The following is a 72,089-nucleotide window of genomic DNA, read 5'->3' as shown; positions in this document are numbered from 1 at the left end:
GCTCGGCCTGCATGAGCCCAAACTACTGGGCTCGGCCTGCATGAGCTCGGCCTTCTGTCGGATTCGGGTGTTCTGATTATATTTGTGGGGTGGTCCATTTTTCTCCCAAAACTACCCTTGACTTCCGAGTTCGAGCTACTTTTTGGCTCGAGCAAAGGAAGTAGTCCAGTCGTCGATCATCCTGTAATATAGCCAAATGTCTATTGAGATGTACGTGCCAAGTAGGGTGTACCTCTCATGCAGTTGGAGCTAAGTGCTTCAGGTCGACTCAGCCGCCTTCTTTGGCTTGTGGTCGACTCAGCAGGGTGCCCCCACTCAGATCGGGGTGTGTTGTCGTAAGAGGCGTCGAATAGCGTTGAATGATGTCGAAATGTCGTCGAATGTCATCGAAATATCATCGAATGTCGTCGAAGTGTCATCGAATGTCGTCGAATGTCTTTCCGAGGTCGAGGGAGCTTGGGCTCGCTGTCGACTTAGCGGGGCATCCCGACCTTAGTCGGGGGATCATGCGCGAGGTCAAGGGAGCTTGGGCTCGCTGTCGACTCTACGATACTTTCCGAGCTCAAGAGAGCTTGGGCTCGCTGTCGACTCAGCGGGGCATCCCGACCTTAGTCGAGGGATCATGCACAAGGTCGAGGGAGCTTGGTCTCGCTGTCGACCCCATGATGCTTTCCGAGGTCGATGGAGCTTGAACTCGCTGTCGACTCAGCGGGGCATTCCGACCTTAGTCGGGGAATCATGCACGAGGTCAAGGGAGCTTGGGCTCGCTATCGACTCTGCGATGTTTCCCAAGGTCGAACGAGCTTGGGCTTGCTGTCGACTCAGTGGGGCATCCCGACCTCAGTCGGAGAATCATGCGCGAGGTCGAGGGAGCTTGGGCTCGCTGTCGACCCCACGATACTCCCTGAGGTCGAGGGAGCTTGGGCTCGCTGTCGACTCAGCGGGGCATCCCGACTTTAGTCGAAGGATCATGCGCGAGGTCGAGGGAGCTTGGGCTCACTATCGACCTCGCGATGCTTCCCGAGTTCGAGGGAGCTTGGGCTCGCTGTCGACTCAGCGGGGCATCCCGAGCTTGGTCGGAGTCTTTGATGGAGATGGAGACCGGAGATGGCCTTGTCCGTTGGCGATCATGCACCCCCACCTGGAGTGGAGCGACGTTGGAGATAGAGATACCCGTAGGTCGTCTTTTGCATTCTCCGACCTGGAGATAGGTAAAATATTGAAATTATTTAAAGCCAAAGTGGCGTGCTGTACCTTTTGGAGACATTTTAATGGCTCTCGAGCTTTAAAGTCCCTCAGGACTTGGCTCAGCACCGGCCTTCTCAGGGAGGCGTTCTGAGAGCTCGAGCTTCTGAGCTCGACCTTCTGAGCTCAGGCTTCTGATCTCGGCCTTCTGAGCTCGGTTTTCGGAGCTCGGCTCTCAGTGAAAGCACCAGCCATTAAGGTCGCAGAAAACGAAGGTCGGCCTTGCGTGGTGAGTAGAGTTGATCAAAATCCGGGCCGGGCCAGGCTCGGGCCGGGCTCGACAGCAGAAATTAGGCTCGATGGCTATGCCCAGGCCCGGCCCGGACCGACTGTCGGGCTTAAATTTTTGTCCATGCCCGACCGACTTTATAAATCTGGTTCTCGGCCCATCTAACCCGGCCGATCCTATAGGCCTGACCCGACATGCCCGATTTTTTCTTTGTTTGGAATCTGGAAATGGGCAAGAATGGCCCGACCAAGCTCGGCCCGATTTTTTTGGTCGGGCCGCTTTTCTTGCCCAGGCCCAACCCATGGGCCTTTTTTTAATGCCCAAGCCCGAAAAATTTCGGGCCGGGCTGGGCGGGCCAGAAGGCCCGTGATCAGCTTTGGTCGTGAGGCATTGTCTGCTCTAGGAGGGTCCGCGTAGGTACCACGCCCCCGCATGGTTTTGTTCCTTCGGTGCGGGATCTAGTCCTGCTACCAAAAGGGCCCTCCTGGCCTGGTGACCGATCGCCGTCCTGAGGACTTACACCCATGAGGAGGGAGCACATGCTGGTCTCTTACTTGCTGCAGGCCTTGATAATCCGAACGAGGGAAGTGGGGACACGTAGCCTTCGTTCTGATTGCGGAACAATAGAGAAGAGTTTGAAGGGTAATGGGATTTAATGGGACTGTACCCTTTGCCACAGAGGCTCACAACCCCATTTTAAAATTCCATTACTCTCCTCCTCCAGACCTCAGCTTTTATTTCTCTTTTCCTCAACTCGTTGACGTGAGACTTGGGCTACTACTTGCCCCCACGTCCCAAATCGTTGCAGCGGGAGCCGTGCCTGATTCGAGGCGGCTTGGGTGAAAGTTTCTTCGTCTGCTTAACGTGGCTCCCAGCGTCCCATGCTCTCGCAACCAAACCCATACATGGGTTGGGGAAACTCGAAGATGACACCGAGCTCGTCATGCGTAGGTCTCGCACGTCGTGCGTGGAACTCGGAACCGCCAGGGCTCGTCATGCATGGGCGGGCACGAACATGACAAGCTTTCTCCTCGTCGAGCGTGGGCCGTAACGGGCGCTTGGACTTGTTGGATAAGCAGGTTGATCTGCTTCGGCTGGATTTAAAAAATTTAGTCCGCCGGTTCAATAGGAGGTGGACTTTGGAGATGGTGGCCGGGTGGCGAGACCCGGCTACTTGATGTATTCGGAGCTCCATGACTCCTTAGCCTCATGATCACGACTCGGGCCCTTCCTCTAGCGCCAACTATTGCTGGAAATTGAACGCGGGGGCGACCACGGGCCGTGAAGGAGGAGCTCTGGCAAGAGTGGCGGGTGGCGGTGCGTCGGCGGGCTGCATCCTCTGGAGGACCTGTAAGAAGCCGGTGGCCGGGGTTCCCGGCTCCGGCCCTCCGATGCTTAAGTCAGAGGGGGCTTAATTTGGAGGGAGACAGAGAGTATGTGTCTCAATTCCAAGATTCCCCCCGGAGAGGAGGAAGTTCCCTTTTTTATTGGGGGAAGCCAGGGTTACCTGTGATGTGACCGGGCGAATTAATGAGTTACCGTCATGATTGGGCGAGGTTGAGTGAATCAACGAGTTGTCGTGGGTGACTGAACGGGATGGAGTCAGTGAGTTGTTGAGGACGACCGGACATAGTTGAGTGAGTCAGTGAGTTGCCGTAGACAGTTTGAGATTTTGGGCTGGCTAGAGGTCCGTAGAGATTATGCGTATTTAATTGTTGACAGTCGTAGCAGGGTATGGTCCCTGGTTGATATGCCGTGGCGTGGCCGGCAAGCAAAGCATGGTGCGGTGAGACTGCTGCAGGGCGTGGCCGCAGCATGTGAACATGAGCTCGACCTTCTGAGCTCGGTCTGCATGAGCTCGGCCTGCATGAGCTCGATTTTCTGAGCTCGGTCTGCATGAGCTCGATTTTCTGAGCTCGGTCTGCATGAGCTCGGCCTGCATGAACTCGGTCTTCGGAGCTCGACCTGCGTGAGCTCGGCCTGCATGAGCTCGGCCTGCATGAGCTTGGCCTTCTGGGCTCGGCCTGCATGAGCTTGGCCTGTATGAGCCCGGACTACTGGGCTCGGCCTGCATGAGCTCGGCCTTCTGGGCTTGGCCTGCATGAGTTCGGCTTGCATGAGCCCGGACTACTGGGCTCGACCTGCATGAGCTCGGCCTTCTATTGAATTCGGCTGTTTTGATTATATTTGTGGGGTGGTCCATTTTTCTCCCAACAAAAACCATGTTAATTAGCTTCTAATATCATAACTTTGGTGTTTTTGAGTAATATTGCAGGGATATTTCTACCAAAATTATATCTAAACTTTTTGCAGACATCAAGGTACGACAACTAATTGAGCTAAGACAGGTTAAATTTGTATTTAATTTTTTTTTATTTTTAAGAAATTTGTTTTATTTCCTTGTTAAATTGCTGGGATAAAATATTTTTGATAACTACAAGAAAGGGTGTAATATCACAATTAGTTTGTCAATTATACCGAGGAAATCCAAAAAAATGGTTGGGTGACAGATGCTGCTCGTGTTGAATAGTCTTGCAAATCATCGTGGCATGGTCTAAAACCTTTATCATCACCCAGAAGAAAACGAATAAGAGGGAGAGAAAGGAATAGGCCACTAAGATGATCCACTTGGATAAGAGATATCTCGAATAACATAATGCTGAAGTGTCATATATGAAGGGACACTAGAAATGGAATCGCACTTACAAAGGAATGAAAAATTTCATGTTGGGTGTGATGCGGTACATTTTATTGGAAGGAGATGTCGCATAAAGAATAAGAATGTAAGCCTTGAGCTTTAATGTGAAATGTTACATTCTCATATTAGTTTATTCTTGAGATATTCTATTAGATTATTTTAACAGAGAATATAATTTAACATTGCCCATTGTATTTCTTGCTACGACATCTGGACAAATGGCTATCAATACAACAAAAGCTAGAAAATGTATCCTATTACGGTTGAAATCTAGCCTAAGGGTGATCATGCCGGAGGAGTCGGAGGAGCCGCCGGTTGGAACGGAGAAAGAGCATCAACTCGTGCGCATCGATGTACTTGCACGAAGCCTCACCGGTGGATTTCGGTGAAGGCCCTCCGATGATTAAGTTAGAGTGGATCTTAATTGGTCCAAAAGTCGCTAAGCGTTACTTGATATGAGCTATTTATAGTCTCTGCAGAGGTGCCCGGGTGGCGGAGGTATGGCCCGTTCTCATCATGAGAGAAGATGGCGTTTGGTCAAGTGGCATGCAATCCGGACTTGCTTGAGGCACACGGTGTAGGCCGTCCTTGTGAACGGCATGGCGTTGATAGAGGTGGCAGGGTATGGCCCTTGGCAACAAGGTATGGCCCCTGGTTGACATGTCGTAGAGTGGCCAGCAAGTAAAGCATAGCACAGTGAAGTTGTAATATACGACCACGTATGCGGGCGTAGAGGCGCGCGTAAGTGTGCACGCGGATGTGGCCGTGGGCGAGGTCGGGCTCGCTTAGAGGCCGCAATATTTACTTGGCGAAGTCAGTTTGGTGAGCATTGAGGTCGGGCCGACTTGGAAGGCACGACATATATTTGGTGAGGTCAGCTCGGCGGACTCTGAGGTCGGCCTAGCCTCCTTGGTTCGAAGGTCAGCTCGATAAGGCGCCCCCAGCTTGGGCCGGAGCGTTAGCAGGGCGCCCCGAGCCCGACTTGAGGGCGTCATTGTTTGCTCGGGGGGTTGTTTGGTTCTAGGGTCTACTTGGCAGGAATTAGGTGGTTCCACGCTAGAGCAGGACGATCCATTTTGCCTCCCATCATATCCCTCTTCAAATTCCATAATATTTCAGATCTTTTAGCTGCCATACAATGCGTATGATGGCCTAAATTGCTAGAAGTTGATTTAAAAAAGAAAAATCCATCAAATATTCTAGCGATAGAATTGTCAATGCCCCCGTTCTAGACCCATATGTAATATTGTTAGTTTCGAAGCAAGCTTTCGAGCCTTGGTTTATCAAAACCTAAACTTTGAACATTTAACCCTTTATTTATGCTAAATCAACAATTCTTCTTCTTTATGTCTCTTTCCTGAGTTCTAGATCAAGCTATAGAATTATTTACTAGGTTTAGAAAAAGATTACTTCAGCTACATTTTTCATTCAATTTGTAAAAACTTTGCTCATTAATTCAGTTGAGTATTTGTGATCTTATTATCTGGTCTTGATAAGATACACTTGTTTCTTCCTTGCTGCGCCTGCACTTTCTCTAGTTGTCTCCATTTGCTTGCGTTTTATCCTGTCGTGCTTCAGCAACATATGGTAAAAGTTCTTTCATGAAAAACTTTATGAAAACTCTCATTCTGAAAAGAGGCATCGCGTGCTTGCAGTCCCGGTGGTGACAGCGTGACATTTCCTAAAAGAAAAAGAAGAGAATTTTGAGAAAAACTTGGACATTTCCTTTTCAGTAGAATGGCAAGTGCTCAATGTCAGACATCAAACTTTTTTTTTTTTTTTTGAGGAGAAGGGAGGCTTTTACTTAGAAATGGAGAAAATACAAAAGCAATTCAGAGTGACTGCACCATGTCATAGTATTCCCCTGGAAAGTTACAAAATAGATGAGAAAGGGCTAAGAAACAAACAACACAAGAAGAGCTAGAGCCATGCATGCAGTGCTGATTCACATACACATCCCTCCTCTTCAACAAGACAGCTGAAACTTGAGAAAGAATAAAACACAGAACGGAAAATAGTTATGTCCTGAAGAATCTTGACAGAGCTCCAAAATATCTCAGAAACATTCTTCAGAAAACTTCAAAACAAGGCCTGCACCATGACATGCAACTAGCATATGTTTATGTGCCAGTCTTTTTTCTTTTTTTTTTGGACAAAAGATATATTTAGTCAAATAAAATTAGACCTTTGATTAAAGTCTAGATATTCTATTGCTCCTCAAAGTTGCCTTTGCAATCAACATCACCTGCAACCTTTTGACTTGTGGTTATCAGTGTAAAGCCTAGCACTGCAATATTAAGCATATCCAAACCAAATTTATCTGGGATAAATTTTTTTTTAAAAAAAAAAAAAACCTTCACCTGCATACCAATCTATTTCACATTTAATTGATGTTTAGTAATCTATTTGATCAGGGGACAAAGATGAAGCTTTTCCAAAGGCAATCGAAAAAGCACCTAGATACTCTGACCCAGAACCTTTTTACAGCGTATATATGTGATAAAGGCTTGGGCATCAGAGCCTTCTCGACAAAGTAGACAGCAGTGAGGCTCCAACTTTGCACCCTTTTTGGGGAGTAAAATAATCCAAAGTGATCTTTAATATCTCTTGCTTACAGGATGACGCAAATACCGTCGGATGCTCACTGTATTCTTATTAACTTAGCTACCAAGGAAAGGCTCCTAATCCATGTATTTGAAATCGATAAAGCACCTCCACAATAATAGCAAGGTGGAAGAATCTCCCACCGAGTTGGTGCTTGTCGTGCCAATGTGCACCACTTGGTTCAGTGCTTGCACTAGAAAAGGTGCCGATCGAATTCGGTTTGGGTTCAGATCATGGATCCATGGCAATATTGGAAGAGATTAGACCAAGGTGAATGCCGATCTGACCTAGCCTGTTACCAACATGAGGCTTCATGGTGCATCTGTCAAGGTGTTGCCAAAATATCATTCTTGTTCTAGCTCAGCTATCATGCAATGTTGGGCAAGAGTGGTCATATTTGAGATCAGAAAGGTCCAGTCCCACAATTACAAAGTCTATCTATTGCATAATGTGTAATTGAGTAGGCTTTATGTGGTTCAAGCAGCATGTTTCCCATATATTCTATGTGACCTCAATTATGAACCATGGAAAATTCATAGACAGCCATGGCTGGTAATTAGAGCTCTCCACTTCTTATTTGGACTCTGGATATAGAAAAGAGAGTTTCTATCCTAACAACAGTTTGCTGAAGTAGCTTCTCTTTTCACATTAACATGATAATGAGCACTCGAATGGCACCAAAAATGGCCCTGGTAACAGTTGATAAGCATTTTGGAGGCCAGCGGCAGGCCTTCGACAATGCCGGCTAGAGGGGGAAGTATATTGATTTATGAGCAATATTAGTTGGCATCCAGATAAGTCTAAAATGTGATTAAGAAAATGCCTTGTTGGCTCAAGTTGAGGGCAAACTTTCATGCGTGTGCTCAAGATTATCATATCATTGTCTTTTAGGGATATGAGCATGTCAGATGTTTCTAGCATGCTATATATCTTATTGGCACACAGAAAAAATTATGTGGTCTTTATGCATGTCTTTAATTAACTTTCCGAGTCCTGCCAATTTGTTTATATAGGATATGAAACTAGCAAAGGATTTCATGTCAAAGAAGAAAAACAAGGAACTAGCAACATCCGAAATTACATCAAGAAAATATAAAGATCGCCTGCATGATTAATGAATGAAAGATTACATCAAAAAAATAGATTAGTGAATGAAAGATAATTTTGTGCTTATCTTTTCCACATGGTTGATCAACATATGGAGCATTTATTTGTCTCCACAAGCTAGTGAGTATTAAGTTGAGATACTCTCTCAATTGAGGTCAAATTTAGAGAGCTTCAGTTGCAAGTCACTTGTTGCTTATGTTTCGTGGTACGACCAAGGACCAAACAAAAGCCTAAGATCCATGTATTAAGGATCACGAGAACCTTGCTCAATCACTTGCAAAACTCTAATATACAGATATGAGTTATTTAAAATCGGATTCCTCCAGTTATCCAATGCAACCTTGAATTCCAGAGTTCCATTAAAATTATTGTTGAAAATACAAATTTGAGATGTCGTACTTTCATGGGTGATTGGATATCGACAGTCATAAGCTGTGAGGATCTGTGCGGACATGTGTTTAGTCTCACATCGGTTATTTGCTGGATAGATCTTGGGTACTTATATAGAATCAAAAAAACACAAATAATACTGTCCAGCTACCCTTTTTGAGTGAGGTCCTAGGTTGTGACAAATGATATCAGAGCAGACCTGGCCCACAAGTTGTGTGGACCAAAGAACATGCAACACTGATTCAAGGGGGCTTACCACGGGCCGATTATGATGCATATGATTAGATTTAAATGGATTTGAACTCTTAACCTGACGAGGATGTCAGGGCTTAAACAGGGAGAGTATGTAAGAACCCGTGCAGATGTGTGTTTAGTTTCACATCAGTTATTCGTTAGGTAGATCTTGGATACTTATATAGAATCAAGGAACCCACACTTTCCGGCTAGCATTTTTGGATGAGGTCCTAGGTTGTGACATAAGCCATAATGTTTCATATATCTCATCTACATTTTGAAGAATTAGCTAACTCTTGGAGCTATGCCCTTTCTTTCTTTCAAACCTCGTTAAATTAAACCTCGGTAATGTGAAGCTCATGCCAATTTTCCTGGAAAAAATAGGCTTGTGTAGTATACAGAAATAGTATATAGGAGTGCGACAGAGTTTCCTAAAGTAGGTTTGATTATTGGATGCATTGTAGGTGTTAATGTGATCTTCTCTTTGATAAACTTCGCCGCATAGATCCATTCGGTATGGCTGTATGACCTACAACCAAAGAACTCCCATGTCCAAATCTAGCTTAGGAATGTTGATTTTCCTGATACGTTACTTTCAGCATGTTAACTTCCTTTGTAGTCAATTAGTGACCAGTTTTCTTAATTTGTTTGCATGCTTCCTCTGAGCTGTAACGTTACATCAATGTTTCCCACCTTATCAACTACTGCGAGCCAGAGGGTGATTTTGCAAGCAAAAAGAAAAAAAAAAGTCTCTAAAACACGCAACGTACTCGAGTTATAAGATTTATCACGGAATATCCATTGCCTAAAATTTAGATTTTGCTATCTTGTATTACCAGAAAAGCTTGAAAAGAATTAGCCATAAAAGCTTGAAAAGCTTGCATCGATCAGTAATTTCATAATAAATAAGTATGGGATGGTTCAGACTTCAGAGGGATACAGATCATGATCCATCTCTTTGAAACAGCAAGAGGGAACATATAATCTTGCATGCTGTCGTTTTTATCCGGTATCAAATTCCTATCTCCCTCTCTTTTCTTCTTCTTTTTTTTTCCTTTCCTCTTGTCTCGTAGCTCAGTTCCTTCAATATAAATCTTTGTCCTAATCAACTAGGCATCTCTTTCTCTCATGTTCCATCTTAGCCTTTAAGGCTTCAGACATGCATCCCTTTCGCAATCAATCAAGATATTTCATGTAAAAGAGGGGATAAGAAGCACGCATGTGGCGAATATACTCGCCCCTATCTTTATCTTTGAACCAATGAAAGGTAAGCGTCCGTTTCTTTTGTGGCCACTTCTATTTGAAAAGGATGACACCATCTTAATCCCTTCTCATCACTGTTCAAACTTCCAACATGGTAGTGATTTTTCCTGCGCATGTGTGGCCAGCGAACGTAGCAGTGTTCGCAAACGTGTTGTTCTAATTGCGACACAGTGGCAACTAGGGATGGCCATGCTTTTTTATTAAAAACTTTTTTTTTCCTCTTATTATAATCTATATTTTATGCTTTTGTCAAACATTTTAGGAATAAGAATTTTGAAGTGGACCAGTCAAAAATTGTAGAGTATTTGTTAAGCTATATAAACGTACAAATAGTATAAAACTCTAATCTGATTATAGATCTTCGCAACCGTTTATTCTTATTCTCATGTGTATCCATGTGTTAGAGATTGATATTTTGTAATTAGACATCACTATTCTTATTCAACATTTATGAAACATCATTGTCCGGTCTTTAGGTAGAATGTTCAAAATTACCTAGAACCGTCATTAAGGATTCAAACTCATGGTTACCTCATAAGGAGGCAAGATAACGACTTCGAGTTATTAGTCATTCATTTTATGAATCAAATGAAAGCAATTGGTGCCTAATTTAGAAAGGACATATTTTATTTGATTTCCCCTTCTGCAAGTCACATGTTTAAAGACTTCTATCTTGGATGAAATAATTTAAAAAACGTAAATGATTTAACTCAAGTTCTTGTCTTGAAAAAAAAAATCCTACTTGATTAGCATGCTATAAGATGTCAATTTATATTAGATGGAGAAGGGCTGCTATCAGAATGCGCCTGGACAGTATGCGTCTTTCAACTAAATATCCTTGATATAATAATCCAGTCGTTCCTAAAGGTAACATCAAAATGGTGGACATGAAAGAGCTACTGCCCCATTTTTCACTAATGACAAGTGCAATTACTGGCAGTGTGAGGACCATTTCAGTGTCAGAATCATGACGATTTACAGAATATTGATATATTTCTTTCTACATGGTGCCAGTGCAACTTTCGAACTTATTTCCGACTCAGTCTTTTTTTCCTTTTTTTAATAATCTTGATTCTTAGACTTTTTTCCATAATTATTTTAGACTAATTTAGTTATGTTTTAGACCGATTTTTCCACCCGACAATTTATTTCTGTTTTAATCTGTTTTCTCATTTTAAAAATATAAAGAGCAAAGGAAATTTCATATTTCAAGATTATGTTAAACAAGTATCAATGTATTATTTACATGGTGACTTCTGTGACTTATATAAAGCTGGGCCCGTGGTCGATTGACGGAGGCTGGATTTGATATTCACCCCCTATTGTCCTATTCCAATGGAAGATGGCATCGGACTGTCTTCCGATGAGAGGTATGTTGTATAGAAGAGGGTTGAGGCTCTTTCTCGCTTGCAATGGATGTCCAAATGAGGAGTCCGTGGCGCATATTTCGTTTTGCTGCTTGAGGGCAGCTCAAGTGTGGAGGCTTGCTGAGAGGGCAACTCAGGTATTGATGACCCTTACCAAAGCCTTTCTTGTCTTTCTAAAGAAAACCATGAGAAGGATAGCTAGGGTCCCATGGGGTGTTGGGTCTATATACATTGTTTACCATATTTAATTTGATAGGAATGCTCGAGTATTTGAGAATAGAAGACAGGATTCGAGATTTATTGTGGACATGGCTTTACTTTATGCGACTGAGATCATTCAGTCCCCATCCATTGGAGAACTTATGATTGCAAGATACACCTAGGACTCTTGTTCAGTTTTTGTAGTGATCTAGACAATTTTCATCTCATGGAAGCCCCAACGTCCGACTTTTCTCAAGGTATGCTCTAATAGAAGTGTGACTAATGATGGAGGGAAAAGGTGGAGCAGGATTTGTAATTAGGAGCCACGACTCCAGACTTGTTGCGGTAGGTGACAACCTCATCCGTGATGTTTTTGTCTCTGGTGCGAGGCTGAGGGCTGTTTGGGAGGGTATCATCTATATGAGACTCACCTTGGGAGTGCATTGCATGCACCTCGAAGGAGACTCTGTTGCGAGCATCTGCTGCTGTAGGACATTCGTAAGCTGGCGAGGTATTGCATTGCTTTTCGGGTTACTCATGTGCATCAGGAGACGAACAAGATAGCTGACCAAGTTGCTTCTTACGTGGCTCAACACTTTGACGTTATTTTATGTGACAGCTACGAGACTATTCTTTCTCCTTTATATCATATATTATTTTCTGATATTTTTAGATGCACACATATTAGGATTGTATGATCTATCCAAGCTATCAAAAAAAAAAAAAAATCTCCTTATCTACACTATATATATATATATATATATATTTGTACCAAAATAAATAGCACCGATTGTTGCTCACCGCATCTCACACCCGCATGCAGTGCATAGCAACAAAATATCTGTTATTCATGCGGGGCCCACTTGATTCGGTTCTTGGTATCCGCAGAAGAAATGGGCCGTGCCGTATACAACCAACCCCACACGCGCAATCCCATTATACACTACAAGGATTTCTCAAGCATATCTGCAGAGATTTTTCGTTTCCAAAATTAAATCTGTATAGATTTCCTGCTGATGGGTCAAATAAAGCAATCAAGCAAGCATCCTGTGTTACTGTCACTTTCCCAGGGGACCAGCGGGCCCAAGATTAAGACCCGTTCCGAATATCTAAAACTCAACAATTATCACGAGTTTCTCATGTCATTGCACCCCTCTAGTTAAACTACCCTTCCTAACCACTGTTCCCTCGCACGGGCCGCCTCGTACAAGTTGAAAGATGTCTACCGGCAGCTTATAATGGCAATATTTAAGGCGTTGGATGCTTATCAAACCATTTGACGGTCCAATATAATGTGTTGCTTGATTATAAAGACGTATGAAGATATAGAGTCAGATGATCTCTAATTTGCATGTACTAGAAAAGGGCAACTCTTCGATCATGACTGCTCATAATTGGTATGGAAGTTGCGTTTGAATAAGCTCTATGTTATATGGATAAGTCAGTCTGTTGATAGGGCCCATCCAATCATGAATGTTGTGTCCGTCACATGTAATCATGATTAAAGAACTAGTCCTCTCTACTTCCTGTGCAAATTGGAGAGGATTTAAACTTTTAAAGATACATGCTTGTAAAGATGCATGAAGATATGGAGTCGGATGATATCTAATTTGCATGTACTATAAAGGGGCAATTCTTCAATTAAGATTGTTCCTAATTGGTATGAAAGCTGCGATTGAATAATCTCTATGTTATATGCGTAGGTTAACATATTGTTGGGGCCCATCCAATCATATATAATCTTCCTCTCTACTTCCTATACAAATTGGAGAGGATTTAAACTTTTTTGAAGGTACATGCTTGCAGCGATACCATATATTGCACTTTTTCATACTTTTTTTTTGTATTCTTGTATATGCTTTTTAACCCTTTTAGACATTTTTTTTACATATGCACTGTTTTTCTTTCCAAACCAAATGAAGACATTAGGATAACTCATAAGATTTTATGTACTACAAATGAGGTGATCAGGATTCTCATAAGATTTTATGCAGTACAAATAAGGTGATTGCCACCGAAAGAGTTTTCACGTGCATCAACGCTCCTCCCGTCCGCACAAATACATCCTTTTTATTGGTCTTTTTTATGGCCTCGACCGTTGGATCGGATCTCCCGAGCACTCGCGAAGGATACACCCTCAATCCCCTTGTGCGGGTATTCGGACGGAATAACTTAAACTTCCGATCATGTCCCCCGGGATAAGCGATAGCCATTCGGATCACAGGGCCCGGAATTGCGGTACCTGGCCGGTCTTCCCCAAACGCTCACGCAGAACCCATGAAGCGCCCGGGCCGAGTGGGTCGGTGGGGTCACCACGAACGCCTCGCCGCCCCCGGTATCCTATACCCCTTGCCTCGGATGGTATAGTGTCTCTCCCTTCCGTTTCCCAAGCGATATCCCTCGTTCTATTTCGGGCGGTTTAATGTTTGGAGTACAGCTAATAATCATTTACAGCCACCTTTTATCTTATTCCCCCCAAATTCATTTCTATCCCCACTCCATCCTCCTCGTCTCCCACGCTCCCTTCCACCTGCTATAGCAGGTAACCATCATATCCCATACCAATCATACCGCCACCAAAATCATTTAATCATTGTAAATTTGTGATGTTCGTAAAGCCTAATCCATTTCATCTTGTAAGATTGAAAATTATCTATTATATAAATAAATAATTATAATTATTTATGATGTAATAATTTTTATGAATAAGCAATTTTTTAAAATAAAAATATTATTTTATATAGAAGAGCAATGCAAGCAGCAAATATGCAGCCACTCTAGTTCATGAGGCGAGTTATGGCTTATTTAAATATTTATAAGTTCTATATATAGCATATATTCGTTATTTTAAATTGAGTCCCAAAAATCTTTTACCGGATATCACCGGTTAGAGTGTATTTTTCTTGACCTGAGAAAAGAGTGGAGCGAGAAAGAGGAAGGAGAGGATGGCTATTGTGATTCGAGGTGGGTACATATATCAGCTGGGGCGAGCTCTGCATGCGTCGGTGAGTTATATATAAGGGCTCAAGCTGTGGGGGAAGAGAGAGATGTGAGCGAGGACAGCGCGTCCTCGGGTCTCGCTATCGCCGCTCGGCTGGACGGATAGCGATCGGTGGCGTTATCCCAGTTTCCCACACGGTGAGTGAATCCCTTCTTCCCGGCCCCCCTCCCGTCTCTCCTCTTCTTCTGATCGTCTTCTTCCGTCTCTTTATCCCCCCAAACCGGCGTCCAAACCCTTCTGGAATAGCTGGAATAGACCGCCCCCCCTCCGTACCCACCACCGGCCTCATTGCGATCCAAATCCGGGTGATCTGCTTTCTTTCTTTCTCCAGCCTTTTATTCCTGCCCCAATCTTGATTTTCTTGTTCTACGTTTCCTTATTACCGCGTTTCTGGCTGTTATTTTCCGAATGCCGGTGGGAGGCGCTGCAACTTTCTTTGTTTTTTTACCTCTGCTTTCCTTACTTTATCCTAGTTTTTTATGCACATTTTATGACAACGATGGTGGGAGGATGATTTGGGTTCTTGGTTCGATCTGCGAATCACCTTTGATTTGTGTGATCTACGACAAAAATAACAAAAAGATATAGGGACCACTGCCTCTCTATCTCTCTCGCGCCCGCACCACTCATCTCTCTCTTCCCTCCATTTATTCGTTCTTTCTCTCGTCTCTAGTGTTATTGTGTTAATAGACCCACCCAAGAACGAATTTCTTGCTCGTTAAGAAGAGTTCTTGGCAATAACTGCAGCACTGCGGTGGCGACTGAGTTTGTGTTAGAGTTGGTTATGGGAACAAGAAAGCACCTTTCTTTAGCCCAGGCCGAGACTATTCCTTCTTTCTGTGTTCTTCTTATTCTGGGATTTTGTTTTCCTTGGTGATTTGTTTGTGTTTGTGTGGCGTGCCAGCTGATGGGTCGGGGCGCTGTTCGAATGCGGGGGAGCGGCAGCGCTGGTAGTTAAGCCGGTGTACAAAGCTGGCCTCCGGACCGCAGGCCGAGCGCATGCTGGGGAACAAGTACAACAGCCGGAACCCCACCAGGGTCGAGCGGCTGGTGTGGGACCGGGAGCAGCGGAAGTCCAACCGGGCCTTCCAGCAGAACGACGCCGGCAGCAGCAGCGATGCTGGCGGCGGTGATGATGATGCTGGGAGCTGCGGGAGGGAGCCTGGAGTGTTGGAGCGTGAGACCGAGGAAGCAAGGGAGGTGAACTGCGAGCGTGGTGCCGTCCCCAATGGAGAGGTGGTGGATGTGGGCTTGGCGGCGGGCAAGGCGTCCAGGAACGGATGCAGGAGGTCTAATGGGAAGGCCATGAAGCAGAGGCTGCTGGTTGTGGCTAATAGGCTGCCGGTGTCGGCGGTCAGACGTGGCGAGGACTCGTGGTCGCTGGAGATCAGTGCTGGTGGGCTGGTCAGTGCTCTTCTTGGTAAGTGGATTCCGCGGATGATATCCAGATGATGTTTCTTATTTACTGGTCTTTGCTAGTCGTAAAGTATTTTATACATGGACTGGTAGGTTAGTTGTTTTAATTTTTGAGCTTATATTGATGATTCTACGACAAAGAAATAGTCCATAGTATCTGTTCATATTTTTTGTTCGGCATGAGAATAACAAGAATGGTTTCAATCGTAACCTGGTACTTTCTGCAGCAAAACAAATGTTGGCTGGGAAAAAATAAATGCTTATGCTTGTTAATTTCTTCACTGTCGTAGGTGTGAAGGATGTTGATGCTAAATGGATTGGATGGGCTGGTGTAAACGTGCCGGATGAAGTGGGGCAGAGGGCACTTACAAAAGCTTTGGATGAGAAGGTCTGTCAAATTTTCTTTCTTCATCTATTTTTATTTGTGAAGGTGTTTCTGTTTCATAGCTTGATAGTGTAGACTTAGATTTCTCTCTCAATGTATGCCTTTGCCTTTTGAAATGCCTCCTGGAATGCCGTTATTTTGTTTGAAAACAGAGATGCATTCCAGTATTTCTTGATGAAGAGATTGTACATCAGTACTACAATGGCTACTGCAACAATATCTTGTGGCCACTCTTTCACTACCTTGGGCTTCCCCAAGAAGATCGGCTCGCAACTACTCGCAGCTTTCAGTCTCAGTTTGATGCATACAAACGGGCGAACCAAATGTTTGCTGATGTTGTGAACCAGCATTATCAAGAGGGAGATGTTGTTTGGTGCCATGATTACCATTTAATGTTCCTTCCTAAATGCCTCAAGGAGTACAACAGCAGGATGAAAGTTGGTTGGTTTCTTCACACACCATTCCCTTCCTCTGAAATTCACAGGACCCTGCCATCCCGCTCGGAGCTGTTGAGATCTGTTCTTGCAGCTGATCTAGTCGGGTGAGCAAATATATTCTTTTGATACTTTAGGTAGCATGTTTGTCGCACATGGCTTGCGACTCTGTGACATTGTATTCTGTTGTAACAATCAAATTTTCCATTACATGAGACACATTCGGAAGAATCTGCATGTTTGTCAACTTGAATGTGGACAGCAAACACATGCACATATGCACGCTCTTTCCCTCTTATACACATATGGTATGGTTGTATGGAAATTATACAGATACTCTATTCTGATTTGTTTGACCTTATTATGACATGTGACTTGGAGGATTGCAAAAAGAGTATTGGTACTGCATGGTGAGTGCTGTCGCCAATGATATTTTATGGAGTATTTTAGTCTGCTGATCGCCCGTGCATTTTATCATTGGCTTTCCTTTCTTGTTTTCATTTAAGTAGGCAATGCTTTTCCATAAGGTACCTTCTTTGTTTGCAATCTCATACTGTAACATTATTTGTCTTCTTTGACAACAATGATGGCTATCTGACTGTTACATAACTGTGGTTGTCTAACATGTTCAGTGAAAGGATCTTGGAATCAGATATTTTTACCTGTCAATGGTTGACATTAGTATACCATCATATATTCCTAGGGCATAGTAAGTGTGTACTGAATCTTTGCACCCTATGCGTCATCCATGTTGTCCTAACAATCAAGCTTTTTTATATGTACAAAGTTCTAAGAGGTTGCATGTTAATCCAAAACATTGCTACAGTTCTTGGGGCATCAAACTGCAAAAAGACATGCATTTGAAGAGTGGAGCAATGTTCAAGTTCAAAAGGTGATTGAGAAGAAGTGGTGGCAAAGTAAGGTAAGACATTGAATAATAGTCTCAAAAACATATAAAAAAGAAGCAGAAAAGCTATCAATGCTCAGTATTAGAGTTATGGGCATCTATAAGAAGGAGGGGATGATGTAACACCATCTAGCTTAAAGGGAAGAGTGTAAACATAGCCGATTTCTATTGGTTCTCAATTTTAGTGATAAAGATATCCCATTTCCATTGCTTCTCATTTTTAGCTACAGTAGTGGTGCTCTCCTTGGGTGTGTATGAAGATAGAAGAAAAAATAATTATTTAATTGGATGAGTGCTTTCTTAGAATCTGGAGCTTTAGAATGGTGTCAAAAAATAATCCAGCTTTCTTTGGAAACTTGTGGAGATTTATGATGGAGACGGTGCTGAATTCCCTTGCATAACTGATATAACTCATCAGTATGGTTCTCTGCATGGGGCCTGAGAGTTGCAGGTAAGCTAGACACTTGGATCTAGTATATGGAGTTATATTATGGGGCTATATGTGTATGTTTGGGTACTTGGTGTATGATTTTGAAAGGATGTCTCAAAGATCTCATAAAGAAGGTTTATTTGGTAGAGGAATAGGATAAAGGGGGAGGATAGAGGTTTAATCTGTTGTTGGTCTTGGGGATTTTTGCGCTAAAATGTTAGTTTAGATGCTTTAATGTTTTTAGTTCTTCTCCCAAATGTGATGCTTGACCTAGCTTGGTACCTTGCAGCTATATTTCTGCCTAACTAATTGATACAGACCTGATCGCTGACTTCAGCTTGCAGCTCTGCATGAAAGGAAATAGAAAAAGCTTGGGTGAAAAAACATATTGGTGAATGGAACTGAAATGATGACAAAAGATCTCTATCACTTTGAAGGAATTTGTAGAGAAGGACAAGTTGAAAAGGCAAAACAGATCTTGTTCATTGTTGAGGCAATTTGTTTTAACCATGTGAACTTTGTTTGATCATCGAAGGGGGTCAGCCATATAGATACAACCTAGCTCTGTTGGCCTACATTAAAAAACGTGTTTCGGTCTAAAATGCTAAATCTTGTATTCTGACAGTTTTATTTTTGTTCTGGAAGTTCGGTCTGCTTAGTATTTTCTAGCTTGGCATCTCTCAATTTCAGGCTTTGTCCTGCTTTTCTAAGCTTACGTGCACCATGGTTGGGATTGGAAACTATACCAATGGTAGCTCGGCATCGGGAATCTATGAGTTTTTCAACACCCGAAGGTAGCCGCACAAGACATTGTGGGGTTGGCTCCTTAATTATTTTAGCATAAGTTCCTGCGGCTCGAGCCAGCTTTGCGCGTTGACCTGGATGACATTCAATTCTTTCTTCCCTTTGTTTTGTTTAGTAGCCTTTCATATCTTTTCTGTAACCTCTTAAATTTACTATGCATTTGTCTTTTAATAATTGTTGCACTATTAAAGTCCTTTACCCCTTTGCTTTCATGTATTAACCCTCGGTATCTTCACCTTCAATCTGCTGAATAGAGGGTTTTCCTTTTTTCTTTTTTTGATGTCATGATTTCATAATCACTAATGTCTGTCTGAGGCATGCCAAGCTAGAGCCAATAATAGAATTGCAGGCTGCATTAGTTATCTCTTGTTAATTTGTTTATGTTCCTCTGCTTTCTCTGTGTTTTCGTCATATTTTTTCGTTCATTCTTTTAAATAAAATTCTTCTTTAATGACATACTGTCACATTTATTGCTTTGTCTTCATGACTTTGACTGCATCGATCAGTTTCAATATGTGTTTTCATGTTACATTAAATCAGACATCTATAGGGTCATCTTCATAGCCTTAACTGATTTATTTGGTCTCCTTTGCATTTCTGTGGTATAATTCCGTGGTAGTCAAGAATTATTAATGGCATCACTTGAGAAATTCATGCCACCTGTTCCACAGTTGAAGTATATTGATCTTTTGGGTTGCATATTGGGACTGCTTTACAATTCTATGTGATCTTCCTGGCTTTGATGTCGTGTGCTCCATTAAATGTTCTTCAATAGTTGGTGCTAGCTATGCCATTTTCACACTTCTAATAGATAAATAAGTCGTTGCTTCAAAGTTTGATATGTTTCATGATTGTTGCAATGTTCTGCTGATTGCAGTTGATTCATTTGTCTCACTAACATTGTATAATTTCTTGCTGGGAAAACTTCCACATATCAACCATATTGATTGTTGGTTTATGTGTGTTTATTTGAGGGTTGAAATATAATTTATTATCCTTTTAATCTTGAGTATCTGTTGTTTATATCTGAGCTTACTACTTCAGGATGATCTTTATGATTTGTTGACCATACAACTATGTTTTTGTCATTACAAACTTCTTGCTCCTTGAATGATTTTATTTACTAAGTTGATAGTCCAGTTTTCACACATATGATTATGCAAGGCACTTTGTAAGTGCTTGCACTCGTATTCTTGGACTTGAGGGCACACCAGAAGGGGTGGAAGATCAAGGAAGGCTGACTCGAGTGGCAGCGGTATAGTTTTGAATTGTTAAATTCATTATTTAGTTTGTTACTTAGAAAAGTAACCCTTAGTATTTGTTACCTTTGGCTGTATAGATGTAGTTTCAAAAGCTATGTTTAATGTATTAATATTTTAAGTAATCATCCTTTGCTTGAATTGGTTTTCTTCCCTTGATTTTTGGGCTGGAAATTTCAGTTTCCTATTGGGATAGACTCCGACCGGTTTAAACGAGCACTTGATCTTCCAGCAGTCAAAGAACACATCAATGAATTGACACAAAGATTTGCTGGCCGGAAGGTAGGAAGCATAATCATCTTTCACGAGTTGCTTATTTTGATTAAATTCATGATTAATCATAAAGGTAGGTGTTTATAAATATTTTGCATAACAAATAACTAGAGACTAGAGAGTACTGTGAACTAGAGAGGTTGCTTTCTTTGTTGGTAACTGTGAAAAACTCATTTTATCAAATGTTTAAGACTACATGTGCGGTCATTACATTAATAAATGCTATCATGATCTAGGTACCATATTCCACTTTTATGCCTTTCAGAAACTACTCACAATCTGCCAAATGAATTTCTAGTAATTACTTGAGTGGACAGGTTGGCCCATCACGAGTTGTTTGGTTGTTTCTTCATTTTCATCTTAAAGTATGTTATAGCAGGACTACCAATATTAGTCTTAAGCTGTGTAGTGGTCTAAAATTTTGATTGCAGGTATGGGCAAGTCCCTTCTAGTTGGGCAGATTTGCTTAAAAACATTCTAATCTATGATTCTCAAAGTTAGTCATTTGGTTGGAATTTCTTTCCTATTCTGGAGAATGACAGGGATGAGTCAAGCAGTGGTCTACCTGAAAGTCTAAAAAGTTAGGCTGGAGTCTCTATTTTCTTGCTATCCTTTTGGTCTTTAAAAATTGTTTAGTACAATATTTGCTAGAATACTGCAACCCGTCGGTTTTATTCTGGAGTCATCATTGATAGTTTTATTGTTGGCAAGGACTTGAGTCTCGGTGGGACATCCTGCGGGACATCAGAATGGAGCACCATCTCGAGTGTATTGGAAAACCAGGACAATCCTGTCCGATGGGATTTAAAACATTGGTTGTTGCTATTATTTTGTATGCGAGAGTCTTGGTTTTTTCAGAGAATTTGCCGCACTGCTGTGGGTTCGTTTGAGTAATATTGAACATTCATAGAAAGCAAATTCTCTCTGCTGGTTTTATTAGTGTGACATGTCAATGTGTGGGAAAGTCAACTGGAGAAGGTGCATATCATGATGGTTATTGGAGAAACGTGAAACCTTTATAGATAAACACCTTTTTCCGGGAAAAAATTTCTCTTCATATGATGTATTAGAATCTAAAATGGGAATGTATTATTCAATTCAGATACATAAAGATGAAAAAAAATCTAATGCCAAAAATGAAATCCAATTTAAAGCATTTCATTGGTCTATTGGATCACAACTATTTGCCAGATACTCAAGTCATTCATTGCTCCCCTCTTAGGAGGCTTTGGGTTTAAATCATGGTTTGCCGAACCACTCAGTTTACCTCGTACTGAATCAAATCGACATGGAACCAACATGGTTCAATGCTATTTTTTGGAAAATAGCGAGAACCGTTCCGAATTGGTGCGAACCGCTCGGTTCGCATTGGTTTGAATTGGTTCCCCCCCCCCTCTCTCCTCTTTCAATATCTCAAGCTTGAATCATGGTCTATTGAACCGGGGTGAACTGCCCTATTTATCTTGTACCGAATCGGTAGCCAACCAGCACAAGTCCTGGTACCGGTCTTGGTTTGAACACTAGAGGTGCTTCCCAAGTGTTTGACCTGAGTAAGTCTTGCATTATTTCTTTGAAATGATTCATGTTGCCCCTGCTGTCTTCATTATAAAAAAGTCTCATGGTAAAAATATTAAAAATATCTAATCTGAAACATTTATTTTTTGATGGGATCATAATAATCAATTAAATACTCTTCCACTTGACTCAAACATTTGCATTACATATTATGGCCATCCATCATATGCTCCTTATTGAATCAGTCACGTGCATCATGTATCTTTGCGATTCACTGAGTCACATACTCATATCCATCAATCAAATAATCTTTCCTATTGAATCAATTGGGTGCATGGTATGAGCTGAAAGTTGTGTAGCAAATCACTAATTATCTATTGTTTTGTTAGTCTTTTTTTTTGAAGTTATTTTGTTTAATCTAGTAAGTTTATCTAAGATTCGCCGAACCGGTATTGGGACCTGTACTGATCGGCGAGCGAGTTAGTATGGTACCGGTACTGTACCGACACATGGTATGCTTGGGCATGCCGGTTTCGAATCGGTGCGCCCATTTTTTTTAAGTTTTTCAAGTTTGATTAATTGGTAATTAATTTTTTTCAACTTTTTTATTGATTTTAAGTATAATTTGATTTTGGATTTTTGTTATGATTCCGGTTTAACCTAAATGATGCATCTTGTTGTTTTAAAATGATACAAAATATAAAATGATTAGTGAGATACCGCATGCTACAAGAAGCAATATTTAATATCCTAAAATCAATGAGTGATGTGGAAAATATAAACTAATATAATCGATTACATATTTAATGTACAACATACATATCGATATCTAAAATTTCGTTGAGTGGTGATACCTTTCATAGATATCCGAATCATTAATATAGTCAGGAGGCACATCAATCTACTCCTCTCACCAAGCGGCGTAGTTTTGTATGTTCATTTCATAAGGAACGCACTTTGAGTTATAAATTCTCGAATTTCTCGCTGAAGTTTTGGCTTTGGGAGGTGTCTTCTGATTGATAATATGATTGTGAAGGGGTCCATCCGAATATGCCGGCGGCAAAGTCCGACCCGTAAGATGCTTCGGGCTGCGTAGGGTAGTAGTCATTAGAAGATACCTCAGACGCACCATATTTATATTCGTATCCGTATGGGTCATAAGCTGCTTGTGGCTGCAGGTGATAGGATCAATATATGACTTAGGATCTGATATGTCTATGGATTCTACTTTACGTACGAGGTCATCAACTGTTGTATGCAATCGTATCCTCGCGGACTCTACCAGATTGTGCACTGTGGTCCCTATCCTATGTATCATGTGTAAATTGGGATTCACCGGTGAATTGAAGACCATCCTATGATTGTCTTATAAATGGTGGCCTCATATCCTCCACTCTTCTCCTGGCTAGCAGATTTATGACCGCCAAAATTGTCATCGTTGCTGCTTATGGTCTTTGAATCTGAGTGAACTGTTTTCTCCACTCTCCATGGGGGCTTTAGGTGCTTTTTTCTTTTTTTGTGTGCTGAGTAGTTGCCTGCTTACTCTTCGTGCTCCTCTGCTTGCTTATTTTTTGTGCCCCTCTTTGCCTGGCTATGTTGGGAGGATGGATGTTGCCCTCTTGACTGAATTGACCGGACAGCATAGTGGCCTCATCTAAGCATCTCTCGATTTTATCTCTGAGAGGATATCTCGAATAAGGAGTCGTAATGATCGGCTCTTCGGTGATCTCTGTGTCTGTGGTTGATGACCTGGAAGGATGCGTGGAATATTGCGTTCTGCCCATTGTCCTGAATCGATTCTAGCCTCGCTGGCTATGAAACTAGCCGATTGTGAAGGCGATCTTCGCTCATCAAGCTCCGGCTCCTGCTGCTGGCCCACAAGTCATCCGATTATAGGGTCATTCTCATCGTCAATGAAAGTATGATGGATCGGATCTGTGTACTTTAGCTCTATTTTCTTCTGAATGCCCTTTAGCCTTATTCTTAGATTGTAGTGAATATATATAAGGTCGTTGAGGCGCTTCTTTATCAGACGGCTCCTCTGCTTGCTGTGGATGAGGGTGAAGCTGGACCAGTTGAGCTCACAGCCATTCGAGGAGACCGTCTGGGAAAGGATCCAGATAGTTAGTTACTTAAGATTTCTCACGGACTAACCAAGATGAATCTATCATTCAGCTGCAAAAATTTTGAAGAAATTATATATAAGATAGTATCATGTTAGTAACAAGCTAACGCCAGGTAATAGTTATCATTGATGTGTAATATATCTGGATTCATACTTTTTTAACCTACGGCAGCTGTCGAGACTCCAAAACTGTTAGTGCCTTCTCTAAATATTTTGGTCTGTAAAAAGGAACCACATTGTAGTATGTTTAGTATGTTAGTAATCAAAGATACATGTTAACTTGCACATGTCAGTTAAGTTAACTTATCTTTTCTAGACATAGTCGCGACTTCTGAATCATACTCCATCTTATAGATCACAATATGTAGAGCGACCAGAAGTTCGTCATCCATATCTTTTTTAGGTACGATGTACTGAAACCTCGGGTTCAGGTAGTATGCTACAGACAGAGTTCGTAATTGTCTTAGTAAAATTGTACAAGTATAAGAACAGTGTAATTTTGAATGTTCTTGCCTACCTGCTAGATGCAAATTTTTATCCATTTGGTGGTTCGACCGCCGCTCAATGATATCGATATACTTCTAGGCATATGTCAGATTTGCCTCTTTGATCTAAATCTTTGTCCTCTCTATCATATAATACAAGAAGCCCATTTGGGGTACCTCTCGCTGTTCATGGCCTGAAGCACTTCATACAATGGTTCGATAGCCTTCACTATCTTTTTGGCCTGCTGCCAGAATGTCTGCCTTATCACCAGGTCCTTGATAGTTCTTTCTTCAGTGCCGGCCCTCGCAAATCTATTTTTTTGCCACTCGGAACCAACAAACATCTGATGTAGGGTTGCTTTTCTCTTAAGAAGGCTATCAAGTGCAACATAGTCGGTAGTAAACTGTGTCACTCATGATCTCAAGATCTCTCCTATATTTCTCCTCATTAGTGATAGGACCGATGTATGGTTATAAATATATCTGATAATTGTTTGGGCTGTCTTCACTATCTGCTTCACCCTACGAATTTTCGCAATGCCCATCAACGTGAGGTCAATACAATATGCAGCATATGGGGTCTAGAAAATATATGGCCGCCGCTCCATCAAGATCTTCCTGGCAGCGTTATATTGTGGCCTAGTATCAGTGATGACCTGTACGGTATTCTCTTCTCCTATCGATCAATTTACTCTATCAATCTGAGGATGTACATGGCTTTGTGCACCTGATCGGAAGCATCAATTGACATATGGTAGAAAATCTTTATATCACAATATGTCAAAAAGTTGATAATGCTCCGTCTGGTAGGACCGGTCCAACCATCACACATCATTGTCAGCCCATATGTGGGCCACTTGCTCTTGTATGAGGCAATCCATTTTCTTAGCTTATGATTGTTAAGAAGCTCACCGTAGATGTCCTTCAGTCTTGAAGGATCTACATTGAGACTAGTAGCCTGAATGGAGGAAATAGTAGACCTAGCATTGTGTCAACCTCTTGATACTTCGAATCTTTGTTGGGAAAGGCATGTAGATCTAAATCATGAATGGTGGCTCATGGTGGAATCTTTCTAGAGGACTTTTTTCTGCTACCAAAAGTCTCCAACATAGATGCAATATGGCTACCCTCTCTGCTGACGACTTTTCTAATTGAGGAGATCCTCTTGAACTCTGACTTTGCCCTGTTGCTTGTAGAATCGGAGCCTGACTCGTAGTATGAGGTTCTAAATCGAGCCCTATGCCTGGCCACTTCATCCTGCTGCCATTGATCATCCAAGCTCGCTTGCAGCCTGAATCTGTGCCTCTTCGTCATCTAGAGCGGACGCCTCCTCTGACTTTCTAGAGTGATAGGAAGGTGACTCTGCCGCTCGGCTGTCCATCTCTGTCTTCTTCTTGGAAATTTTCTTCTTCATTGCTTTAAAATCAGCGAAGTGCTTCATCATCAATTGTCGAATCTCCTGTGAGCATTTCCGGCACATAAATATGTCGGGGTAACTACCAGCTAAATGCTGCTTGAATCTGGTTACCCTTCCTTTCTTGAACTCTGTATTGCATCAGTTGCACTTTCAATGGTGCCGACCCGAAAGCATTTGCCCATGATCCCAACCAATATCACGCTCTACCTTCTTTTTTTTTGTCCTTGATGGTTCTATTCTTACTGGTTTATGACGAAGATAATATTTTTTACTTCGAAAAATATATTTGATTTATCTAATACATAGTACTAATTTTTTATATTTTATTTATTTATTTATGGTCATTTTTAAATTAAAAATATATTTAAATACCATAAATTCAGAAAAAATATGTTTTTTACTTTAGAAAATACTTCTGAAATATGTATTACATGTTACTAAGTTCTCATATTTTTTAGTATTAATTATATATATTTAATTATTTTTAAGTTAAAAAATAAATTTAAAATATAAATATTTTCAAAAATTAATTTGAGCTCAAATCTATTTAGAATCCTACAATAGATGCTACATTATATTTTTCTAGGCCCATGGGCAAGCATCAAATGCTACTTATTTTTTATTTTTTTTCAAATTTAGGTCTAGACCATTATGCGCATGATCGCATCAAAATTTGAATAAATGGATACCAAATTTAGCTGGAGAATAGCTTGTATGCCCCTAAATATGCGTATGATTATACAATTTTTTAAATTTTATTTTATTTTTTATTTTTTAATCCAAAAATATATTTTAATTTTTAAAACTATTTATAATCTAAAAATTAAAATTTTTTATTTTATTGTGTAGATCATCCATAGTTCTACAATATCATAAAATCAAGCCAAAATCAAAAAATTTGCCATGATCTCCCTTATTTTGCAAATTTTAAAGTATTTTTTGGCATCTAAAAAAAAGAGAAAATGAGATAAGAAAGAGGAAGCATACCTTATTTAGGGTTAGATTCTTTTTCAATCGTGCTGAATCAGCGTATTTTTCACCATAGGAAAGGAGGAAGTATTTGAATAAGTTGGGAAGGCCCGAGAAACTTCTCAGGCCTTCCTAATCATCTTTTATAGCAAAAGAAATAGGGGGGAGGTGGACCGGTTAGGAATAGGTTCGATTCGGTGCGAACCAGATGGTTGGCATCAGTTCCGCATGGAACCGACCGGTTCGAACCAAGTCTGGGTGGTTCGCGACCGGTTCTGGCCGGTTTGGAGCCAGTTTCAAAAAAAAAGAGGTGAACCGATCTAGTCTCCCATCGGGTCGGCTCGGTACGGACTGAACCGGGTGGTTCATCCCAGTTCAGCGGACCTTGAGCTTATCTTTCAGCTTCTTGAAAACTTTGCTTTGGAACTAAATACAAGACTGAGATTTGTGAATCTAGTATCCTTCTATTCTATTTTTAAAAAATTTCTCTTATACACCTACTCTACCTGTGTGGAATTAATGGATCTTGTATTCTTATCTCATCAATAATGCATGTTCAACAGCTTTTCCAAATCATGCTCTCTATCTACTTATAATCTCACATTCTTTACCATCATAGTTCTTTATGCATGCTCATTTGAAGTTATCATGCTGTGAAAGTAAAAAAAATATGACCATGATGATCTAATGTATATATCCAGGCTGCTTTCTTTTTGATACCTATGAAATGAACTAATTATGCAATTTTTGTTAATTAGTCCTTTTGATCAATTGATGTCCTTGTCATGTGTTAGTTTTCATATTAATAAATGCTCTTTTAATCTTGTGATATGGCTTCAATGCTTATTCCTATATTCAAGCATCCTTTATTTTCCTAACTTAATTGAAGTCACATATGATTTTCTAAAGATCAATACTATGGGGCTTTACATATTTAAAAAATCATTGTGACCTCTAGAAGATAATGAACAATTCCATGTAAGACTTAAGATATTAATCTTGATCATGATATAAAAGTTGCCCTAAATATGAATGCTTGGTTGATGAGTATCCATAAAGCCAGCCTGAAGTAATTGGAATAAGGCTTGATGGATATCGTTATGGTTGTGATACTATAAGTTCCAACAATTCAACCTTTGTGTTCTCTCTCTCTCTCTCTCGCTATATATATATAAAATACATATGTATATTCTATATATGTCCGTATATGTAAAATTGTGTATATGTATGTATACATGTATGTATCCCTTTAGAATTTTTTAAACCTGTTTATTGCTTTTCAGCATGAGTGGTCAATTTGTGTACCCTTTAGTTATTGGGCGATTGATGTTTACTCCATGTTTAGTATTAGACTATTAGTACTTGTTATTTTTGCACCATTAAACTTATTTTATTTAAATATGACAGGTAATGCTGGGTGTTGATCGTCTTGACATGATTAAAGGGATTCCGCAAAAGATTTTGGCCTTTGAAAAGTTCCTTGAGGAAAATCCAACATGGCGTGATAAAGTAGTGTTGTTGCAAATTGCAGTGCCAACGAGAACTGATGTTCCTGAATGTATGCATCATCTTTATAAGTAGTCTGTGCATCTTTAGTTATATTTTTTGTACATAAAATGACATTTACTTGTACTCATTTTAGTATTTTCCTTCCTAAGTGTTGTGTGTTTTTTTATCAATTTTGTAGCTATATAACTATAAAAGTAGTAAATTCAGTAACAAAATTTTAAATATGCACATATGCCAGAATTTGCCTAATTAGAGTATGACAATAAATTAATAAATAAATAAATTTATTAAGTACAAATCAAATTGATATATGGAATCTAGATATGCAAATAATGTTTCAACTCTCATGTTTATAGTTGTTCAATAATAATCAAACCCTACAAATCAGCGGATTGTGAAAGATTCTTAAATTATTTCAAGTCATGGCATCTAGTTCTCTCTCTCTCTCTATATATATATATATATATATATATATATTGTTCAATTTTCAATTCTTAGATTTGTTATGATGTTTGAGTATACGTTGCTAATTTTTTTTTGAATTTCTAGGAATCCCCCGATAAAGAATCTACATATATCGGACTTTATTGGGTGCGTTCGTACTCGTGTAGTATGACGCGCCTGCTCTAGCAAAAAAAAAGAGAATCTACATATATCTTGTCCTCAATTTCAATATATTTTCTTTCAAGTATCTTATGAGTTCTATAAGGTCATGCAAGAAAGGTTTAATTTTCAAATTAAAATATTTATCTCATTAGTAATCCTATTCTACTCGCACACTATATGACTATATGTTAAGTTGTACCTATGTATTCAAGTTAGCTTTGGAAGCTTGAAAATGGCGATGTTGATGGCAAAGTTTTAAGTATCAACATGCATTTGAAAGTATGAGGCATACCATATCCATCATGGTTAGCCATACCGGCCTGAACCGGACGGTATGGGGTGCACCATACCGGTTTGGTACCGGTACTCGGTACAGATGGCGTACCGACACTTGGTATATGGAAAAGATCCCATCCGTACTGATACAATGTTAGTGTGGCACTGGTATAGGGTCCGGTACCGAGACGGCGAATCTTGATATCCATAGTTACAATATTCTTCGAATTATTGAATTATTTTAGTTTTTCTCTTGCCCAAACAATTCTCCGGATTATTATTCAAAAACAAACCGTTCTCAAAGTATACGAATTTTACAATTTACTCATGAATTATTCATGATTAATTTTTAATTTTTTATATATTACAAAACAATGATACCATATATTGTTGCTAGCAAGATTTGCCATGGTTCGTTATGCCCTCATGCCGTTTCGTGCTGGGCCCGTACTGATAGCGGAGAGGGCGAGGGAGCAGAAGAGGGAGAATGGGAGAGGGAAGGAGAGAGAGGGAGAGGAAGGGAGAGGGAAAGGGAGGGCCGCCGGAGGGTGTTGGAGGGGCCTCGAAGGGCTGAAGCAGGGGCTTTGCCCTCCGAACCCTTATTTCATTTGAAACAGGGATTTGTTGGGGCTCCCCATTTTTAATTTTGCAAACCCCTCGCTAACTTCAGTTAAAATTTTCAAAATAAAAAGGGGCCCCGACGTCCCTCTGTTTCGAACGAAACAAGGGTTTGGAGGGTGGAGCCCCTGCTCCAGGCCTTCGGGATTTCTCCGGAGGCCTTCGGCAGCCCTCCCTCCCTCCCTCTCCCTCTTCCTCTCTCTCTCCCTCTCCCTTCCTTCCCCCTCTCTATTTTCCTCTCTTTCCTTGTCCCTCTCCCACCACCTGCCGGTTTACCATTTTGAATGCTAGAATCGTCCCAGTCTGCTGCTGCCATGGCTCGGTACGCCCCCAACCGGGCGGTTCGGGACGGTTCTGCATTTCATGGTTGCTAGTACTATCTTTTTCCTATAATTTGTTACTTTTGCCTTTTCTATTCTTATTTTTAAGTAAATAATTCTATAAATATTTGAGAAAGTTCATATTTTTAAATTTTATTTTTTCTAATTCTTAGCCATTCTAACTCTTTTTGAATTTTTCTGAATACAAAATCACTACATCTAGCTGAATTTTTCAGATGCCGAAGTTGTGACTATGAGCATATTGACAGGGTATTCTACTAGCATGATATTGTGGCTCGGTAAACCCCTTACTGGCATATAGTATAGGTGTTGTGCTGACTCCAGTACTGCACCATATGTCGATGCGGAGGTATACCTCTTATCAGTAAGGCACCAATATGAGGCCCTAAACCCAGACTTGAAGTCTTGGTTGATGGTCGCAATCATGGTCTGCCGTACCGATCGGTATGGGTCGGTACGGGCCGGTACGTACCGGTATCGGACGGAATCGGTACGGTACAACTATATTTTTTAGTTCCGACTATTTGCACCCCGCACCGGTCAGTACTGGCCCATACCGATCCGTACCGAACCGGTACCGGCCCATACCGACCTGTACCAACTGGCCCATACCGATCTCAAATTTTTTTTGGCTTTTGGCCCGAACCAGCCAAATCGGTACGATACCGGTTCGGTATGGTACCAGTCGGTACAGCGGACCTTAGTCGCAATATTGAGCTGCAATTGCAATTACCCTTCATCGGGTTGTGTTTCATGTTCATGCCTTGCTTATGCATTTTGTATAATTTGTTTTATTTCTCTTGTGTGCGCTTGTGAAAGAATCTGTGCATTGCATTATTCCATGTTTATCTTAGTGAAATACATGGATATACCTACTCAACCCTCAACTTGTTACATCAGATATCTTAGGGCATTTTATTAGGTTCTTGCAAATGTATGATAACCAAGATTCGGCGTACCGGTACCGGTCGGCGTACCGGTACCGGTCGGCGTACCGGTACCGGTCGGCGTACCGGTACCGGCCCGGACCGGTACGAACCGGTCCCGTACCGATCCGAACCGGTCTCGTACCGCTCCTGTACCGGTCGCGTACCGGTCCGAATCGGGCCCGTACCGATCCGAACCGGTCGCGTACCGGTTCTCCAACAATAAACTAGCGGTACGGGATTCCACGCTGATCTGGTACCGGTCCTAGGCCGGACCGGTACGTACCGGCTCGTACCGGCCGGTACGGACCGGTATGGCAGACCATGATGATAACAAATGGTACTGCTGCACTGCATTTCTTTTCCTTGTTATGGCATCAGTTTATAAGGGTAAGTTGTAAGAAGTTCATGCTAAGATAAGCATGCATTTTTATAACTTGCATAAATGGCTTTTTTTGCCATTTAGTTGAGTTACCAAAAATTCATTTATATGGCAATCATCTTAAACATTTGATCATTGCTAACTTTATGCTCTTGTTGAATGCTGAGTGTACTTAGAATAATCTACCTTTCTAGTGGACTTTACGTTTAATTGCTAATTATATATTTTCTGTCAACCAGATCAGAAGCTTACTAGCCAGGTTCATGAAATTGTTGGACGCATAAATGGCCGCTTTGGGACACTAACTGCTGTTCCTATACATCATCTGGTTTGTAGATGGCCTGTCCTTATAGCTTTCTTTGTCTTGAAACATTGAAGGCATCTTAATTTTTGTTTTGAGGGAATTGATATTAAATAGATCCAGTCACATCATTGAATTACTCTTTGGTTAAAGATTTCTACATTCTGAATTAAATTTACCTTCAATGCAGTACAACCTGAACTTTTGCAATTTTTCTATTGATACATGCTAAAAGTTTGTTGCAGTTGCTTAATACTGTAGCTGAAGGCTGCAAATGTCTTTACCATTGTTCTATTTTATTTTCTTTGTAGAGAGACTGAGACTTATTGATCTCTTATTGGGTTAATTTCTGGTAAGTTTCTTACTATTTAGGTCATCGAATTAGCAACATTTCTTATGAAACCATTAACGTGATGCCTTTGTTCGGCGAACAATGCAATGACAATCTGACAGATTTGGTGGGAGAGGGGAAATATAGGAAGGACTGGTCAGAGGAGAGAGAGGAGAATGGAGGTAGGAGATTTAGGAACATTTCTCAAAGGTCATATATGCATAAGAATGCATCATGTCAATTCGGCAGGATTTGTTTCTCCTACAGAAAGTTAGATGTGGAATAACATGACAAGGCATTGGAGAAAAGGTAAACAACTGGTTGTTTGAGTGGTATCTATGTAAGGTACATAACTTTGATGTGCATTTTAGTTCTAAAATTTAATAGAAGGCATCAACAATAGCCTCCTTGTATGCGACGCATCATCCCAGATTGTCTGTCCGTTGTTTGTCCATCATTTGTTCCATGTTTTGTAGTCTAACAATTTCATTCAGTAATGCTGAGAAGGCATACTGCTGCAAAGATAACATACAATGCTAAACCATTTCTGTTGTTATTTTCGCTAATCTGCACAAGATGAACACATGTTTGGTCTATTATATTAAATCTTATTGCTTATATAAGATCTATATTAATGTTTAAAGCTCTTGAAAGGCAAATATGGTTTTTGCAGTTAAATTTTTCTAATTTTGTGCAGTGCTGCTGCCTTCTTCTATTCCCTTTCTAGCTCATCAACATTTTTCATGACATTCTCTCCATCTAACTTTGGCTAAATATGTGGGTCCTTCATCACAACCATTTCCCAATTACACTCATAATTTTCTGTTGTTTTTTTTTTAACTCTTTTGCACAGTTGCTGCCCTATTTTTCCTCAGCCTTGGTTTCCTTTTCAAGTTTGGAGGACTGATGCAAGATTCTCATTTCAAATATGCGAGCCCACTTGGGTGTATTAGCACTTCTAAGCATGACATGTCTAAGATTTCTTTTATTGTGGATAAGCAGTTCCATTCATCTAATTTATGCTTTCGTTTGCTTGGAGGATAGATATTTCACATATAGTGCAGCCAAGACACCATGCTAAAATATTTATTGCTTTGAGAATAGGAACTTATTTCTCCTGTAAGAAAATAACAAGTGTTGGGTGAACCAATTCTCTCCATCCTTCCATTGAGAGTGATAGCAAGGATCGAGGTATCATGTGGCACTGTCGTTCCAGCTTGGCACTGGAAGAAATGTTGTGCTAGTGCTCGGCATGCACTGTCACCTTTTTGTGGAAAACATTTTTATGCAGTTGGTACCTAGCCAGTGCTATGTGCTGGAAGCCCCTTGCTTGGTATGTATATTCCATATTGACTATTTATACCATCATTTTAACCCTTGGAGATAGGCAAGAATTGATGAATGGGGGAAAACTTAATGTCCCAATCAGCTCAATATTGAAACTTCAATTAAATTTTGTTTAGATTGCTCGTATGCAAATGCGTGCAATCAACTAGAGCATAATAGTTTCTGGCTAGTTGTTCAGGTTAGTAGTTTTTATTTTAGGGTACCTTGAGTAATAGTTTCTGGCTAGTTTTTATTTTACGCAGTTCAATCATTTGAAAGTAATATATGCTTTTTTGGTTATTCATATTTTTGTACTGTTAATGTATTATTGCCTTATATAATCTTATCTTGATATCTTGATATACCTATTGGTCTTACTCTCTCTATATGTGTTTGTATGTGAGATATCATGTTTTCATATGAAATTTCTCTTTTGCACAGGACCGTTCCCTTGACTTCCATGCATTATGTGCTTTGTATGCTGTCACTGGTAATTATTCTTTCCCCTTAAAGTTCGTTGTCTCCTTTCCTTTCTTGGGCTGCATGTCTAATAATTCAATGAATATGTTGAGTGGAAGATGAATTTGGCTTCTGTTGAAAAACATTCACAATGGTTATCCATTAGCTATCATCTTTGGGTCCCACCCTATGACTATGAAAAATATTTGAAGTGAATATATTTGTTTAATTTTTTACAATCTTTGTTGCTATAAAGTGTTGTCAGCTTTAGAAATTTTAAGTCCTATCACTGAAATGCAAAAAACTGCTATAGATATAATTTGTGCATGATTATTGCAATCATAACCCTGAAATTCTTAAGTTGGAAACTTATCCAGAAGAATAAATTCCATGTAGTAGGATCGATGAAGAGAGAAATGGTTGATATCCCATTTGTTGTTGGCTTGGTGTTAAATAATCCTCTCAGATTCTCTAGGCTGTAGAAGAATTAATTATGGTTTCTTGTGACATGGCCACCTATATGTACATCCTCATTTATATATAAGATAGTTGATATTATAAATAATAGTTTCATAGTATCCCTTGAACGTTGACCCTAATGAAGGTTTCAACTTTCAAGTGCTGGTCTATGCTGGCCTGCACATACTATGCCAGGCTGCTGGTACCCGGGGTGGCATGACACCTATTATTTTTAAAAATATTTTCTTATTAGAAAGGATAGTAAGTCAGTTTTTTTTTTATATGGGTGTAATGCTGGCATGTGTACCAGCACCATGTCATTTTGGCCATTGGCACTTTTAAATCCTTCATTCTAAATGATACTTTATCTCTTTTTATTCCTTCATAAGAGTCTATTGCTCTTGCTTGTCACATGGCAATTTTTGAAGATGTGGATTTTCTGTTGAAACATGTTCCCAGATGTCAATATCCAACTTTAAGATCTTTATTTATAGATTTTCAACCACTGGGCCTTGATCCATAGGATCATTTACCTTTGGATCTCTGATGATAAGGTCTTCATCTTATAGTTTAAAGAACATGTCTCTAGTCACCAAAGATATGTCATGACTGGATTGCCATCTGTTTGATTTGCATTTGATTGGTTAACAACTAGGATTGAGCAAATTATCCTTTTTTTAAATATGCAAATACCAGTACGTAGCCCGAGCGTTTAACCTATTATCTTATATATGCTGTTTTGAGACTTCTAACTTTGTTGACTCCCGTCCATTGTAGGTTGTCCACAGGACCTGAGTATTACTCAAATATATGCTTTGCCATGAGTATATTGAGGCTCTGATATCTAGTTCACTCTGAAGGCTTGGGTATAGTAAATAAGAGATGACAGACATTAGGATTTGATGTGGTGGTAAAATGGATGCTAGCATTCTAGAATTGAATGACATATATACTTTAGGAAAGTTTAGGGCCCGTTTGATGTTGCTTTTGTTTTCAAAAACTCAAGAAGAAAACTATAGTTTGAACAATGTGTAAGATGAAACTCTTTGTTTTTGAAATTGTTACTAAAAATATTTAGAGCTTTGGAAGCAAAGATTTATTATCATGGTTCGCCGTATCGGTACCGGTATAGGTGGCGTACCGATATTTGGTACGCCGAAAAAACTCCATACTTTACTGTACCGACATTGTGTTAGTATGGCGCTAATATGAGATCCGGTACCAAAACATCAAATCTTATTTATTATTTTTTAGAAAAGAGTGAAAATAAGAGCTAGGTGTGGCAGAAGTTTTGTGCAAATTCCATCTTCAACATTAATAATATCCATATGGTATTTCACTAATCTGTAGAGAAACCAAAACACAAAGAAAATGATGCCAAACAGGCCCTTTGCGCGTAGAGGAAATTAAACTTTTCAGCAATGAATTTTTTGCCATCTGTTTAAGAATTAAATGCCCTGATGTTTAGGGTAGAAATAATGTTGTTGTCATTATTGTAGTCTTTATAATGGTATTTCATGGGGAAAAAAACCCAAGGCTTTGTTTCTTAAAGGGTTTTTTTTTTGGTTGTTATCTAGAGACCTCGGAGAAAATAGGAAAAAGAAGCTAGGATTTCCAAGAAATATGCTTATATTTATTACTGACAGTAGGTGGGCAAGTTTTTGCTTATTTAATTGTTTAATTTGTAGGATCTCCGGAGAAATCTATGCACGGATCCTGTACACAATAGAGAGGATATATTGGAGAAGAAAGACAAGAAGAGTAGAAGGATGAGAGAGCAAGTGCAAAGAAGAGAGGGAAAATGAAGAGTTTGGAAGGAAGAAACTTTTATGATAAATAACCACTCCCAAAATACAACAGAATGATGATAAAAGACAGGACATATTCGCATGGGAAGAATTTTTGATGGTGTTGATTTGTCATTAGATCCATGCATAGGTTATATGTACACCAAATAAGAAGATAGTTTGGTGCAAAATGATAGTGATGAAGTTGAAGATAAGGAAAGAAGCTCGAATAAAGAAGAAAAGGATAAGCATTGAAAAGTTTCAAAGGAATAGAACAAGTGTGCTGCTCAAACTTGTCCTATCATTTTTCCCACAAGGGGTACTGGCAATTCATAAATAGGCAATTCCTTTTCATTTTATTCCCAACTTATTGCCCAAGCAATTGCATGTGGTAGTCATCTGACTTTCAAATAGGCTTCAGTCACCTTTATGCATAGTGTGGCCACCAGCCATAACACAACCCACATTCACCCCACTTCAGAGAAAATTGAAATCAGCACAATACTGAAAATCTCTATATCACTTCAGGAGAGTGAATGGCTGAAGTTGATCCAATATAGTTGCAGCAATATTTGACTTTCATCATGATGGGAAAATTTAAGGATGACAGGTTTACTCCTATACTACATCATTGAAAGTAAAGCTCTGGCTTCATAAGATAAATTGATACTTGCATTTTATTTGTTTATATCTAGGATAACATGGTGTGATTTGGTGGTTGCCTTACCACTTATACCTGTTTCTTCTTGTAGATATTTTGCACTTTGCCAATTTTGTACTCACCTGATCAGTTCGGTTGCATCTTTCCAAAACATTATTAGTGACGATGATTTGCTAATATAATTATTTAACAGTTGTTTTATTTGTTTCAAAATCTGATATCTAACCAAGCAGTCATTTTGCTTTAAATCAACAAATCGATAGGTCCTGCACTCCCTGTCATTACCTGCAGATAAAGTTTCATAGAATGATCATATAATTTTGTTAATAAGATAGATAAACTAGGCTGCGGCAATGTAGGGAGAAAGAAATTCAGTAACAGTTATGGTACACCTCCTTTTTGTGCAAGTTGTATTGATAGGTAGGACATAATTATATGGTATGTGAACAAAATCTCTTTCTACTGTGTCTTAAAACTTACTGCAATTGACACTACTTCGACAATTGAACCATTAGAGAACAGCATATCTGATAAATCTTTGGCCTTTAACTGCTCGCTTCAACTCTTTAGACATTAATGTTGCTAGTTATAGCTGTGTTCGGTTTGTGTTCTAGGGTTCTGTTTCTGCTGGCTTTCTCAATTCTACTCATTTCCCCCCATTATACATTTTTGTAGATGTGGCACTTGTAACATCACTGAGAGATGGGATGAATCTTGTAAGCTATGAGTTTGTGGCATGCCAAGGTGACAAGAAAGGCGTTCTTATATTAAGTGAAGTAAGTATCAACAACTTCGTACATATGCATTTGCTTAATTTTTCTTGGCATAAACTTAGCTTATTCCCTTCTTTCTACATTCTGGTCACATTCAAAGATCTGTATGAATGCTGCTTTAGACAGCAAGAGGCTCTGCTGTTTTTGTTCCATAGCGCGATGAAAATTTTTCTTATAAAATTATTTTTGTCCATGTTTTGTAATAACAGTGTCTGGGAATGTGGTTCACCTTAAATCATCTTATTCAAAATAATTGGATTATCTCTTTCAAAAGTAAACATGATTCTCCTTTTCCCTAGATTCATTTCATCTAGATTTATGCCATCATGTTTGGAAACTACCTGTTGTGCTTAAAAGTCATCATATTTTATTATATGCAACATATCAGATTTATTGACTACGGCCAGTTAATGCAACAATGACTTGGAATTTCGTTAAATTTCAACTTAGTAGTTAATTTCTAGTTGTCATGTCTTGCTGTTTAACATAAATTTTGGCTATCTTGAATTTAATGGGAGGAAACATCTATTTCCACAGCAATGCACACCTCTTGGCACATGTCAATAGAAAATAAAACTATGTAAACTCTGCAGTTTAATTGCTGAAGTTGTTGAAACAAACACCCATAATAGTAATATACTTCTATACATTTAGGAAATCCAGTGGATAAGCTGTAAAAGCTCCTGAAATTTTAACAAACAGAAACAAAACTATGAAATCTATACACAAAATGCTATGGTTTTATTTTCCGTCTCGTTATGGAGTTAAAGTTTTGTTATCTAGATTTGCATTACCATGGATAGATGATGAGAAATGATATATGACATGCGATAACCTGTCTTTTGTTCATTCATCTTTAAAATTCTGGTAACTCTTATTTGTTGTCGGTGCACACTGCACAGTGTCATGGAGATGTATTCCAGTGTCATGGTATATCACCTGTGTTCACTATTCAATGGATTAATAAAACTTTGATAATCTAAATCTTTTCTTTTGTGTTTCTGCTTTCCATATTTTCATTTTTTTGGCAATGTTCTTGAAGTTGGCTTAAGCCTTATGTTAGCTGGTTTCATATATAGTTTGCAGGGGCAGCCCAATCTCTAGGAGCTGGTGCCCTCCTGGTAAATCCATGGAACATCACGGAAGTTGCTGCCTCAATAGGGCAAGCATTGAATATGCCTGCTGATGAGAGAGAAAAGCGACATAGACATAACTATGCACATGTGACTACACACACTGCCCAAGATTGGGCAGAAACTTTTGTAAGGTAAGGATCCAGTGATTTCTTAAATTGTATTCTGCAGTCTGGTCTTCTTTTAAGGACTCTGCATGGTTTATGACTTTGATAGGATGGGTGCATTCTTTCTAACTGCTTGACATATCTAAAGGTAATCACATTATGGAGAAGGTGGGGAATGATTGTTGTGTGTGCCGGTGAACGTGCAAGGGAGAGTGATCATATATTTTCCTTCTGTTTGATAGCAAAATGAGCCAATCCACATTAGCATGCCATTATGATGACATGCTAACTTTCTTTGCACTACTTGATGGTTTTAACTGACTTCTTTGCTTGCATTGAACCAGTGAAGCTCAAGAAACGAAAATAGGACTACTTCTTACATTTTCCATTCAATACCATTGAAACAAGATAAGAAAAGAATAATATGCTTGTTGGCTTGAATAGGAGAGAAACAAGCATTATCCTTCATTTTATTAAAGTATGCTCTACTCCAAGGTCCGCCGGACCGGTACCGGTCGGCGTACCGGTGGCCGGCCGGACCGGTACGGTACCGGTCCGGTCCGGTCCGTACCGGCCGGTACCGGTCCCGTACCGGCCGGTACTCGGTGGTTTCAAAAACCACAGCGCGCGGCGCTGTGGTTCTAAAAAAAAAAAAAATCATACTGGTGCGAACCGGCTGGTTCGCACCGGTACGAGGCCGGTACCGGCCGGTACGGGCGCCGAACCGGCCGGTACGGGCGCCGAACCGGCCGGTACGGGCGCCGAACCGGCCGGTACGGGCGCCGAACCGGCCGGTACGGGCGCCGAACCGGCCGGTACGGGCGCCGAACCGGCCGGTACGGGCGCCGAACCGGCCGGTACGCACCCGTACCGGCCGGTTCGGATAAAAAACCGGGAAATACCGGTTTTTTATCCGTTCCGGTACCGGTCCACGGCCGGACCGGTACGTACCGGCCCGTACCGGCCGGTACGGACCGGTACGGCATTCCATGCTCTACTCCATCAAACAGATTATACAATTAACCTGCGCATTTTTGCCAAGGCCTAGAACTGCTGAAAGACTTTTGGAAAAAAGATATTTTTTGTGGTACCAGTTGCTGGTGGATGCTTTGAAGAAGGATATGGAAGGACAAACACTATATTTGCTCCAATTGTAATCTGTTTCGTCCAATCAGTTGATGTCGTGTAATTAGAATCCAAATCTGTGTGTTCCACACAGCTGCATAATTTTCCATTTGGGCTATTTATAACTACTTCCTTAATGTAATAGACATGTTAAATTATCTAACATGATTTTTGCCCATCTAAACAAATTAGGCATTTTAAGTTATGCTCACGGTGTATGTTTTATTGCTGTTAAGCATGCTCTGAGCTTCTCTATATACTATCTAAAGATGTCAAAACACACTAATTAACATAAAGTTGCATTATATTAGATGAAAGAAACTCAGGTTCTAAGGCGGAATTGTAAGAAATCATTTACTTCCTAAATAAGAATGAACTGTGTCTTGGTGAAACCTACATGCATGCATAAAACTATCAACAAACCAATTAGACAGAGTAAGCTGTGCACAAAATGCACATCTCATGTTGCATATTAGCTTATCCCAGGTAGAGGAATTATTTCATACTGTTTGTCCATCATGTTGTTCCAACATTTAACTAACAGGTTGTGGCTAACATGGTACAATATGAACTAATACTACACTTAGCTTTTGTATGTGTGGTGGGTGATATTTTGTGAACTATTGTTGATTGCAATATATAATATAATGTTTTGTTGGTTTTGCATGACTCTTAGTAAGTGATTCCTTCAAACCTCAAGTTGCCATTGACTCTGTTTTAGTAGATGAAAACATAATAATCATCCTCTTGTCTCTAAAACTGCCTTATAAGACCATCAGATTCACTCTTGACTTGTCTTCTGTTAATTTTTCTTTGCCTTTTCTTTTTAAACATTGTTACAATGTATTACAGCAAAGTATTAACTGGTTATAAATATCGACTTGTATTGGCCATTGGCCTCTTATGTTGCAGAACATTAATTTGATTACTTGTAATCCTACCATGGGCTTATATATGCTTTGTTGATTGAACTAGTGCTGATTGGTAGATTAAGCAAGTCCTACAGATGAATTTCTTTTCTATCTTTTCTGAAGAACATGTTTATGTTTTTACAAATTCTGTATTCGAACATACCCTTGGTCTTATGGTTCACTTTGAAATTACTCATACCATTTCACCTTTCCCTTTAGTGAACTAAATGATACAGTTGTTGAAGCTCAACTTAGAACAAGACAAGTTCCACCTCTACTTCCTACCAAGATAGCAATGGAACGATATTTGCAGTCCAAAAATCGATTGATCATCTTGGTATTCTCCTCATGTTACATATTTTATTTATTTGAATTGATGATAACTTCATGGGCTGTATTTCCTTTCTTTCACTTTTATCATCTTGTTTGACTGAGACAGAGATACTATAGGTACAATTGTTGGATTATTAAAATGTTTTGTCTCATTCTGCTATGTTTCTTTCTTCATGTCTTTGTATATAATCAAATCTACAGAGAAGTAAATTGAATATGTACCGGCGCACACTAAGAGCATGGATAGTTAGCAACTTTTCATACTAGCAGTAAAATCCAATTTGTTTGCAATTTCTAACTATGGTATATATCAATTGTCACTGCCCAGTATGGATTGCTAAACAATTGAATGATGTAACCTGGAAATGTTCCATAGCACATCCTGCGGTTGGATTACATACACACCTTGATAAATGATTATTTTCCAGAAACAGTTAACAATATGTTATCATCATAATTGTCATCGTCAGCGTTGACAGATATGGAAACACTTCAGAACTTGTTAACAAAGAATGAGGTGTGATTATTTACTTTGTCTAGCCTAGGCAGGGTACATGTGACACTCAAAAAGTACATATATTTTTAAAAATATTAGCATGTGCATTGTATAGGATATGTCTTTACTTATTCTCTATGTTGTGAGCGTTTCAACTTTCAAGTGCTAAAGATCTCTTATTCTTTCAATCCATTTTTTGAAGCTGAATAGTAGCAATTCTGATTATTTTTGAAGTTAGCTGTTTGTGGAACAAGCTTACAGATGCGTAATGATCAGATTCATCAACTTCTTTTTTTTTTTTTGATCTCTAAAAAACTGTTGACTAAAGAACTAATTGACAACCAACAAACTTGCAAGTTTGAATGGCTAGACATGACAAAGAGCAATGTATCTTGGTATACAAGTTCTCCAAATTTGTCCAGGCAAAGGAAGGGTTGCTGAGTCTTTTACACAAGGGTGCACAACATATGTTGGCCTGGCGCTGGAAGCAGGCCTGAGTTGGACCAACACCCCCTATGTTGACCTTTGGTCACCCTTGGGTGGGCTGTATGTTAATGAAAAGTCCTGAACTGAAACCGGGCTATGGGAACTAGACCAACTTTCCTCTCCTACATCAGCTTTTCCTTCCTAATCTGGTCTCAAAGACAGATTTATGAATCATCATCTCTTCGCTGTCTACATCTTCCACACTCATTTTATCCCCATTTCTCTTCTCTCTCCTCTTGTTGCCTGCCCTCTCATCCTCCTCCTCTCGTGTCTCCACATGCCTGTTTCATCTCCCCTCCTTTGTTCTCTTCAATTGCCACCACATCGGCAGGGCTTATTACTAATGCCTTCTCCATGTTATGGAACCACATTTTCTATGACATTACCTGTGTTATGTGCCTTGTCGCATCATTGGGTCACTGGGGTTTTAGCCAACCACCCTCTCATTTGTTGCAAGACTTTGCCCACACCTATGTTCCCAAACTCCACGAACCATGCCTTGAATTTAAGTTGAGTGCCTAGCCCTAAGCCAGGTTTGGGTTTTTAGATTTTTGTACGAGCTAGTTTCTGGTTGGGTCAATACGGGCTGAAGCTAGACTTGCTCATGTCTAGCAATATGGGATTCGTACGGCTAAGGGTGGACTTACACAAGATTGGCCCATTAGTAGTTCTAGCTTGAGTTGTCCCTATGGTCCAATAAGAAGTGCTTCACCAAAGTATGCAAAATCATTGACCCAAGTATCTCTGGAAGATGAAGAATAATGGATTGAAGAGACTGAAGAGGTGTATAACCTCTTTTTTCATATCTCCTCCACCTGTGCATGTGGCTCACTGTAGGGATTCATTTTTGTAGGATATGCAACCAACTATGAGGTGTTGATCTCAATTCCATAGCTCTGTGATGAAAAACTAAAATTTTTAGCCCAAACTTTGTAGGTGTTAGAATCTATGGTTGGAACTTCCCTTTCTTTAGGTTGGAACTCCCCTTAAAAGAAAGACTTAATGATCTTGCTAGGGCTGAGGAATTAGGGCTCCCTACCTGTACAGGCATAATAACTCTAACTTGTATATGTGGGTGCTATACCTATGAACCAAAACAACCCACGAATTGGTAATCAACGCTATGTCAAAAACAAAATTAGTGCACCGCACCATTTCAATTCTCATGGCTTAAAATGAAGCACATTTGCGCCATGCATGCATTCTCTACCTTTCTGCATTTAAGAGGGCCCTATGCCTATGTATGTCAGCTTGAACTCCAGGCTTACATTCTGCCTGTGTGTGGACTGCTTTTATGCTGATTGACCTTGCTATCTGTGCAAGGGCCAGAATCATGTATCCTGTACTCCTAAGCTCTGTAATTGACATTTCACTGGAAATTCCTTGTACCTAGTTGACCTTTTTTATGAGTTGGATTTGTGGACCATCCAACCTTGTGTTAAATATGCAAAGACTTCTTGAGCATGCTGTATATATCTGGGAATTAAGTGAACTTGGGGTCAACTGGACTCTAGCCCGAGTTTGTTCGGAGATCAAACATTAATATTGAGAATTATGAGCCTATGCCAAATGCATGTTGCATTCTGTCCACATGTTTATTCCACAACTTATGTCAAGGTTGGACCAAGGCTTATAATTTTTGTGTCATGGGTGTGTGTGCATGCTTAAACATGCATTTCTACTACAACACCAGAAGGAATTTGTTGAGAGCACTTACAAGCAGCACTCCATTGTGCACTTAGGCCCATGACTTGCCCAATGCATATACATGTTTTTCAAGCTTTAATTGACAATTGAGTTAATTTTTAGTTTCATTCATGGGAGAAGTTTTGGTGCCGTGGTCATGCCTTCATCAAGAATAGGTTCTACTAAAATCATATGCTAAAATTTGAGCATTTACTGAAGCTGTGGGAAAATTATTGTAAATTTTTGATGAGCTATCCTTGATTATGGTGATGTTCCTGTGAACATTATGGTTAAAGATAAGGTTTTTAATTTGGAAATATGACAGGTTTTAGAAAATAACTACTATGACTGAAAGAAGATATAACAGAGGCGGTCAAACTATTACACTAATTATGCAACGGGTTATACACCAAGATGTCAGATACATTAAGAACAAGAGGTGCTTATCTTGAACTTGATGTGGAGCATTTATTTATGTTGAACAAGAAATGCTGTAGGGTATGGGCCTTCATGAAGAAATTAACAGGTAAGAAGTGCATGGATGCATTAACTAAACAATAGGCGACATCCCATGAGGGTGTTGTACTACTCCCATTCCTCTCCTGGGAAAACAAAAAGAAACCCTTATTCCTTTTCTTTGTTTGCCATCTTTGGCCTATGATGCTCATCTTTGAACTGTCTAAAGATTATTTTCTTTTTAATCCTCTTATGGTTCTTAACCTTTCACTAAGGTACTTGTCTTTGGCTCTGTTGCTCTACACCTAGACTTACTGCATATGTATAAATATGATAATAGTATAATATAATATAATATATTATATAATTTAAACCATCGTTTCTACTACCCAACATTCTGAAATATACAATCAAGCTGGTTGACTGACACTTTGTAAAATTTTACTGCCTCAATTTGTGACTGTTACTTGCACAACACTCTAGATGAGTACCATCATTTTTATCGTCGCTATTTTGATCCTACTTTTTCCTTTTATTAGAACAGGTCCATGTTAGCTAAAGCAATAATATTTTGGCAGTCTGTGGTGCCTGCACCACCATCTGATAACCGTCTAAGTTGTATTAAATGGAAGAAGTGGGTGTACATGTTTCCTTATCATCTCAGATGCTAGTTTTGGAAGTATATACAAATTGAGTGGTGAGGGAAGCTGAAGTCATCTCTCAGACTTTAAACTTACCTGTTAAAAAACCTTTGGTTGACTCTAAAAATTCTGTTCCTTTGCCTGCAGTCCCTAAAGTTTCATTTTTTGCAATTGATTTTAAGGAACTAAGGTTTGAAGTAGTCTTTTCCCCCTTTTATGTCAATAATAAATCATCTGGTTCCTCTAAATCCTGAATTGAGGATATCAAGATTGCTGATTCAATTCTGCCTTGCTTAAGTTTTTACAGAATATATTGTGGAATAATGACGACCTGAAGTTCGTATATGATTTACATCTTACTTTATTTTTCCTTTATTGACATATGCGTATACTGCCAAATCGTAGGGTTTCAACGCAACACTGACAGAACCAATTGAATCTTGTGGAAGAAGAGGTGGAGACCAAATCAAAGAGATGGAGCTTAAATTGCACCCAGATTTGAAAGTGCCTTTGACAATTCTTTGCAGTGATAAACAGACAACTGTTGTTGTTCTCAGTGGAAGCGACAGAAGTGTCCTAGATGATGTATCATTTTAGAAATATATTTTTATATTTTCCAACAATTATCTTAGTGCTAAGTTTCTTGTGCTTTTCCAGAATTTTGGAGAGTACAACGTGTGGCTGGCAGCAGAAAATGGGATGTTTTTGCGCCTTACAGGTGGAGAATGGATGACAACAATGCCAGAGCATCTAAATATGGATTGGGTTGACAGCGTAAAAGTGTGTACGGTGTTCACGATTTTGTTTTCATTGGAGATATCTTTCGATGAAGTAGATTTATGATACTAACTGAAACTTTGCAGCATGTTTTTGAGTATTTCACTGAGAGAACACCTAGGTCTCATTTTGAACATCGTGAGACATCACTTGTATGGAATTACAAGTATGCAGGTATAGTTTTGATCTTTAGGAAAATAATTGTTATACTAGTACATTGAATACTCATGATTTCACTCATCTTTTTCTTCTGATATTGTTATTGTTGCAGATGTTGAATTTGGAAGGCTTCAGGCAAGGGATATGCTGCAGCATTTATGGACAGGCCCGATTTCTAATGCAGCCGTTGACGTTGTCCAAGGGAGCCGGTCAGTTGAGGTTAGATCTGTTGGAGTTACCAAGGTATGTCAGTATATGTTTCCCTTTTCACAAGGATACATTAGAATCTTTCTTAAGTGTAACTTGTATTGGTCCAATAGTTCTTTTGTATGCACTCGATCTACAGATCACCTTGCATATATGATGCAATGAGAATATATGATCTTTACCTTGAATATGATTCCTAGTAGTTTCTCTTGAATGATTTGTCAGAATGGGTTGCATTCTGAGGAGCATGGTCTGCCGAACCGGGTTGAACCACTTGGTTCACCCTGTACCGAACTAGCACGAAACTGGCACAATTCATCCAGTTTTTTCAGAAAATGGCGTGAACCACTCCGAACCGCCGCCCTCTCTTTTCAATAATAGAGAGGCTTAGAAGGCCTCCCAAGATTTCTTAGGCCTTTTCCTTTAGTGAGAGATCTGAGACTGATGCAGTTGTAGATGATCTCACATGTGGAGTAGGATCTTTAGATGTTTCAGGTTCTGAGTCATATACTGGATCCTATTATCTGTACCTACAGATAGCCTATGGCCCAAATGGATATGGATATGGTGCGTTTGAGACATCATCTTCTAGTGGCTACTACCCTACGTAGTAGGAGTATCTTATCGGTTGGATTTTGCTGTCGGCATATTTGGATGAACTTCTTCACAACCGAATTATTGGCTAGAGGAGTGTGTCCCAAAGCTAGAGCTTTAGTGAGAGATCCAACATTGGTTATAACTTAGAGCACATATCTTATGGAATGAACGTACAGTACTATAATGCCGCTTGGATAGAGGGGTGAGCTGATGTACCTCCTGATTATGTTAATGATTTTGATATTTACGAAAGACATCACCACTCGACGAGATTTTAGATGTCTGTATGTATGTTATATATTTCACTAATTAATTTTAGGATATTTTATGTTGCTTCTTTTGGCGTGCGAAGCCAGGATCGCCGAATTTTTTCTTTACATTTTAGTTTCGGCATGATGCTCATGCAAAAGGATGGGGTAGCAAACCTAATGACATAGATTTGCCAGATTTTTGTCTCTTCAAGTAACATTATTTTAGAGCAATGCCATAATAACGTAGTAAATCACTTCAAAAGGTCAAAAAGCATCATTTAAGGTGTACTAGATAAAAACATCAAATGATATCAAGAAACATCAAATTAGACTTAAAATCATTCAAAAAACAAAAAAATTGATTACTTTTCATTAAATCTTAAATAAAATAAAATAAAATAAAAAATGTCTTTTTGGTCGGAACTGACATGTTACATCGTATATGTGTTGGTACAGTATCGATCCGATAGCCGACTGGTAGGGGTCTCGATATTGGTTCCACTAACTTTGCCGAGGAGAATTTTTTATATGCTAATATATTAAAAGCAATCTTGTATGTTGAAGTATACTGTTGTATTTTGGGTTTATGTACTTTCTTTTATTTATTGTATACCTTTCTTTGATTGCAACTTGTCAGATCTTGGTCCTTGAGTTATACTTATATTAATTTTTGAGTTTAGTACAATCCAAGGTCAGCAAGCTCGATACCAAGTACCATATCAGTGCCTTATACGGTATGGTATGCACCATATTGAAATAGCTCTCTAACTATTTTTCTCAATTTTTATCTCGGTACATTTTGATACAGATCGGTATGCTTCGATATGGGATGGTATGCACCTCGGTATACCTCAGTATGCCTCAATACAAGTCGGTACACCTTAGTACGGGGCAGTACGAGGCTTGTACTAATTCAAGTTAAGTTTCATACTAGTTTTCTTTCAGTACGGTATGGTATATCCCATACTGGGCGGTACGACAGACCATGGTATAATCAAATCAGAATGAAATGGGTATTCTGTAGAGCGTAGTCACAAATGGTTAAAAAGGTTTGCATTCACTAGGAGGAAAGGAAGATAGTTATAAACATTGTTATTATTGGATGCATGTGGTTGGGGACTTAGCACAAGACTGCCATACACAATTGAGGAGCAACTTGATCAAATCTAGCCTGGAGGGCACATTATTGTGTATTATGTAACAAGAGATCTAATTGTTGGAAGTCTCATTTAAAATCAACTATTACGAGGCAATGGTGCAGTGCAAGGTCTATGGAACCACTACCATGACCCATAACGGTGGGCGGGTGGGACAGTATAGTACGCATCCATATCGTGCCGTTCTGGTCCATTTTAGAGTTTTTTTTTTTATTTCTATATGCCAAATTCAGTTCAAAATTTGAAAATAAAAAAAGTGGGGACCAGTGCATTCCCTTTTTCAGAGGGAGGAAAAGTGAGGGGGAGGGAGAAAATGAGGGAGGGAGGGAGGGCTGCCTTAGCAAAGCCTAAGTCAAGCGCATGAGAGAGGGAAAGAGAGAGAGGGGAGGGAGATGGAGAGGAAGGGGGAGGGTCGTCTCAGCAAATCCTAACCCTAACTCAAAAGTGCGTACGTGAGAGGGAGAGGGAGGGAAGGGGATGGAGAGGTAGGAACGTACTATTGGCCAAAGGGCAGACCATTGGGAGGTGGGCACGGTCTTCACGAGAGAGGAGTGCTCTCTCATGCTTTCTCGATTTTTTCGAGTTTTGAGTGGAGGAGGGGAGCAAACTGAATATATAGCTCGATCCATGCTGGTCTGGTTTAGTACACTCTGAGCTGGCTGGTTTGGCATTCCTTGTACAGTGTATGCAACTACTAGAGGCTAGTGGCCCTCACATAAGTTGCAAGTCACCCGTTCATTGGAGTTACGAGATAATAACACAAAAAGTACTTCTACATGTGCAAACATATTATGTAATAATACATAAATTCTACATCGACCACAGCATTATCATTTGCAAATAGTTTGCAGAGCATCTTGCAATTCTTTAATTAGCCCTTTTAGGCCATGTGCAAACATATTATGCAATAATACATAAATTCTACATAGACCATTGCATTATCACTTGCAAACAATTTGCAAAGCATCTTGCAATTCTTTACTTAGCCCTTGCAGGCATGTTTTCTTCTACTTGAATGACCTTTCCATTATTCATCTTTGAACTTTGAAGTATTACTTGATATTTTGCTGAACAGCAAATATTTGTCCTTGACAAATCATCCTGCAGTTTATGTTGTGATGATAATGCTTATGCAAACGGTTTACAAAGTATTTATGCAATTTCTTCAATTAGCTGTTTCAGGCATGTTTCTTCTATTTTAACTATTCATTCTTCACTCTGGATCTTTCAAGTGTTATTTGAGATTTCCTGAACAGCAATTATTTGTCCCTGACAAATCATCCTGCAGTTTGTGTTGAAATGATAATGCTTAGGTGAATATAGTCCTTTATCTTAACCTGCACTTTCTTATGGATGAATCAGAAAAATGAATCTAGTGCATTCGTTGCTTTATTTAGGTGATGAATTTAGATTATCATATCTGAGTTCAATGAGAATTAATCTCTCTAGGTTCAGTTAATTTAAGACTCTTAATATTTGTGGTAATATAATGGGTGATTTTACACATGGGCGTGAAACACATGGATGTGTGTGTGTGTGTGTGTGTGTGTGTGTGAGAGAGAGAGAGAGAGAGAGAGAGAGAGAGAGAGAGAGTTAATTCCAAACGCCATCAATTAAAAATACATGAAGGATCATCTAAATTGAGCACTGTTAGAGATGAATAACAACAAGCACCCAAAAGAAAAGGACACTGTTTTGAAACCGCATTGTGGATCGTGATCTAGACATCTTTACAACATATTTGAAATTACATTCAGCAATGTTTATAGTTCTGAACCAAAATTATGTTGCATTAGAAAGTTATCCAATCTCTGAGACTCAATGAGTAGGTAAGAAATATTTAAGACATTTGACTTCTGAATTTTTCTATTTGATATGCAGCTAAAACACTAGGGGCAAGAGGTTTATATATTTTACTTGAGAAGGTTCTTTTTGTTAAAAAAGTTCTCTGTTATACTCATGCAGGGTGCTGCAATAGATCGTATATTGGGAGAAATAGTTCATAGCAAAAGCATGGTCACGCCGATTGATTATGTTTTATGTATTGGTCACTTTCTTGGAAAGGTAATTCTTCTTATGATAAGTTGATACTTAGTCATGATAGTGTAGATGAAGTTGTGCCTTTGTTTGTTTAACTTTTGACAATGAAATTTTGTTCTTGTTATGCTAGGAAACAATAAAACAATAACAACATAATTTTCTCCTAAAAAAGTTAGGAAAGAAGAAAAGGATTAGCATGGAGTCCCTTCTTCTCATGAGACCATAAATCATTTAATCTCTGTAGAAAAAAAAAGAATGTTTGCATAAATAATTTTCCAAGATTAATTGTCAAGTTTGACAAAAAGGGATGATTGAAATGAAAGTACATGCAATAATGCTTGGTATATTTCTTCAATAATTCTTATTTTTGTTATATACACTTTTGATACTACAATTTTAAAACCAACCCAGCCCAGCTTTAGACGAACCCTGGAGCAATGGGCTTGAGGCTGGTCAGAAATTAGAAACCAAGGTACGCCATACCGGTTTGAACCAGATGGTACGGTATGGCCGTACTGGTACTTGGTATGAGTGGCGTACTAACACTCGGTATGCAAAAAAAATTTCGTACCATATCGTATCGACACCATGCTAGTGTGACACTGGTACGGAGTTCGGCACCGAGATTGCGAATGTTGTTAGAAACCATTCTGCACTTGGTCACATTAACTCCTTAGGCTTCCTAGAATGCTTTCACAAGCTGAAAATGATTGCTCTGTTGCTCAAATACTGGAGTTGGTGGCTTCGTAATTTACTTTAAGAGTAAAGAAGCTAAATTTTGCCTGGTTACAATGTATGAAAGGATTAATGCCACCTCTTTTGGTTGACATAAACTTTGATATTTTTGACATTTGTGTTGAAGGATTTGAATATGTGTGATGACAATTAGAATGCAATCTATATTGTGATCGAGTAGCCTTAAGTTTCTTGACAAGGCCAAAACAGAAATTAGACTATTTTTGCTGCTGTAGGTAAGATATTGAAAAATAAAATGTAGTTGTTGCTATTTGTTGTTTCTTCTACGTGTGATTTCTGTGTTGATAAAATATGACACTTGCGAGTGGTATCGCTCTGTTGCTAGTCTATAAAGACTAAATTCTTTGCAAATCATGGAGGACGTTGGAGCTAAATTGTTTTTACTACCAAAGCAAAATGTTTCGATTTCCTCAGCTTGATATTACTGTCATGGTTTTAACATCTGCAGCTTTAGGTCTTGAGCGTCGTTGTTCTATATAGCTTTAGTTATTTAATGTCAAAATGGCATATTTGCATGCAACTCTATTGAGGTCAGGTATAAGTTTTTTTTTTATTATTATTTTTATTTTTATGTAGAGTCCGGTCATCCTTGTCTTTCTTCCTCTGTTATAAAAGCATGTGTATATATTTAGACAAATTTGCAAAATTTTTAGGTCTGACTAATGAGTAGCTTTAGTCATCTGGGCACTAGCATGGTGGTTGCACTGCTCCAGATGGAGGGGGTTCTGAGTTTGAAACTTGGGAGGTGCTTTCCCAAGTATTAGGACCTGGGTAATTTTGCTAGGGGTTCTTCACTGCCTCTCCCTTAAAAAAAGATGAAGGTTAAAAATAAGCTTCATATTTTACTCCTGATAGTTCCTGTCATGCATGCATCTTTGCAGAGAATTGATGGCATTTGTTACAACTGTTCATTGTTAGCATTGAGTAATTCAATGATTATAAGATTTTCAATCTGTTTCTCATACAAGTTGCATAATTGTCCATGCTAAATCATGACATTTTGTCTAGTTACCTGTCAATTTTATCTTTCACAAGCACCCTAGATGTACGACCACTTAGGGTTGGCCTGCATTGCATGAGAGGACCATAGCGATAGGATAATTTAGGATGTAAAGCTGTTTATTGCTTGCTTCCAATGTCCTAAGAACAGGACAGCAAATAATGGAACTGAATTTATCAGCAATTGGTAGTGCTGAAAAATTCTGTTTATGGTTTTCGAGTGAGGAGCTGGTAGGAAAAAGAAACACAAGGAATGAAGGGCTTAATTGAAAGGTCTGCTCTAGATTTAAATCAGATTATAGTAAATCTGAGTCCAGAAATTTGTAGAATGCACCAAAACACCAAGAGGGGAATCAATATAGGTTTTAGAGTAAACATATTGATATTATTAATCAAATAAATCATGATATGGAGATGCAGAATTTGTTGACAGAAATCTGATATAAAATTAAGCACATCAACAGCCAATGATAAATGGAACAAAGAATAATAAAGTAGACATAGAAGAGGAAGAAGGGAGAATAATAAGAAAGATAAGGAGAAATAAGTACGAGAGAGAAATAAAATACATCAATTACTGAAAGAGAAAAAATAACTCCTAGTTAGATTCTTATTTAAATACATCAATTACTAAAGAAATAAAATAGATAAATCAGACCTAAACAATTTCTAAACCAAATAAAATAGAAAAGCTTGGATAGGTGGACTGTTGTCGAATATTATGGACCCAAAGGATGCTCCTGCATATACGTTTACATTGCACAGAACTTGGCCTTAAGATCTTCATGTTGTCACTCTGAAGCTTCCCGCATGATGTTCATGCTATCATGTTGCCAACTGGTTGATAAGGGGCTCTCTAGTTGATGACTAGCAAGTTGTAAATCATTGGTTTGATCAAAATCCTTGATGAATCCAGCAAATGAATGAGAATGGATCTTCATATTGCTTTATCTCCGTCATTGCTTTTAGGAGGTAGGACTATGACTCGATCTTGCCATGCATGCTCTTCATGTAGATCTTCATTGATGTGATCTTTTACTCTCAAGAAACCTAATAATAATCTTTTGCAGCATTTTCAATCAACAAATCTTAAATTGTAGCATCTTTTCATGATGATGGATCCCTATGATAGGTTTTCCATATGTTGAAATCTCAATTATGGGCGCTCTTGATATGTGGTTCAGTCTCAGGAAGTTTTCCAACTAGTACTGCTGCAATTGCCTGCAACATAGCATTTATTGACATCATATCATTACTGATAGATGTCAATCCTAACATGTTGATGAAGACCATCGATGTTGCAACTCAAGTCTTTCATAACATGACAAAAGGGGAAGGAAATGAGGAGAATAGAAAGGGACCAAGAAGAAGAATGGAAGAGCAAAGTAGGACCCTTAGCTCTGGTACCAAATTGATGCAAGACCACTTAGGTTTGGCCTTCATTGTGTGAGAGGACACCTAAGACAGGATAGATTAGTGTGAAAAGCAATTTTGTTGCTTTCTGTCCAAAGTCCTGAGAATAGGGCAGCAAATAATAGAATTGAATCTATCAGCAAATGGTAGTGCAAAAAAATTCTGTCCAGGTTTTTTGAGTGGGAAGATGGTAGGAGAAAAGAACACAAGGAATGTAGAGCTTAAGTAAAAGGTTTCCTGTAGATTTTTAAAGTAGATTATAGTAAATGTTGTGCACAGAAATTTGCATAATGCATCAAAATACCAAGAGAGGAATCAATACAGATCGTAGGATTAAAAAATTGATATAATAATCAAATAAATCATAATATGGAGATGCAGAATTTGTTGACAAAATCCGATGTAAAATTAAGCAACATCAATAGTCAACCATAAATAAAACAAGGAATAATAAAGCACACATAGAAGAGGAAGAAGAGAGTATGGTAAGAAAGATAGGGGAGAATAAGTACAAGGGAGAGGGAGAGGGAAGAGGAGATGGTTAAACCTTAGCCAAAAGGGTTAATCTATTCCTTCATAAAATTTAGTGCACCATATTTTTTTTTCCCAATAGCCCTTCGATCCCCTAGTCTAAGTCATCTAGGACTGCTACAAATGTAGAAAGAAAATATCCTTGAAACCCCACTAACTACCAAGATATTTGACTCTTGGACTCCTAAAAGATTATGATTACCACAGCTCAAACTGGATATGCTACAGTGACATAAATAGTAACTCCTAGTTACTTTTAAGGCTGCAAATGGGTCGGGTCGACTCGTGCCCGACCCGACCCGACCTGCGTAGACTTGACCCGACCCGAATTTTAGGACCCGCGGATCCGGGTCGAGTTCGAAAATTGGACCCGAATCATTTTCTGGGTCGGGTCTGGGTTTACCGAATGGACCCGAAGAGAGAGAGAGAGAAAAAAAGAAGTGGAAAAGCCTAAGGGGAGTCGGGTTGAAGCCGGGAAGAATAGCAACAGGCATAGGTTCACAGAATCCAAAGGAACCTCGGCCCGTCAGGATTCTCTCTCGATTTATTACACTGTTGATACCTCTGGTGTCTCGGTAGCTGGTTTTTTTTTTCCTTCTGTTTTTTGGTTTTTGTTTCTTTTAACTTTTGAAGGGAGAAAGTGAGGGAACGCTGAACTGAATATGGGTCATGTGCCAGTTTTCTGCAATGGAATTGGATTTTGGAAGAAGGCATGGGATTTTTTTTGCCCTCGTGAGTCGTGAGAGGGGAGCTGGGAGACACCAAGTTCCGTCTAATCAGTCATACAGATAAAAAATAGTGTGATATGAAATTTGGCTTGCAGACCGGCTTAGTTAGTACGTCATGGGTCCTCTGTTCTGAGTGGAGGTCAATTGCAAGTCTTTCAAGTCATGGGTCACTGAGCACCTCATAATTATGATATGACCAAATTAGATCTGCCCAAATTCTTTTCCAAAAGGACAAAAAAATTAGACCCGATTCGGACCCAAACCCGACTCGGACCCGACCCGACCCGATCTTCAACCGGGTCGGGTCTGGGTCCAAAATTAGGACCTGAACAAAAAATCGGGACCCCGACCCGACCCATTTGCACCCCTAGTCGGGGTCACTTAGGACCCGACCCGACCCATTTGCACCCCTAGTTATTTTCCTATCTAAATACATCAATTAAATAGATAAATCAGATGTAAACAATTTCTAAACCAAATAAAATAGAAAAGCTGTTGGACTTATGATAACTATGTGGACTGAAAGGGATGCTCCTGCATCAACTATTGCGACAGTCGATTCTTCATGAAAATTTTAACTCTTTTTTAGGATGCATATAGCTATTCTTGAAAAACAAAAAATCATAATGTTTTATGATTTGATATGTTGAGATCACAAACAATTACTTTACAAAACTAGCTGTTTTGTTGAATTCAAAATTCATAAAATTTCTTCAGGCATTAGATATCTCTTGAATAATATTTTTCATTTTCCTACTTCTTCCCCAATCATCTTTCAATACAATCAAACTCCTAAAATAGTCTTAACTGTCAAAATTAAAAGAAGTTTGAGCCCTGAGAAGGGATAGAATCATGTTATTGAAATTTCAACCCTTCAAGTGGAGCCTTAATGAAACCCAAAACCAATGAAAAATATTGTTGTTTCTTGCCATTGCTATTTGGTAACAGCATTAACATGACAAGCACAAGCTTTCACAATAATTTCATTCATGGAATGTGGGTACTGTGGTACAGGATGAGGACATCTATACCTTCTTTGAGCCAGAACTTCCATCCGAACCTGTAAATTCCTCAAGGTCAAAATCAAATGATAGCAATAAGCAGTCAAATGATTGTAACAAGCCATCTCCTGACAAGAGGCCCATAGAAAAGCCACCAAACAGCTACAAGAACAACTCAAGGACTTCCACTCACAGGAGTCAAAGGACTCTGCTCAGATCTGAAAAAAGAATGCCAACAAATCACAACACCTCAGTTGGATGGCGATCTCCTCAAGAGAACATGTCATGGCGTGAGGGATCGTCAGTGCTTGATCTCAAGGGAGACAACTACTTCTCATGTGCAGTTGGTCGGAAGCGGTCAAATGCAAGGTATCTTCTTAACTCATCTGATGATGTGGTCTCCTTCCTTAAGGAGTTGGCAGGCGCAGTTAGTCAAGGGGTTCACTCAATGTTTACCCCAAACCAGGCTGGTCGGATGTCATCAAGTTGGGAATAGCTTCTAGCTGAAACAGTTGGTAGAAGGAAGGGTAATCCCTCTGGTCTCATGAGACAATGTCTTATTCATTTACAGAGACGAGAGGGTTTTCCATAGACAGAGGGTCTCATCCATATTTAACTGTCTAACTGGGCTCAAATGTTCATTAATTTATAGAAAAATGTGTACATGATCTTGATAGGCGGTACTTCATAAATGATCTTATATAAAGTAGTTCTACTTCTTATTGTGCCATCTAAGACCTGCTGATGTAGGCATGTGATGAAATGAAAGCTCAATGTGTGTATGCCCCTTATTCCAAAGTTGGTGGCTCAATCATGTATTCTGCACATCTACATATCTAAGAGTAGCTTTCAGAACAAGGCGGTTTTTCTGGACAGGTGTTTATTGAGACTTACAGGCATATGTTGTGTTATTTCTGATAATTTCAATATTCAGGCTATACTATAGTGAATGCTTCATGTTACTTGTATCATAGTGTGAGAGACCACAATCCAAGTTTTAATCACCAGTGGACATTATTGGTTGATGAAATTGTCGGGTGTTTGTTGTTTCCCTTTATAATAATCTCAGATCTGACTAGAGCCATGTAAAGAAAATTGTAGAAGGATACAGTAGCAACGAAGATGGGAAATGATACAAAGGTATCGTTGTTGTGTGAGATTTTGTAACCGTATTATATGTTCTGCTTTGATGCTAGTTGATGGCTCGCTGCACCGGATGGATCATTTTGTCTGCTTTAATTCCTTGCGTGCCCAACACGTTCCATTCATCCTACAATGTGGGCAATCACATTGATGGTGAAGCTGGATGCCCTAATTTCTTTTAAAACTTTCACGGGAGAGTTCTGTATCAAAAATCAAGTGTAATCTTGGCTAGATAGTGTTAATTCTATTGGTGATACAGAGGCCTTATTTTTATATTGTGTGTGAATCTTCTGCAAATGATGTTTCATTTTCTGAGTAAAATATTTTATTTTAATATAATTCTGGGCAAAATATTTGAAAATCCCGGACATGATCTTATTCAAGCTTCCATATTTCGGGAGACATATCATATTAACCTAATTACTTTAACAGTTGCATCACTAGAGCTAACAGTTATATGAGACCTAATTTAGTATTTTTTTTTCTGAAAGGAAGGGACTATTTGCTTCATGATTCTATGCATGTTGGTTGTTAATACTTGGCTTGGTGTTATCTGATATCATTGAAGCCACTGTTTTAGTATTTTGAGATATCTTTTGTTACAATGAACAGTATTTTGGGATATGTTTTGTTCTCGTGGATACAGTATTTTGGGTATCTTCTAGTGAATTTTGAGGATGTTTTGTTAGCCATGTTATGATTATTGTTTTGCAGGTGGTTTTCTGTCTGTCTGTCTGTTTTCGGGGGTGGATTTGTTGCATCTCAATGAATTGGTAGGTGCCTGTCAAACTGTGCGCCATTGGATGAATTTCCAAAGGCGGGAGGAAAAAATAGAAGAAATTTAGAGCGGATAAATCAGAGTCAAAATGCGTGGTTACTTGGCAGTATGAAATTTCGAAATTTTAGATGACAGCCCACCCTCCGAGACAAATTTGGTTTTTTTTTTTCCAACCCACTGATGAAAATTTGCAGCCTAATCATAACTTTTAATCATCCTTCTTTTTTCAGAGTCAGGTGTTTTCCTTTCCACAACTATGGCTACTGCCAAGTAGTGCTTAAACTGAGGGTATCACAATTTCTCCAATATCACAGCAATTGTTTGCAGGCAAGACCTTATGCAGGCTAGCCCTTAGCAGCAGCAGCAAGATTCAAGCTTTTTCTAGCCTTCCCTTGGGATTGGGAAGCTTGGTATCGAGTCTCTGCAAAGGATGCAGGCATGACATGGTGTGCTGCATTTCTCCTATTGCCATTTTTTGATATATAATACTATTCTGCTTCATTGCATGAGATATTGTGAAGACGCTAAACAGACAACTGGCAAACCAGGCTAAAGTCCATTCCACTTAGGAAGTGGTCCGGGTTTTGAACCTCGGGAGGTGCTTCCGGGGTACTTCACTCAGATGATTCTAATTGGTTTATCTGCAATTCTCTATTTGATAAAGAAAGAAAAAGAAAAGAAAAATGCTAACGAGCAGCTCTCCAATTCATCTTGGAAAATCAGTACCGAATGCCACTTAATTATGCTTTTAAACGAAAGCTCTCCCCTCCCGAGCCAACAAGCCGAACTGATAACTTTGTTAAGGCTTTATTAACTGGGTTTTCCTGGGCTGTCACAATTTAATATTACGATACATGTACGATTGTGTGTTAAAAGGGGAACAAGGACACGGAGAAGGGTGCTGGGGAGAGAGCGTATTTGAGAGAGGAACATATTCCTGGACATTTCTTGAAAGAAAGGAAAAGATACCGTGAGAGAAAGAGAGGGTTCAGTGGGGGGATGAGGGTCTGATATTAATGATCCAAGTTATTAGATGCAATCTATTATTTTTAAATTATTTACATATCAAAAAATTATGTAATTTAAAGATCTTTGGGATAGCCAAAAATATACACTATATCATATTATTTAAACTATTTATTTTTAAATACTCGATATATAGGTTAGAAATCTCTAGCCTATATATCAAGTGGTCAAAAGTATACATTATTTTATATTATTTTAATTATTTATTTTGAGCATGCGGTACGTAAATTAGGAGCCTCCAAATCATATAAATTTTGTTATATAAATAGTTTGCATATAGTAGATCATATTCACTGCTTGGAACATTGGTGTTAGGCCCGCCGCTCAATCAGAAATTGATTGACTCTGATCTGAAACTTGGTTAACTAAAATTGAGTCCACTTTTTATGTGTGTGTATGTGGTAATGCATGTAGACACATATTCTCTTACTTGTTCTCAAGCACAAGTTCAATATTTAAGAATAATTTGGCTAGAGGTACGCTCATTGGACGTCCAAGAAATATTGAATAACTAAAGTGCGAAAAAAATGAAGACTGCTAAACTTTTATATACTTGTTCATATGGAAACAAGTATGGGAGTGGGAAGAAGCAACAACAAAAACATCACCAGCAACAACAATCTAAAAGCATATCGCTGGAGGGTTGAAGACTACGGGTTGCCTGATTTCAAATCCTCTTTTTATTTTCTTTGTGGGTAGTTGAATAACTCTTTATTTGTTTACTCGGAATAGTTCAGAAGATCTTTTGGCAAAGGAAAACCTAGACTAATTCAAGTATTTTTATATGATATGGAGAATGCCACTGCTGGGTCTAATCTCTTCCCAGCATGCAGCAAGTTTTACCTTGGTGTTACTGTCCAAACTCACCATGCGCAAGAGTCCCCGAGCGCGACACACCAGCTGCATAGCTTTCTCTTGCAGCCATCCTTCTTCCCCAAGCAGCACGAGCAAAGCTTTACACGCGTGCAGCATGCAAGACAAGCCAAGATGGCACCAGGAGTTGAAAATTTAGATGTTGGGGAGCGAGAGACGTGTGGAGAAGTGAACTTGGACATGCGTGTATGTTCCCCAGCTTGAAGGGCGCTGCCAAATTGGTTGCTGGGTCGTATAGGCCCAAACACAACGCTCCCAACATAGCATATCCAATACGATCCTCTCTCTATAGCACGTAGGAATTCTTGTATTCGATAGGGTGGACCCACATCTACTTTTGGCTCATCTCTCGCTCTCTGGCACGCGTGCTTTGGGATGATTGAATATTAATAGAGGCTTGTTTCGAGGTCCTGGATCCTGCAATCCATGGATGGACCTTAGGCTCACCTCATATATATTAGCTCGGTTCAATTAGCAGTTTGACAATGAGGATGGCAAGTTGATGAACTTGGATATATAGCAGTTTGACTTCTCCAACTTCTAGCCGTTTATAACTTGACCATTAGAACGAGTTGTGGGAGGAAGGAAAAAGATCGAACACCATATATACGATCCTTCCCCAAGGAGCTAGTGATCGAGGATTGCGTTGCAAGCAAACATGCACCCAAGCTATGAGGGGGCGTTTGGTAACCCCAACAGGATCATCACGGTGATCTAAGGATTTCGGTGATCCGAATGCTGGGGTTATTTGATCTCCTGACTTAAGATCAATGTGTTTGGTAGGTTATGGTCCTGTGATTAAAAATTCCTAGGTATCCATGGGTAACTTGTTTGGTACAGTACGGGGATCCAAAATTACCGACCACATAATGCCACAAATACCTCTGATATATCTTAGATGGATTTTTTATGTGTTTTTAATTCTCATGAATAAAAAATGTAAGTCAATATACTAATTCCTATAATAGCTCCATAATTTTGTCACATATTCTACTTTTAGTAGCCCTTATCACATATTTATTCATCATATAAAATATATTATAATAAAATATTAATATATTTATCAATATATTAATTATTAATATATTCTATAAAAATATATTTATTACTCCTATAAATTATTAATCTTATAAAAATATGTTATTTTTCATTATAGAATTAATATTTTTATTTATACTTATAATAGATTTTTTAATACTAATAATTATTTTGATTAGAAAAATAAGGTAAATAGGAGTAATATATTAAATATTTTTATTATATAAATATAAAATATAATAATATATTTCTACTATAATTTAATATATATATATAATATTGACATAATATATTGATGGTGTATTGATATATCAATTTTTCTGCTAAACTGAGGGGTATTTTTGTCTTTAACTGTCAATTCAGGATCACTGCCCTGGGGTGATCTTGGATTTTCGACCTTAAGGATGGATATTCTATCACCAGGTTGGATGGTGATTTGAAGAGTGGAGGTGATTTAGGATCACTGCCACGTAGGATCACTGTGGTGCAACCAAACGTAGTGATCTCATCACCTCCACCTACATCACCCTTGATCCTGGGATGATCACCTCATACCAAATGCCCCTGAGGGAATGCATCAGTCAGACATCCGAAGGTAGTGGCAGTCGGCATCGTGTCCTACGGTAAAGATGGGACATTGTATCTAATTCTGGCGTGCTCCATGACCGTTGTAGTCTTGTGGTTGCCGAATTCTGGCTGTGAGAGTCTGAAGAGGACAACCTCCGACTTATACTCTTGGAGGTACTGTGAAGGGGGGATATATTGAGAAAAAGTAGAATGCGTGCACTTATCTAGATGTTGAAAACCCCCACTAAAATGTTCAAAATAAAACATGCCTAAAGATCTTTTATCTAAGTGGTGGGGCTCCTAAATGAGTAGAGGATTCAGATCCAAGTGTTGGGGGGCTCTTTATGAATCTAGGATCTAGACCTGGTAGTTTGGCACCTTGGTGGACTAACTAGTTACAATTTGGAATATCATTCTCAATGACTCTATGGATGAGACTAGGTATCTGGTCTTCTTGAGATTTGCGTCGAAAGGTGATTAAATTTTTCTACTACCAGCCAAGCTTGGATCATGATAAAGCCAATATGAACTGAGTGCTTCCTGTTATAGGCAGTAATTATTTAGCATGCTAGGGTGTTGTATATGGAATGGCCTCTTGACTATTGACTGATAATTGGTCCAGATTTTAATACCTTGACCAATTTAATGCTCGATAAATGTTATACATCTTCAAAATTATAATACAACTTATATATATGAATTTGTAAGGGGAAGAAATGCAAAGAAAGCTGCCTATGGATCTCGGTATCTCAAAATTAGGCTTGAAGTCGGCTCGGATGTAAGCTTGATCGGGCTTTGCTCGGATTTTTTTGAGCCAAACTTGAATTTAGCTCTAAGGCTCGAGGCTAATTCGAGACAAGCTGAAAGATGCTCAGCTCAATTAGGCTAGGCTAACAGACTTGAAAATGGGTGTATGATATGTGTTTCATAAAGTTATAATATATAAACTCAGTTTAAACTTGAACCAGGTTCTTCTGAAAAAAATGAAGTGACTTGGATTTAAGCTTTATCTAAGCTTGAAGTTAATTTTGGTTCAAACTCATGGTTACCAAGCCGATGGAACGTCTCATGTCTAGGTTCATTTGATATTAGATTTGATGGGGCTCAATCAAATAATAAATGAGACGTTACAAAAGATGGCTTGTGAATCATCTCTATCCATCAATCTAAAAATGGCATTTTTCATATCTTGTTATAAACAAATTCCATTTTTGTGAGATTTCCTTAAAATTTGACTATAAAAAATCCCTCGAAGAGCATTCACTCCATAAAAAGTGCAAGTCAAATCATACCGCAACCACTGGCCGAGATCCAATGCCAATGAGTTGATGGTCTCAAAGATCTAACGACCAAAGTTCCATTCCTCACACATGGAAGATACGCCTCGCGTTCGGTGGAAAGAAGCGCAGAAGGAAGATACCAAATAGAACCGCTGCAGTGGCAGCCGCGGATCCTTTGGGATTGCTTTCTACTTTTTGGTCTTTCGAATTTCTTCTTGTTGTCGCCACCTTCCCTTCCTGCCTATATAGCAACACCAGGGCCCAAGGGACAGCAGAACAAGACCAAGGCCAAGACCGCTCCCTCCCCGAGGAGAAGATGTTGAGGCTCCCTTCTCTCCCTCTCCTCCCTCTCTTGATCCTCTCCTTTCTCTTCCCGGCTCTCTCTTACAATCAGCGCCAGGTCAGTTTGATTCTTAGTCTCCTAGTCTTGTAGTTCGCATGCACCGGCGGCAAGAGTGGGCGAAAATTCTTGAGATAAAAGTATAGAACGTTTGCCTTGTGGAAGCAGGTCTACATCGTGTACCTGGGAGAGCACAGTGGAACCAAGACCACCCAAGAAATCCAAGGGGACCACCATTCTCTCCTGCTCTCTGTTAAGAATAGGTGCAGCCGTGATGGCCAATAATAATGGCATTCCTATCTTTGTGTTAATTTCATGCTTTCTTTTCCTTGTATCCATGTCGCTTGTTGCATTTCTTTCTAACCCCATCCCTTTTTTGTGTTTCTTTTACTCCTATGCTTGGCCCTTTGATGTGCTTAGTGAGGCAGAGACACGGGAATCTCTTCTCTACAGCTACAAGAACAGCATCAATGGATTCGCTGCATTGCTCTCCGATGAGGAAGCTACAAAGCTTTCGGGTAAGGAGAAGATTAGCGCCATCTTGTTTTCTTTGGAGATTGATATTATGGATTGGGATTTGGTTTTATGCGTTTAATTAGTACTGGCGTTGTATATGTTCTGCTAAAACAGAGATGGATGAAGTACTTTCGACTTTTCGAAGCGAGGGGAGACGGTCACCGCACACGACTAGATCTTGGGAGTTTATAGGTTATGAAGAGGGACTAAAAGGTTCGGAGAGGGATTGGTTGCGCTCCAAAGCGGAGTATGGCAAAAAAGTCATCGTGGGCATGTTGGATTCTGGTTGGTGCTCTCTATAATGTTGTTCGCATGTTGCCATCTTGGCTTAACTTGTTTTATATTGCTGTCGTTATACTATGTTACGTACGAGAAATAGCTACTAGCGTGGACGTTTCTCTTATCTACAGAATGGGGTAAGAGGAGAAATATAAAGGTTTTGAATGGGACGTTTTTTGCTTGGAATTGTTAGGTATTTGGCCAGAGTCCGAAAGTTTCAGCGACGAAGGGATGGGACCCATCCCTAAACATTGGAAGGGAATCTGTGAAGAAGGAGACGCCTTCAATTCATCCCACTGCAATAAGTGAGTAATCTCTCTCTCTCTCTCTCTCTCTCTCTCTCTCTCACACACACACACACACACACACACACACAAGAGTGGTTGATAAGGGTTGACTATTTTTTTATCCATTTGCTCATGTTGGTGCCCGTAGCTGTCATCTTTCGCACTTGTTGAATCCTTCCACACCATTCATTTTTTTCTTGTAATTTTCACCGGAAAAAAATACGTGGTTCTTAAATGCAATCCTATCGTGTTGGATGCTTGGAGCAGTCAATATACCTATCAATCAGATAGGTGAGAGAAAGCTCTACTCTCTCTATAATTCGAGAAAAATCTTAGAAAAATCATAAAAATATCGAGTATGCCATGTTATGAATCTATTTCCCGTACGTGTGGGAAAAAAGGTATATCTTTATTAGAATTTTATGAAAATAAAAACTTTCTTATTTGCATTCCTTGGTTAGAAGTTTTATTTATTTGAAACTCTTTTTCATGATAACTACGCTTTCATAATAAAAAGTTTCGTAAATTAAAAAATATAAATTAATATATTATTCTTAAAACAACAAATTATTTTTATGTTAAATAATTTGTCCGTGTGCCCAAGCATGGCCTCCTAACAGCCATAGCCCTATGTATTGGCACAGTCGGTAGTGAATGAAGTTGTAGCAAGTGACTCACAGGACATGCTCAAATTGCAGGATTGCTGTAAAGATCGTCAATCCGTGCATATATGTTATTTTTTTGATAGTTAAAAGGATCTGCCAAATAAAAAAAAAAGCTCATCGCATCCATATACCTCTAACTCCCAAATCCTTGTGAAAGTGAGATATGATTTCAGGTTATTTGATATAATTGCTGAAGATTTTGCCGGCTTACCGCGCTACCAAGCTAAACCTTCTTAACTTCATTAGTTTTCTCTATTTTAATCCTCCCTTATCATTGTCTCTCTTTTTTTAATTAACCTGCCTCTTTTTTTAACTCTTCTTTCATTCAATAAGGCAAGTCGATTTCTCCCTTTTGTTTTTCAAAAGATATTTATATTGTAGTTTTATTAAGAAAACTAATTATATACAATAGATTATTTTGTCATGACATTTTTTAGTAATTTTAATCTTATTGTCGAAGCTCATGACAACAAAATCTGCAAAAGGACAAGTATCTCAAGTAATAACTTTCTTTCTAGTCTTTTTTTTTTAAATTAAAAAATTTCCAATATTTAAATAAGACCAAGCATCTCAAACAATAACCTTTTAGTTAATTCTTTTTGGATAACATAGCCCCAGACCGTTAAAGTATCATAAAAATAGACAAGAAAGAATACCATGCTAAATAAATGAAGAAACAATAATTTCTACCTGCCACCTTAGGACGTGCAGATCCAAAGAAATAATGATAACTTACCAACCAAAGAATTGTACAGATATTACAATTCAAAAAATATAAAATAATTTGAATTATGGCATTTTATGTTCTTGTGAATTATTTTATTTGGTGCCTTTTTTTTTTGAATCAAGAGATAAAATACTCGACGTAGACAGATATAAAATTGGTCCAAAAAATCTCTAGCTCTCCCGCTTTTGATGGTGACCAGAATTCATAGCATCTTAGGCTGCACGGCATAGGAATATAGGATATAGACGGATATTAACAACCGGCAAAAGATGGGGAGAAATCCATGAACACCCAGAGTCACGTTCTCAGAACTCTATTGCTCCTGCTGGCCATCTCAATTATTTTGAGTCCTTGCAGTCCGGCTCTGGGCTTCTATTGGGCAGCCCTTTGTCCGTTAGTCTCACGTCCAAACAAAGCCATTTGTCTCTTCCCGGATGGAAGGTTTCACGGAACCATAATGAGAGAATCCTGAAGCAAGAGAGTGAGATTGAAGAGGTCAGGCTTGTTTTCCAATCACAGCAATTCACGACAACACGATTAAATAGGATTCAAGAGAATGCGCGTCACCAGCGAACCCGGACAAATCCATGAATCCATGCATAAGGTCTCGTGACGGCCTCTTTCTGCTCCCAAGTTCGTCCTCTCTCTCATGCTGTGGGGTTACCCAGTTTGCTCCCTGCCAAAAAAAATAAAATTTTGGAGGTTGATTTTTGGTAGGATCTTGGAGGCTCTAGTTTTGACTTTTGGAATCCGACTCAAAATTTATAGATTTCATAATATTTTAGGATCCATAATATTTAACCTTAAAACAGATTTAACCTGAAAATTCTCATATTTTAGAATCCCATAATTACAACATAGCTTATAAAGTGAAGTAACTTTAAAATGTACTATGTTATCAAGCTGATAAATTTTATCGTAACTAAAATAAATACAGATATATCTATTTTTTAATTATTTTTTATATTTGTATGTACGTTTTTTTAATAAAAATAGGAATGGATATGGCGATGCTTACCAGAAATGTAAATTTTGGCAGGAAGCTGATCGGCGCACGGTATTACGTCAAGGCCTATGAAGCCTACCACGGCCCCCTCAACACAACATACGCCTTCCGCTCCCCAAGGGACAACGACGGCCATGGGACTCACACAGCCTCCACCGTCGCCGGCCGGGTGGTCCGCCGTGCCTCCGCCCTCGGCGGCTTCGCATGTGGGACTGCCTCCGGCGGCGCCCCGCTAGCCCGCCTCGCCGTCTACAAGGTGTGCTGGCCAATCCCAGGTCCCAACCCGAACATCGAGAACACGTGCTTCGACGCCGACATGCTCGCCGCCATCGACGATGCCATCGGCGACGGCGTCCACATCCTCAGCATCTCCATCGGGGCGGTCGGCACGCCGCCGGTGTACTCGGAGGATGGGATCGCCCTTGGGGCGCTGCATGCGGCCAAGCACGGCATTGTGGTGTCATGCAGCGGTGGGAATTCTGGGCCGACGCCGGCCACCGTGTCCAACCTTGCACCATGGATGATAACAGTCGCTGCGAGCAGCATCGACCGGGCCTTTGATTCTCCCATCTTGCTCGGTAACGGCTCGACGATAAAGGTACCACCACCACCATCACCACCACCTCGTAGCCCAGTACTAGCTTGAGCTGAATTACTGACCATTCTTCCATTATATGACATTTGCCAGGGCCAAACCGTGACACCATATAAGCTGAAGGGCAATGAGCTGTATCCTTTAATTTATGCCGGCGACGCCGTAGTTCCAGGCACTCCGAGCAATGTCTCCGGGTACAATCTTAGCTTCCGAACATGACTAGGTTTTGTAAAAACATTTTTAAGGAGTGATCTCTAATTAAACTTTGTTTTTTAAGCTAGTAACGTTGAGTTAATTCGTAGTTTTTAAGTTTGTAACATCTGTTTGGAGATAATTCTAATCATAGGCGCTGCGATCTCCAGGCAATGTCTTCCGAATACTCTTTCGGCGAAGAAGGTGAGAGGAAAGATAGTGCTGTGCCTGAGAGGGAGTGGTCTAAGGGCGGCTAAGGGATTGGAGGTTAAGAGGGCAGGGGGAGCTGCCATCATATTGGGGAATGCTCCGCCTAATGGGAAAGAGATCCCTGTGGACTCTCACGTCCTGCCAGGGACCGCCGTGTCGTCAGATGATGCCATCGCCATTCTGAAATATATCAACTCAACCAGGCGCCCGAGCGCGACGATAGGCCGGGCCAGGACTATTTTGGACGTGAGGCCAGCGCCGGTCATGACGGCCTTCTCCTCTCGGGGACCAAATCGTGTCGACCCAAATATTCTCAAGGTACACTTACGCCTTGCAACTTTCTCTCATTTTGTGCAACATTTCTGTGAGAGATTAATGTGTCAAAAGGTCAGGCTTGTTTGGTTTAGCGGAGTTAGGCTGACGAATAGAAATAGAAACGAAGGATTCTCATTCGGACTGTTTGATTGGAGAGAATTCAATTCCAATTCTGATTTCAGGGAGAATAAGAATTATTCTAATCCTCCAAAATCTAATCCATTTTTTTTTTTGATATTCAAATTTTATTTCGACTTTGATTCTGATTTCAGCCACGAACCAAATATGTTGGAGAATATAGCCATTGCGATTTCTGTTCTAATCCATTCTGATTATGATTCCGATTCCAATAGCAACCCTGATAAACTTTGTTTTTGCTGGTTTGGTTTTGAATTTTGATACCTAAATCATTTTCCAGAGGAAAACATGGTTAGCTCCTAATAAGAATCTCAATACAATTGGAAGATGCCCTTGAAATTCTCTAAAATATGGTGTTTAAATTCAAGTTAGAGCTACATACGGATCCATATTGTTACCTAGCAGTGGTATTTGCAGTAAGTCCACTTTTGACTCTTTGTACCAACAAAAACATTGTCGATCAAATAATCGAGCATTAAAGTCTAATCACCAAAACCTATCTTTGCATCCTCTGCAGCCGGATATTACAGCACCAGGTTTGAACATATTGGCAGCATGGAGTGAATCATCATCACCTACAAAGCTTGAAGATGATCACAGGAGCGTCAAGTATAACCTTCTTTCGGGGACGTCAATGTCATGCCCCCACGTTTCTGCAACTGCGACTCTCCTCAAGTCCATGCACCCTTATTGGAGCTCAGCTGCCATCAGATCCGCTATCATGACCACTGGTACGTAATGGATACCTTTTCACATTTTAGATATTTCGTTTCATAGAAAGGATCATGCACATACAAACCATCGCTCTGAAATTAATATGCCACAATTGCTAACAGTTTCCTAAGAAACTGAAGTAATACATGAAAAATTTGATTCAGGAAAAAGGTCATGTAGTTAATTTGGGACTAGAATGTGCAATCGTTTTACCCAAAAGAAAAAGAATGCCAAGAGGGGGTCTTGGAGGCTGGAGGGGAGGATAGCTGGAGGTCAAAACTCATGTGCCCTTGTCCATTGGTTTGTTTTGTACTCGTTTACCAAGCCACATTTAGACAAGCATATATATGTATATATAGCGGTTAAGCACCAATGCTACTGCTCTAGAAGTTGGCCATTCCCTACGGTCCACCTCTTGCATCATAAAGTATTTTATGATTTTGGGTAGTTAGTACATCATCCATCTTGGAGACGGAAGATTGTTGCCATCCGGTAGCATCGAGCGTGACCGCTCGAATTCTTATAACGAGCAACATCTGTCTACCTCTAAAATAAATGACATGGTGGCTATCCAAAGCAGTATAACACTCTATGGTGCAGGAGGTGCTCTCCGGCCTTTTTTTTTTTGGATATCCTTCTAAAAATTTAAATTGCATAAATACCTTTTAAAATTTATATTTATTTCAGTATCCCCGTAAAACACTATTTTTGCATAAATATCCCTAATATAACATTTTTTCTAACACCATTAAAAATAAAATAAATTTTTGAAATTATTTTTTTGTCCTTCATCACAATCGTCTTATAAATATTTTTTTGCATATTTACTGATTAAGAATATTTTACTTATTTCAATTTGAAACCGTTAATTTTTTAACGGAGCTAGATGGCGTAGGTATAGATGCAAAAACAAGGATAAAAAAAGATAGACAGTAAAACAAGTATTTTACAAAAATATACATGCAAATATAAATTTTAAAAAGATATTATTATAAAATTCGATATTTAGGAGGATATTAATGCAAAAAAAAAACTTTTTTTTTATTAAACGAACCGGGCTTGTGGGCTCAACCTTGGAATCAAAACTTTTCTCTTCACGACTGGCATGCCAAGTGACATAATTTGACAAGCGTGGTGCGATTCAAAATAGAATTTGCAAGACACCAAGCCCCCCCCATCTCATCACATACCATAAAAGGAGTCAAGGAAATATTTTTGGCTTTAGAGTTGGGTCTGGTAAAATTTTTCTATAAAACTAATATAAATTGCTATGACATGCTCAATAATATAAATGCAACCCTTCCATCAGTCTATATCAAGTGTTTTTGCTTAGGTAATGATGCCGCATAAGAAAGCATCGTCCTTGATTATTTTCTTAAAAGACAAACAATTACAACAGCTGGTGTCTTTCGAAACCTTTTCATGGCGTTGTATTGTCCTCCAAATTCACTTCCTTTTCAATGTATTTGTTCCAGCCACGGTGAGAAACGCCAAGGGGGGCCTGATAGCAAATGCGGCCGGAGAAGAGGCAGGACCCCTGGATTATGGATCGGGCCACGTGAGGCCCACCCACGCCTCGGACCCGGGCCTGGTCTACGAGGCCTCCTACAGAGACTACCTCCTCTTCGCGTGCTCCAGCATTGGCGTTCAGATGGACCCCACCTTCCCATGTCCCAAGAGCCCACCATCCACGTTCAATCTCAACTATCCATCAGTCTCTGTCTCCAATCTCAATGGCTCCATCGACGTCCATAGAACTGTAACCAATGTGGGCCAACAGAAGGCCTGGTACCGTGTTTCCGTTGTGGAGCCCAGTGGCGTTTCTGTGAAAATCTCGCCAAATATTTTGAAGTTTGAAAGAGTGGGTGAGGAGAAGAGCTTTACAATCAAACTCCAAGTAGATGGGAGGAAAGGAGCTGGGAGTGGGGAGTATGTGGCTGGTTCGTATACGTGGAGTGATGGGACCCATGATGTGAGAAGCCCTATTGTAGTTTCTGTTGCCTAGCTTTTGTTTCTTTTCCTCCTCCCCAAGCCTTCTTCTAATACCAGTTTTAAAACAGCTCGAGGAACGAAATTTGCATGAAGTAAAAAAAAAGGGAAATGTTCTGAGACTTCAAATATAACACACATTATTGTTGGTGCTTCCTTTGAGAGCCCCACGAAACTCTCCCGTACGACTCTTCCCGCTGGGGGGTACTGTTGGGGGGTGGATGGGGCAGGGACCAAGATAGTCCCATACTGCTTGAGAGCGGAAAGGGGTCGTGCTTGTAAGGCGCTTGTTCCCTTTTGGTAGCAGGACTAGATCATGCACCGGAGGGACAAAATCGTGCAGGGGCGGAGTATCTATGCAGACCCCTCAGAACAGATAATACCTCATGACGGAGGGCTGATCTTCGTTTTTCATGACCTCAACACAATGTCTTTACAGTGTTCTAAGTTTTAAATAAACTACTTTGGTTTCGGTTTTCGCTGAATTGGACCGACAGATTATGTATAGGTTTAATAGGCCCGGAAGTGGTGAGGCTGGGCTGCATGGCCGGACTGGGAAGAGTGAGTCCGCTAAAAGAGTCGCTTGTGTGGGGAAATTGCAAACTTTGTACATGCCAAAGGTGGCCGCATCTTTCTCATGTCAACCATAAGGGCTGAATGACAAATAATCCAACCTTCAAATGCTAGCATTTTCATATATGATGAATTCTTGCTACAAGCATAGGTCTAAAATTATAGTGGATTGGAGCTTGTCTAAATGGTAATACCCTGATTAGCAATCAAAGTTTCTAGGTTTGAATCTTGGATGGTGCATCCCCATATATTTTGACTTGGGCAAAGGTGAATATCCCTCCCTCCCTCCCTCTCTCAAGAAAAAATATTCCAAAATTATAGCATGATAATTAAAAAAATGAAAATATATAAGGAAACTAGCTGCCCTATATGTTGATTCACCATGATAAATTTGTTCGAATTGCCGGTGTTGTGTATAAATTATCTTAAATATTTATCCCATTTAAATGGAGATTGTTGTCATGCTAGGTTGCGATGGCTTTGTGCCTAGGCACTTCCCTTTATCTATATAGGATTGCTATATAGCAATGTAGTATGTATGTCTTCTATAGCGCAACTTGTGAACATTTTGTATCACTTGGGTGATAAGGAAAGTTGTTATATATAATGAAACTTCAACTTATGAAAATTCTTCCACTAAATCAATGATAGCTAGACTTACGTTCATATGGCCTGGTTTAAGGAATTTTCTACAATTGGAGAGTAGCGGATTGGTTTCACAAGTATGCGATCTGCAGTTTCTATTGCAGATTGCTCAGGTTTCATCAGGTTTCCTGAAAATGATTTATCCAACGTTAATTGTAATATTCTTACGGATAATATAGGAATCCGTATAGATGTTTTAAGGTGCCATCCTTGTTCAAATAGAGCCTACCAACTAGAGAGTTTAATAAATTTAAGACCTTGAACATCAACTATTGACAAACCCTTCTGTTGTTACCGATCCTAGGACGTCGACATGGATCGTCTTCATGGACCCACAAAACAACAGACGAAGGGTGAAAGCTCATCTGGTTGGTTCCGGCTGGATTTTTCAATACTTAGTAAAGATTTTATAGATGGAAAACAAAAGACAGAGACTCTTGATGGAGTCTTTTTCCTCACTTCAATTTCTTCCACGGCTATCGAATGTGTCAACACCGTTGTCATGGCCAACTAACGCTGGAAGCTAGGTAAGAGCCCAGCAATCTCTACTTAACTCTTCTCTCCCACTTTCGTGACCCTTGGGAAGCTTGATTCTGACTAGTGATCGTCAGATTTTGACTAGGAAGGGCAATGTCCTAATTTTTCCAGTTTTCTTTTTCCGGCCACCGGCATCACCGCCTGTTAATGTCA

General features: G+C 39.6%; 2 protein-coding genes across 4 annotated transcripts; both read left to right on the top strand.

Moving 5' to 3' along the window:
* The first annotated feature begins 14,279 nt into the window (after nt 1-14,279).
* On the top strand, nt 14,280-56,233 carry LOC103717209 (alpha,alpha-trehalose-phosphate synthase [UDP-forming] 1-like). 3 transcript variants are annotated; one of them, XM_008805513.5, is made up of 18 exons: nt 14,280-14,476; nt 15,244-15,759; nt 16,046-16,143; nt 16,293-16,681; nt 19,856-19,970; nt 20,155-20,256; nt 28,166-28,316; nt 31,656-31,744; nt 33,816-33,864; nt 37,416-37,516; nt 38,593-38,780; nt 41,009-41,126; nt 45,293-45,472; nt 45,545-45,667; nt 45,751-45,838; nt 45,936-46,066; nt 50,001-50,099; nt 55,517-56,233. In XM_008805513.5, the coding sequence occupies exons 2-18, from the start codon at nt 15,339-15,341 to the stop codon at nt 55,997-55,999; spliced, it is 2,925 nt and encodes a 974-aa protein (XP_008803735.2). In that variant the 5' UTR covers nt 14,280-14,476; nt 15,244-15,338; the 3' UTR covers nt 56,000-56,233. The 3 variants fall into 3 exon arrangements, with proteins under 3 accessions (XP_008803735.2, XP_026664285.2, XP_089782178.1); XM_026808484.4 differs by lacking the exon at nt 14,280-14,476 and adding an exon at nt 14,509-14,644; XM_089926052.1 differs by lacking the exon at nt 14,280-14,476 and having other exon boundaries at nt 14,953-15,759.
* Nucleotides 56,234-62,236: 6,003 nt separating this feature from the next.
* LOC103717211 (subtilase family protein) lies at nt 62,237-70,310 on the top strand. The gene is made up of 10 exons (XM_039125406.3): nt 62,237-62,608; nt 62,717-62,811; nt 62,969-63,066; nt 63,179-63,349; nt 63,537-63,648; nt 66,062-66,626; nt 66,717-66,817; nt 66,986-67,343; nt 67,996-68,209; nt 69,668-70,310. Exons 1-10 carry the CDS (start codon nt 62,525-62,527, stop codon nt 70,195-70,197), a joined length of 2,328 nt encoding a protein of 775 aa, XP_038981334.3. The 5' UTR covers nt 62,237-62,524; the 3' UTR covers nt 70,198-70,310.
* The last annotated feature ends 1,779 nt before the right edge of the window (nt 70,311-72,089 follow it).

Source organism: Phoenix dactylifera, chromosome 1 (genome assembly GCF_051530095.1).
Source record: "Phoenix dactylifera cultivar Ajwa chromosome 1, Ajwa_hap1_PhDact_Kaust_v1.1, whole genome shotgun sequence".
Lineage (NCBI taxonomy): Eukaryota > Viridiplantae > Streptophyta > Magnoliopsida > Arecales > Arecaceae > Phoenix > Phoenix dactylifera.
Note: the sequence above shows the minus strand (reverse complement) of the source record. Positions and strands in the feature narration are given on the sequence as shown.

Bases quoted from the DNA above. Each gene is read 5' to 3' on its own strand.
- LOC103717211 (XM_039125406.3), top strand. From the start codon at position 62,525: ATGTTGAGGCTCCCTTCTCTCCCTCTCCTCCCTCTCTTGATCCTCTCC. The intron at 63,350-63,536 runs GTTGGTGCTCTC...TGGAATTGTTAG, and splicing joins CGTGGGCATGTTGGATTCTG to GTATTTGGCCAGAGTCCGAA. The intron at 66,627-66,716 runs GTACCACCACCA...GACATTTGCCAG, and splicing joins GTAACGGCTCGACGATAAAG to GGCCAAACCGTGACACCATA.
- LOC103717209 (XM_008805513.5), top strand. From the start codon at position 15,339: ATGCTGGGGAACAAGTACAACAGCCGGAACCCCACCAGGGTCGAGCGG. The intron at 41,127-45,292 runs GTATTCTCCTCA...GCCAAATCGTAG, and splicing joins AAAATCGATTGATCATCTTG to GGTTTCAACGCAACACTGAC. The intron at 50,100-55,516 runs GTAATTCTTCTT...ACTGTGGTACAG, and splicing joins TTGGTCACTTTCTTGGAAAG to GATGAGGACATCTATACCTT.